Source organism: Aquarana catesbeiana, linkage group LG01 (assembly GCF_042186555.1).
Source record: "Aquarana catesbeiana isolate 2022-GZ linkage group LG01, ASM4218655v1, whole genome shotgun sequence".
Classification (NCBI taxonomy): Eukaryota; Metazoa; Chordata; class Amphibia; order Anura; family Ranidae; genus Aquarana; species Aquarana catesbeiana.
This window is the reverse complement of record NC_133324.1, coordinates 597,570,309-597,642,397: the sequence shown is the minus strand read 5'-3', so window position 1 is coordinate 597,642,397 and position 72,089 is coordinate 597,570,309. Positions and strand designations below refer to the sequence as shown.

The 72,089-nt window shown below is 42.5% G+C and overlaps 1 protein-coding gene across 1 annotated transcript; it reads right to left on the bottom strand.

Moving 5' to 3' along the window:
- Positions 1–13,466: 13,466 nt before the first annotated feature.
- Positions 13,467–41,357, bottom strand: DUSP4 (dual specificity phosphatase 4). Its single transcript, XM_073598521.1, has 4 exons — positions 40,695–41,357; positions 24,335–24,471; positions 21,874–22,093; positions 13,467–19,202 (listed from the first exon to the last, which is right to left on the bottom strand). The coding sequence occupies exons 1-4, from the start codon at positions 41,194–41,196 to the stop codon at positions 18,826–18,828; spliced, it is 1,236 nt and encodes a 411-aa protein (XP_073454622.1). The 5' UTR covers positions 41,197–41,357; the 3' UTR covers positions 13,467–18,825.
- Between the last annotated feature and the right edge of the window lie 30,732 nt (positions 41,358–72,089).

Sequence of the window (72,089 nt, the reverse complement as noted above, 5' to 3'; positions counted from 1 at the left end):
GCATGGTCTTATCTATTGAACAAAGAGAACTGAGACGGACCTCTCTGGCAAGAGGTTTCTCCAATAGCATTGAAGCACATGAAACATGCCACAAACCAACAGAAATTTCCACTACACCAGAAATCACTCCCACAAGGGAGGAACTCATGATAGCACTTTTTTCCAAATTGAGAAACATTCTGCAGAAAGAGATGACACAATGGTGGGGCATTCTACTATTAGAAAATTATATTAAAACAAACCGTGTGCCAAGAGGCCTAAGACTAACTAAGACTTGCATATGGCTAGACGATGATCTTAAAGATGCATGGGCAATCCAAATGAGAGAACTAAATAAAAAATTACTCTCATCAATTATCACTCAAAGGGAGAGAAACCTACTTAAAATCCGCAATGACTTGAAAAATGTCCAGGATGATTTGGCCCCCTTCACTGATCTCACGTCTTTCAACGATTGGGATAAGAAGATAAATTACCACATGGTCACTTTTGAAACCAATCTCATCAGTAAGAAGTCAGGCAAATTTGAGAGGGACAGATTAGACTATCTGTATGGGCGCAAATTTGAATGGAAAAGACCAACCGATGGCGCTGGCCCTCTCACAAACAAGTCAAAATCACTCCCTCGTAATGACATACGCCCTATAGGCCCTCCACGCCACAAAAAACCTAACACAAATAAGGGCAACACCACAAGACAGAGATCGCACAGAAACTCCCAACCACAGAAACATCCCACCAATAATATTCAAGGGAAAAGGTAAGAGGGGCATCTCCCGACCCAGAGGTACCACCAGGCGACAGCAGCCTACTATCCTTCATCCCACAACAATAAAAACAAATGGGCCAATAAACTGGAAAATGGCTGAACTCCACCATCAGGAGCCAAAGCCCAGCAAACACAAGGTCATACTTATGACTCTGTCACTACCTCAACAAAAAGCATGAACCACACTCTACTGCCAGATACCACCACAACCAACCACCACACCAGCTACCAGATGAACAATACACCCATTCAGCAAATACCGATGGAAAACACACAACCATGTATTTTTTTAGAAGAGGGAGCTGTGGGAAACTGGAACCCCACGGCACAACAACAACAAAAAAACCCCTCTGGAATTCCAACAGAGGTCGGTAAGAAAAAGAGAAGATGGAGCAGAAGAGGTAGACGAGGAGGAAAGAGCACCAAAAAAAGGGAAAAGATAATTCCAGCACATACTACAATTAAGATCTTCCATCTATCTAGTTCAGTCTTCGATGACACAGAACTCAACATCCTTCGTAAAGGTCTCAACTTTGCCCCAAAAAACCCTCCAAACCTTTTTGAGATCTTTTTAGACCTAAATAGGTATATAAGAAATCTCACCCTGAAAAGGTATTTTGCCCTTCGCGAATCACCCTCTGAAGCACCATCCTTATCCACAAGCCCCCCATCTGACAATATTGCACTAAATACGGACAACGCACTCGAAAACTTGGAGAGTCTTTTTCAGGAGGGAGCCTGCGAGGACTATGAAACTGAACCAGAACTCTTAGCCCTCATGGAAAAACAGATCACACACACCGACTTCAAACCCAAGTCTTCCTTCCATCCCCACTGGGCAAAAGGAAAATTCATTCCAATATTCTATGAGATAGTGCTGGACGAAATTAAAAGGATCTGTCAAAAAAATTGTCTCAGTGACAAATCCATAAACATTAAGAACAAAGACCACGAAGTCCCCAAAGAGATCCTTAAGAAATTCCAGGATAGAGAAGACATCATTATTAGGCAAGCTGATAAAGGTGGTGGTCTAGTAATTCAAAATCAAGCTGACTGTCTGGCAGAGGCCCTGAGACTCCTTGGAGATACCGACACAAAAGAGAAACTGAAAAAATTATTTGCGCTGCGCTTGATATCAAAAAATTAAATAAAGTGGTATCAAAGATCCCTAGTGTATAAATATCAAATACGACTTACAAATTTCTATATGTGGTGTGTATCTTAACCTCTATATTATGCTTACATATCAAACAATAAGAGTGCAATGTGCATGTACACTCACGCCAAAGCAAACATAATCAAGTGATATATCAGATAACATGCAATATCTCACATCTAGTGTAGCATGCACAAAATCAAATCACATGAACATGAAATAACATAAAAGTGCTTGGTGCTTTTTAAACGCAGTCAAAATAATTTGAGCTTGGTGATCTCTTTATAATAAAGTGTCCATAAAATGTCCAAATTAAAAGTGCATCTGTGTTCAGCGAAATCCAACACATCAGGTGCAAATAAATCCAAGTGCTGCAATCAACTGTGATGAATCCTGGAAACCCCCCCAAAGTGATTGCGCTCACCTCAAAGCGTGTGACACAGTGGCTAACTATGTCAAATCACGCTTGGTAGCCCCTCTTTGGGCTCTGCAAGGTCATATAGATACGATCTCCACTCATTTTAGGTTGACAAGGCTCCATAGACATCCATATATAGAATGAAGAGAGACTACATAGTGTAATACTATCAACCACTATTTTATTAAAATATAAAAATCGCTTCCCCCAAAAGGGGTACTCACATTCTCCTGGTGCTGCTGTGCACCAGACAATAAAGCGCCGTGTAAAATCGCTAGTTAATGTGCCGCAGGGAATGTTTTTCCTCCTAGCTCAGCTGTATGCTTCTCGTCCCTCCTGGCCCCTCCCCTACGCGTGTTCGACACAGGGGGGTCACGTGTCTTCATCCCCCTGATGAAGACACGTGACCCCCCTGTGTCGAACACGCGTAGGGGAGGGGCCAGGAGGGACGAGAAGCATACAGCTGAGCTAGGAGGAAAAACATTCCCTGCGGCACATTAACTAGCGATTTTACACGGCGCTTTATTGTCTGGTGCACAGCAGCACCAGGAGAATGTGAGTACCCCTTTTGGGGGAAGCGATTTTTATATTTTAATAAAATAGTGGTTGATAGTATTACACTATGTAGTCTCTCTTCATTCTATATATGGATGTCTATGGAGCCTTGTCAACCTAAAGTGAGTGGAGATCGTATCTATATGACCTTGCAGAGCCCAAAGAGGGGCTACCAAGCGTGATTTGACATAGTTAGCCACTGTGTCACACGCTTTGAGGTGAGCGCAATCACTTTGGGGGGGTTTCCAGGATTCATCACAGTTGATTGCAGCACTTGGATTTATTTGCACCTGATGTGTTGGATTTCGCTGAACACAGATGCACTTTTAATTTGGACATTTTATGGACACTTTATTATAAAGAGATCACCAAGCTCAAATTATTTTGACTGCGTTTAAAAAGCACCAAGCACTTTTATGTTATTTCATGTTCATGTGATTTGATTTTGTGCATGCTACACTAGATGTGAGATATTGCATGTTATCTGATATATCACTTGATTATGTTTGCTTTGGCGTGAGTGTACATGCACATTGCACTCTTATTGTTTGATATGTAAGCATAATATAGAGGTTAAGATACACACCACATATAGAAATTTGTAAGTCGTATTTGATATTTATACACTAGGGATCTTTGATACCACTTTATTTAATTTTTTGATATCAAGCGCAGCGCAAATAATTTTTTCTATACTTGTGCACGGATATGAATACGTGAACTGCGTGTGCGGCTAGATATTCACAGTTATCTATATATATTTTTTTGTTTAGGAGTTTCACATTTATGCACATTGAGCACTGGATCATTGTGGCTCGCAAGATTTCCCTCTTTTTGTTTTAAACATATGAGAAACTCCCTGCTGACCCACTACCATCTTTTGCAACCTCCCTCGAAGTCCTATTAAATCAAGCTAAGGATAATGGAGTCATCACGAAAAGCGAACTCCTTTTCCTTAACAAACAGCATCCACTGACTCCCCATTTCTACCATATCCCCAAAATTCACAAGAATCAGACAAATCCACCGGACAGACCTATTATTGCTGGGATCGACAGCTTAACCAGCAATCTAGGTTGTTATATTGACCACTTCCTACAAGACTTAGTAATACAACTACCATCATACGTAAAAGATTCCGGACACATGCTCGACATCCTTTCATCATTTTCTTGGCAACCGCATTTCAAATGGCTCTCATTGGATGTCTCTTCTCTCTATACCTCCATCGAACACAAATATGGCATAGAAGCAGCCAAACACTTTCTCTCCAAGAGTAACATACACCCTCTACAGACCAAATTCCTCCTCGACTCCATCGAATTCTGCCTCACTCACAACTACTTCTCCTTCGTGGGCGAGTATTTTCGCCAAACCAAGGGAACTGCCATGGGAGCAAAATTTGCACCTAGCTACGCAAACCTCTCCTATCGGGCATGTGGGAAGATCTGTTCATCTGGGCCAACAATCCTTTTAAAGATCAGCTCGCCCTCTACACCCGATACATTGATGACATCCTGATCATTTGGAACGGATCACATATGGATCTAAACAAATTTCTGGAATACTGCAACTCCAATCCTTATGGTATCTCTTTTACCCCTGTGGTCGACAACACATCACTCGTCTTTCTGGATTTAGACCTGCAAATCGAGGAAGGCAGCATTATATCCAAAACCCATTTCAAACCTAGTGCTGGAAATTTCTACCTCCACGCCAAAAGTCACCACTATCCCAAATGGATCCGTAACATACCGCACGGGCAATTCTGCAGGCTGAAGAAAACCTGCACTAAGAAAAGTGACTAAGAAAAACAGGGATCCATCTTAAAAAATAAATTTCTTGAGAAGGGTTATGAAGAATCACTCATCAAACAGGCCTTTTACAAATATTGGACCCAGTATGACGAACATCCCTCTGTCACTATGGCAATGGAGGCTAACAAAACAAGCGGCAATAAAAGGACCACCGACAGCAATATCTCCAACCCCATCAGATTCAGTACACAATATAACACCAAAGCATTCGACATACAGAGAGCCATCGAGAAAAATTGGAACATTCTCAAGCAGGATCCCATCCTCAATCCAGTTCTACCACCCAAACCAGTAGTTGTGTTTCGAAAATCCAAAGATCTTAGAAGCCTAATAGCTCTGAGTAGAGTACGAAAACCTCAGAACCAAACCAAGACCCCCACTGGCAATTGGGCATCCATCTTCGACCAGAAAGGCAACTACAAGTGTGGAACCAAAAACTGTGGAGCCTGTGCCTTCATGGCACACCGCAAAAAAGAAATCATGGGGTCCGACGGCCAGTACCACAAAATCAAACAGTTCATCAATTGCGGTACCTCCTATGTAGTCTATGGTCTTATCTGTCCATGCGGTCTTCTGTATGTTGGGCGCACAATACGTCCACTCAGGACAAGATTTAGCGAACACAAATGCAGCATAATCAATAGTAACACGTACCATCAGAGTAAAAATAAAAAATGCCACAGCTATTCAGTACCTAGGCATTTCAGAGAATGTCATAACAGCAATCCAACAGGCATCAAAGTGTTTGGCATTGAAGCTATCAAAAAAGACGCTGACAATGGGAGGAGATTCAGAAGACTCTGTAAACAAGAATCATTCTGGATTTTCACTCTTGGGTCATTGGTTCCCGATGGAATGAATGAAGATCTATATATCCATGGGGCCATCTAGATACAGAATATCACCATCATGCTTTGCCCCCCCCTCTATCCTAGCCATCCCCAGCCCCCCCCCCTTATTACCTGTGATCCCCTTCATATCATCACCTTCATTCCACCATACGGTAAACCCTGTATACTCTCTCCTGTCCCCGCAGTTTCATGTACACCATTTCTCCTCATATCATCCACTTCTGCTGTTATACAACCCATATAAACCTGTGTGTGTATATGTGTGTGTATGTGTATATGTATATATATATATATATATGTGTATGTGTATATATATATATATGTATATGTTCTGCACGAAATACCTCCGGTTCACTATTCAAATCATAGTCACACTTTTCATATCACATTACTTTATATGGCTTAATTGGATTCAATAATAGCCTTTTCATTCATGCCCTCGGACCCGCCCCCCAGAGTCTTTTAAACCCCCAGCACAACCTCATCACAAAACCTTTCCTATCCCTAGGCAGCAAGACGCTTTCTATCCAGGCATCAGCTGCCTCAAGGACACCTCCTCCCTCCTCCTCCCCCCCTTCTGCTGCCAGGATCACACGGCTGTCCACTCCAAAGGATCTCTACAGTTTGCAGCTGTGCCTACACACTTCTCCTGAGACAGGTTAGCCACAATGGTCTTTGTAACTTCCTTATCCTGTTAAACCCAGCAGTGCCCATAAGAGCTTGCTTACTTTCCCTGCTCAACTTATGTTTCACTACAGGCACATCTGACAGCCTAACAGCACCGCAAAAAGAAAATACAATCTATTTACATTCTAATTTCATCCATAGGTAGGTGCGTTCTGTCATCAGTCCACCTGTCTGCCACCTCCAATATTTGGTCACCAACACCAGATTATCCCCCTACCGCCATGACACTGGTTCTACATAGGCACAATACATGCTGTGTAGGGGTGGTCTCCACATGTGTGTGTATGCATGTGGACATGTATATGTGTGCATGTATATATATATGTGTGTATATATATATATATATATATATATATATATATAATGTGTACAGATTTATGTGAATATATACATATATTTATTTTGTGCATATTGTTTCTATATATATATATATATATATATATATATATATATATATATATATATATATATATATACATATGCGTTTTAGATTTTTATGTACATTTGATATATGCATTTTTGTATATATTTTTGTGGATTTCCATTTGAATGAACACATTTCTGTTTTTGCACAAACCACATGGCCATCTTTGTGCCCCCATTTGTGCTTTCCGTGAACAGGGGCATACCTCCACATATCTGTTCCAGCACAGCGTTTTACGTGCTGGCAGAATTTTTACACGCATGCGCATGTCCTTTGGACAAAAGCACAACCGGTTTTACCATGCGGAGAGACAATATCTCTCAATGTGTCTCAGTGCACTTTTTACTTCATTTACCATCGCCCCCCCTCCCCCCCCCCCCCTCTCATATGCATATATTTTTTTATTTTTTTTTTAAAATGCATTTACATGCGTTTGTATTATGCACGTGTATGTATATGCATGTATGTGTACACAAGTATGTGTGTACACTTATGTATGCGTAGATTTTTTCATTTGTATGTATTTAGACTACAATCTCATGTTCTGTGCTTCAAAATCCCACTACCTATCATTAATTCTTTGTACTGATATGGTAATTTTTATTTCTAATATTTTTATATTATATACTTTTTATCATTTTATGAATGCATTTTTCAATGTAAACTTATCTTACGTCTCCAGTCTGTAGTGTTCGGTATATATTGTTCTTATTTATACCCCATCTAGAACACCTGGGTATGGAACTTGGAATAATCAATTGTCCATCACAGGACACATCCTCCTACTAGCCACACCACCTCTCCCCATGTACACATGTCGGCCTACTGGCCCATACAGACTGTGCTCCAGTTCTCCTGGCTCTGATGAAGAAGTTTTCCTCGAAACGCGTCAGCCTTTCTTAAATACCTGCCTCAATATGGGCACACCCCAATTTTAACTTCCTAGTACTTATTTTGTTACCTGTTTTTCCTTTTTTTATAATATTATGTAGTATTTGTATGATTTTATATCTATATGACTATATGTCTGTATTCTTTTACATAAATAAACCATACATTTCTTGATGTAAGCGTCTGATCACGCGCCTTCCATCCACTTCCTACTAAACATCTACTGGACTGTACCTTAGGTGGGGAGCAGAGTGCTCCTTTGCAGGCCACGTCCGGGACATCAAGTAGGGAAGCCGAGACCAAAAGCCAGGGATATGATGTGAGTAATAGGACACAGATGAGGATAGGGACAACTAAATGTATGGCAATGCAGGGGTGTGGGTGACAACCTTCTCCGAGGTGTGAGCTTTAGGTCTCACGAGACGCTTCAGGCAATGCCACACGGGAGCGGCGCCGGTTTCTTTGCGGTCTGTGTGAGAGATTCCACCGGGAGCTGGGTTGAGATGTTCAAAATATATTTATTTAGGAGTCAAATCATTCCCCAGAAGAAGACCACGATATAATAAGTCGAAACATCGGGATTCGCATGCAGTTCAAACCACTTATGTTATGCTGTATGAATATATGGTTGCTTGGCTGTATTATGGAATGACTATTGTATTCTTTCAACCAGAGTCTAACATTTTAACATTGACATGTATTTGTAACTTATTAAATAAAGACCCTTTTATATAATTTTCATACTCTGATTGACCTATTTCGCTGCATAAAATCCCCCCTGGGGGAACCTTCCCATATCCTTTCTATATATCTGCAGCCTGAACTCTCATATATGTGTGTTTTTTTTCCATTTCTTTACGGTGGGTGGCCTCCAATCTGCCAATGAGGGTTTCAATGTCCGACCTCCTTGGTAAAGCTTGTAGTATGGCCCGCAATTCTGAACCCACTCTTAAAGTAAGTGGCTGGTGGTATGAGCCCTGTGGATCTGAGCGGAGCATTGACAGTGTGTCCGAGAGGGTATCAGACCCAACTGAAGCCGTCAGGGAAGCTGATAAGTCTCGAGGTGGCCATGCTTCGTGGGTAAGAGGGTCTAAGTCAGGGCAAGGCAAGCGGAGAGCTCTCCAGTAGTTGTAAGAAATAACTCACTAATTTTTTGTTTCTTTTACCCTTCCGCTTGCCTGCTGAGTACATACTGGGTAAATTGGACTAGAATAGGCCGGAGTAGACAGGAGAGGGCCAGGAGCTCTGTCAGCACACGTCTTTACTCGGCCATGTCCAGACCACGCCCCCAAAAATGGGTATGCTTTAAGAGCATATTAAATAAGGGCAATAGCCAGTGCATCCCAATGGGAAATAAATTTAAAAGAGCTAATATTAGTCCTGGGTGCCTTAAAGGGGTTGTAAAGTTAATTTTTTTTTTTTTTTAAAATAACAAACATGTTATACTTACCTTCACTGTGCAGCTCGTTCTGCACAGAGTGGCCCCGAACCTGGTCTTCTGGGGTCCCTCGGCGGCTGTTTCAGCTCCTCCCCGCAAGCATTTACCACCTTAATGCGAGCTCCCTCGCACGGTGGTGAGTGCTTGCGGGCGCGCTCCCATGATACAGCCGGCGGCTATAGCCGCTCGCTGTATCACTCGGCCCCGCCCCCCGGCGCGCCGCGTCATCGGATGTGATTGACAGCAGCGCGAGCCAATGGCTGCGCTGCTTTCAATCCATCCACTGCAGCCAATCAGCGACCAGGCTGAGCTGCAATGAAGATGACGAGGACGAGCAGCGAAGATTCGAGGCGTCAGGTAAGTAAAACGGGGGGCCTGGGGGCGGCGGTACTGTCAAAAGTTTTTTCACCTTAATGCATAGAATGCATTAAGGTGAAAAAATTTTTACCTTTACAACCCCTTTAACTCCAACATAAACATGCATATAAAAGCAAAGGAGAAGGCCTTCAAAAAAATACAAGGCTGGGGGATCGTCATTAGCATTCCAACTTTACAAAGAATGCAACAAGAAATGTAAGGGTGCAATCAGGGCAGCTAAGATAGAAAACGAAAGGCACATAGTGGAGGGAGGAGAGTAAAAAAGATCCTAAGAAATTCTTTAAGTACATAAATAGTAAGAAGGGGAGGTCAGATCATATTGGTCCCATAAAGAATGATGAAGGGAATCTGGTTACTAAGGATGGAGAGATGGTGAAGGTTTTGAATCTATTCTTCTCCTCGGTCTTCATGAGGGAATCGGGGGGGCTTCAGTAACCAAAACTGCAATGTTTATCCTCATGGCATGTCACAGGAAGCACCCTCATGGCTAACAGAGGACAGAATTAGAAATAGAAAAACGTAACATTAATAAGTCTCCGGGACCAGACAGCTTGCACCCGAGGGTCCTTAAAGTGGTTGTATACCCTCATTTGTAATTTTTACCTACAGGTAAGCCTATATTAAGGCTTACCTGTAGGTAAAATTTATATCTCCTAAAACTGTACGGTTAAGGAGATATTCACTTTGCATGCAGCCGCTGACGTCAGTGGGGCATGCACTCTGAATGCTCGGCTGAAGGTCCGGCAGATGCTCTGCTGAGACCCCTTCCACCGAGTCAACCCCCCCGTCCTATCCTTGCGCGTATGCTACATTACAGGGATAGGGCCTGGCAAGGGAGCAGCAAGACATAAGGTTTAACGGTGCACGCATCTCATTCTACCCTGACTTTTCATCTGATGTACAGAAGAGGAGAGCCCGGTTCACAGATGTAAAGAAAGGCTACAAAAATTACAGGCGCCATACGCCATGCTTTATCCGGCACAACTTCGTATCACTGCAAGAGGCCAGGCCCACTTTTTTGAACAGGTGGCAGACGCCTCAGCCTGGTTGGATATGAATGAAAGTGCTTTTCACCCGGCCAGAAGAATGGCTGCAGAAGAGGATTGACTACCCCCAAGTTTACAGGATTGATGCCCTAATGCAGTATGGAAGTCACGACTGATCAATAACTACCTTGTTTGTTTCCCCTTTTCACATATAGGTACAAGAGTTATTCACTATGTCGGGAACAAGAGCTGATTTTGTGCTCTCTGTTCTCCCACAGAGAGAAAGCGTGATGCCATGAGCAAACCAAAAAAGGTACACTAAGTGCTAAATGCATTTTGTTTCACCAGATGTGACTCTCAGGCTGGTGGTTGTGATGCCAGCAGAGAATAGGACCTGTTGTCCTACAGATATGCATGTTGTACAATCCCTCACAGTACATCTTAGCCTAGGTGCCCTCGGGGTCACGGCTGTGACCGGGACCATACACCACGTAGTGGTCGCGCTTTTGGCTGTTATTTACTGAGATGTACATGGCAAAGTTGGAGTGCGGCTGCGCTCAAAGGTTTGGAAAGTTTGGAACTGTCTATGCAGTACAGTATAATGTTTACAACACCTACAGAACCGGACACTAAACTTACAATTCAAATTGAATGATCTTTACCATTGGTTGCGGGAAGGAGGGGGGGGGGGAACCGGGGAGGCCCAGATTGTGTTTTATTGTCACTTCTTGGATATGTGTATAATATGGCAGGGGGGCTGAACAAACTCAAAGTGATGTCCTGGAATGTTAGGGGACTAGGTGACCCTCTAAAAAACGCACAATGGTCTCCACCTCGATGAGAAAATATCTTCCGGCCATTTGTGCGTTACAGGACACTCATCTTACTCCTGATTCCCTGACAAGTCTCAATTTCAGATGGGTGGGAAAGGCCTATAACTCCACTCACACCTCCTAAAAAAAAAAAAAAAAGAGAAAAAAGGACCTGGGGGTCCTAGTAGAAGACAGGCTCAGCAATGGCATGCAATGCCAAGCTGCTGCAAGCAAAGCAAACAGAATATTGGCATGCATTAAAAAGAGGATTAGCTCCAGAGATAAAATAATAATTCTCCCACTCTACAGGACTCTGGTCAGGCCGCACCTGGAGTAGGCTGTCCAGTTCTGGGCACCAGTCCTCAGGAAAGATGTGCTAGAACTGGAGAGAGTCCAGAAAAGGGCAACAAAACTAATAAAGGGACTGGAGGACCATAGTTATGAGGAAAGGTTATAAGCACTGAACTTGTTCTCTCTAGAGAGAAGAGAGGGGGTATGATTTCAGTGTACAAATACTGTACTGGTGACCCCACAATAGGGGTAAAGCTTTTCCGCGAAAGGGAATTTAATAAGACACGCGGCCATTCACTAAAATTAGAAGAAAAGCGGTTTAACCTTAAACTGCGTAAAGGGTTCTTTACTGTAAGAGCGGTTAGGATTTGGAATTCTCTTCCACAAGCAGTGGTTTATGCGGGGGGCATCGATAAAAAAAACCCAAAAAACTATTAGATAGGCACCTGAATGACCGCAACATACAGGGATATACAATGTAATTTTGACATAAAATCACACGCATAGGTTGGACTTGATGTACTTTTGTCCTTTCAACCTCACCTACTATGTAACTATAACACTTTAACCTGTTGCTGCTAGCATAGACTGAGCACATAGGGACTGGCCATCTAACTAGCAGCATTTTGTACTGCAGACTTTACTGGGACTGTACTCATATGCACCGCCATAAAGACTGGGCCCCAATGCTAGCTGGCTAAAGAACTAAGGCTAAAGACTACCCATTCAGATAGCTGCTTCACAAGAACATTGTTGTCCATAGTAAGAGATACCTCTTTAGGGAGTTTTGAATTTCATTGCTGACATTTATATACATATATATATATATATATTTATTTATTTATATTTATTAATTACACACACACAGTATATACATGTCTTTTAACAAGTTTTAGGCATTTTGTATTTTCTCTATTGTTGACTTTTAATCCCGATGAAGGGGGAGTGCCAAGTCCCCAAAACTGTGTGGTGCTCCCATTCTTTCAAAACTTTAGAATACCATAAGGACATAGAGCAAAATTTGCAAAAAACAGCCAATCAAGATGCTAGAACTACTAAGTGATTAAAGCGGAGTTCCACCCTATTTTACAACTTGTTCTTAAAGGAATGACCACTCCACCACTCATTTTTGGATAATGATTTTTTTTTCTTTTTTACTCACCTTATATGACGTACTGAGTGTACTTCCGTCTTACCTCGGCCGCGTCCCACGGCGTAATTTCCTCCTTCACCCCGCTGCCTTCTGGGACTGGTTTTCAAAGAATAGAAGGTTGTTTTAAAGGGCATCCATTCTAACAGCTGTAAGGAAAGTAGCCTTTTCTGACTAAGTTCGGGGATCAGTGAGACTATAATGTAATTAATATATAATGTTGGGTAATACATAGGAGAACCTCTAGAGCTAAGATCTAAGATAATGTTTTATGATTCACTCATTCATGAACAGTTTTTACTATTGTATTTGATGCAAAAAGCAGTATGACACAATGATGCCTGCCCATGGACCTAGGCTCTTAAAGGTCTATAGGGGGTCTTCTCACACATGCAGCAACAATGCAAGATTTTTGTTCATGCAAGATGAACATTGAAGGAACATTTTTCATGGTGCAAAAACAGGCGATATATGTACTAATTTCAATAGTCCTGGTTAATATGTGCATGTGCCAACAAAAGCTACATATCCTAAACTTTAAGCCAGTATAGTAATGAATGTGATTTTAACTTGAAATGCATTTTAATCTGTAAAATCCAGGTATTTTACTGCATGACAGCAGGCAAGTGTGATTGGGCCATAAGGCTATACTGTGGGCTTAGTTTCAATGAATTTCACTACCCCAATTCTGTAATATGGAAATGGTTCAATAGAGCAACAATTCAAAGTGGGATACCCCGTGGCAATAAGATTTCAGTTTGCTGTTGGTTACTCTTTCACTTGGCAAACAAATATTATTAAAACAAAAAGTATGGATACAACAAGTTTTTTTAAATTGGGTTTTTATTTTTTCTTCAAACAATCTTTCAGGCAATAAATTAACATTTTAAATAATCAGAAAACAGAGACATATATACACATCATAGAGCTGCCCTGGTACAGAATGAAATAAAACCACTTAAAATCATAACAAGATACTTCCACTAAAATTTAGAATTATGCTATTGCATCGATTTTAGAATCTCATGCTTCCAGTGGTAAAGACTAGTCTCCCTACCCTCCTGCACACATCCTCCTGCAGACATTTTCACCAGGTTTAAGTGCATGAATAGTCCTCTTTATTGTATCTGCAGAACATTACTTATAGGAAATGAACATATTTTTAAAAAATATTTTTTAATGTGGTAAAGCACTTTCGCTATAACTAAATTACAACACCCATGATGCTTATGCAGTCTGTGGAATCTTAGTAATCTGTTAATTTTACATTTAAAAGTTCTACCTCATATACCGGTAATTGAAATGCAGTTCAAATATTTAAATAATTTAGGCTGGTCAGACATGCTACAAAGAAAGACATTTTAGAAAACCGATGCCAGGAACTTTAGCACTTGTTGTCGTGTGTATGTATGATTTTCTTTATTAAAAGCCTTGGCATACCTTGTCCATGTTGAGCTGGATAATACTCCATCAGAATTATGTTGGTATATGCCCCTGATGTACAAGATGGAGATATTCCTCTAAAGCCTCCTACAACAAGCGGACGCAGAGTTCTCACAACAGCATGGGGTAGCACAACAGTGCCTTCATAATAAAAAAAAAATGCCTAATACCTGTATGATACTGTGTATAAGGAATGAACCACCAATCATGTATGTAGCCAAACTAAATGTTATCATTATTGTGCAAACACAGCTTTATTTCAGTGAAGCACATTAACATTTTTACTTGTTAGTTCATTTTAGAAACCTGACATACGTTTCAATTGTTTCAAGTATCCCAATTTAATTGCTCCCTAGAACAGATATGTTGTATGTCAATAAAAATTAAAGACTGATAAAATTGCCCAACAAGCAAGTTCAGGGCCAGATTTATTTTCTCCCCTTCCCACCCAGGCCAAACTGTTTGCTGCCCCCCTTCCAAGTTGCTTGGTTAGATTTAGTATCACACCAATCTTGTTCTAGCCACATGACAAGCCAATGCTGTGGGTGGAAAATGTAAAACGGTTTGCCTGCTATTCCACAGTCGCCTACAACTAGATAAAATAGTCAGTTCAGGTATAGAAGAAGTACAGAGCAAGAGAAGGTTACATCTAAGCAAACAGTACGCTATTTTATTAACAATGAACAAACTGTGCAGGGAAGCAACAATGGGGACCTAGACAGATTGCTCTGGCAGGCAAGGAAGCAGTCTGTATGCTTTTATTATACAGTATATGGAAATATGTTACCGAGAGTCATACACAAAATGAGTGGATGGCTGTGTATTGCCCCTGGTAGCCTTGCCTTCCCAGCCCACGGCCTACTTTGGCCATGCAGAGATCTAGCCCTGTATGAAATTGATGATGGACCCTGTCAAGTGTACTGGTATCTAATCAGTTTTGATTAATTGAATCTGTGAGTTTAGAACTTAAAGCAGATCTCCAGATAGAATGAATAGAAACACAATAGATGTAAAATAAATGTGGGATGAAATGTCCTCTTGACCAATTCTAACCTCACAGCTAATGTGGTTGCAGTGTACCCTCCCCCTCTACCCCCCCCCCCCCCCCAGGTAATGCTAACGCTAACCCTAACCACTGACTTACAGCACTGTCTCTTAGTGGAGCATAAATGCTGTTTGGGTAGAAATTCGGACACCATGAGGTTGACTTACTAAAACTGGAGAGTACAAAATCTGGTGCAGCTCTGCATGGTAGCTGATCAGCTTCTAACTTCAGCTTGATCAATTAAGCCTAGACAATAACACCTGGAAGCTGATTGATTTCTATGCAGAGCTACACTGGAGTTTGCACTCTCCAATTTTAATAAATCAACTCCTACGAATGCCTCAGTAAGTGTGACTATTGCTGCACACCCACAGTGAATAGTGGAAATTGTAGTTCTGGACTGGTGCTCTACAGCAGTGGTTCGCCACCTCAGTCCTCAAGTACCCACAACAGGCCATGTTTTAGGAATTTTATAAAATAGCTGTCCAAAATACTAAGCCATTGACTCAGGTTTAAAGCATGTGTGCAAAATAAAGGAAAACCTGCAAACATGGCCTGTTGTGGGTACTTGAGGACCGAGGTTGAGAACCACTGCTCTACAGCAATGAATTGTGAAATAGTGGCTCCATTTTTCTTCTCCCCTTGGTCAGCTAGGTGTGAGATGCAATGGGTGATTTAACTAGGATTTCAGATTAGAAATGAAAAAGGTATTTATGGTAACATTTTCTATGAATAATCTAATAAGAGATACTGAAATAGAAAGGGCAATGAAAAAGGTACTTTTGTAAAGTCCCAAATGCAAGCTTTAAGCAGAGATACAGAATATACCCCACCGGACCTCTCAGCCTAAGAAAATTTAACAAGTGCTTAAAAGAGACCATCTTGTGATGTCATTAAAACATGCGTTAATGTTTGACTAATTGGACAGAATTTTCAGTGGTATTACAATTTATGTAACCAGCATAATACTCGTCTGGCATGGAAAGGTTAAATGAGTATTTTTTGTTGCCAAATACATAACAAGTGCCAGAATAACTCTTAAGGGGTTATTTAATAAATGCATGTAATAGGTAATAATTGTGTATTAAGTGCAGTAAAATTTCAATATAGTCAAGTTCAGAGAAAGATTGGCACACAACTCTTTGCCATATATTTCAAATAATGTAACTTAGATACCTGAAAATGTTCCTTCCTTTCACTAAAATAATTTTATGACTGTAGGAGCCATTTATAAACATGCGCTCAAGGACAAATTTCACTAGATCCATTACAGCCAATCAACTTCATTCAGCCTTTTGCATGCAACAAATTAAAAATCATGGGTTGCCTACTGAATCCCAACTGCTGTAGATGTAGGAAAGCTGGTCCTTCTTTTATGTCTGTGGGTATCTTAACATGCACGAATGGTCTTGTTTTAATAAGTGAATGCACAAGACCTGCATATGTCTGGCAAACAAAAACTATCCTGTTCACATTTTATGATCCATACATAGATTGGGAACTACTGAAGAAAATGTCTTCTTTATTTCCATGGAATAACGTAAAAGAAAAATTAAACCACCTTAAGTTCTCAGACATTGACGTTCTAAAGTCTTTTTGACAATGGGTTGTAATCCATGCAACATTTCTAGTATTAGGAAAGGTGAAATTCATATTTAGGAGTACCTTCAAGTATAAATAGGGCTAGAAGTTAAACTCATGGGTGCAATCCCCTGTATCTACCTTCTTACAAAGACACAAAACACAACAGATAAAACTAAAGATGCAATATCATTTTAAAAATGATATTTAAAAGCCTACAATGCATCTTCAATGGAAGACTATATGAAATAGTTCAGAGCAAAAACTGCCTTTTTTATGTCTTTAATATGCTTTGTTACGGCATAGTTTAAGGAACTACCATAAAAAGGAATTTATCACCAAAACAAGCTGGGCATCAAGTTTTTCTTCTGTATTCTTTATCAACGGGAAATAAAATAAGTGTCCTTTGATATGAGAGCGTATGGACAAGGCTCATATTCAGATTTTTGCTAAGCTGGGCGTGTAGATTACAAGCTAGATCGTTAGGTTTGTTCGCAAAATCAGATCTGCAATGGGGAAATGCTTCTAAAGAACTTAACAAATCAAAATTTTTATAACTATTTCTAAAATACTTGGTCTAATCTTATTACGCCTATGTTTTAGGTATATTTTATAGGTTTTAGTATAGACAATAATACTTTTAAATTTGAACATTATACTAAATCATTCTCTTTTTTTCCAATTCATACATTTTTCTGGAAATACGTGATGCCTAACTACCAAGTGTCAAAGTATAGAACTGAATTATCCTGCAGATATGATGCATTAAGATTCCAGTGACCTGTCACTAGACACCTAGGTCTTTTAGAAAATATAGATCAACAAACTCAAAATTGTGAAAATAAATTTGAATATTTTTAGACGACTCAAGAACTACTGTTTAGCATTCATCTTTTCCAATACCTCTAACTAAATGTTTAGAAAGAATCTTGACTAATAATGTATTTGCATGGTTTAAAGCAGTAGACATCAAAAAGGCAGCTATGAAGGCATTAAAATGTTACTGTATGAGAAGATCATGAAAGGGAACTTAAACTGCCTATTTCTTTATAGATCAGATATAGGCCAGATTACAAAACCCAACACTGATGAAAATACTCAGGTAAACTGTATATGCTACCTTTTGCATCATATACCCAATTTTTCAGAACAAAAAGACATCACTCAGGTTAGCGGAATACTGACAGCATTGCTAAGGTGTGCAATGCCCATAGGCATGGTTAATGAAACTACACACAGCACTAATTAGTTGCAAATGATGCAGCAGACTGGCATCCACAACCATACAAATACATAGTGTGGGTATGAACAGGATGGAATCAACAGTAATCCAAACAGAACGACTGTCTAAAGCATTAAATAGAATTTATGTCTGCCTACTAAAAGCTTATTACATGAGTATAACATATCCAGTGTCATTTTCCAGATTCTAAAAAAAAAATGCCCACTAACAGGCTAGCTTATTGTAAGAACATGCCAAGAACATTTAAAATCCATCTTGTATCATAGGTATGAAATACTAGAGAAACGCATACAGAACACCGCAAGTTCCAGGTTTGAGCTTCAGAAATGATGGCCAATGAGAATATCCAGTGTAATCTTTGTTGTGCTTTCGATTACAATATCTAGTAACCTTGACGTTCCAGAAATGTTGCTTTTCCCTTATTGCATTTTGATACTTTGGAGGACAGAATACAAAATAATTTAAAATACAATACCAGATTGAAAGTGGAGGAACATATAAATAAAAATAGGCACTTTGGGAAAATAAAAAAAAAAAATTCCCAAAATGTTTTTGCTTTAAGACAAAAAAGCTGCCCTGAAGCCACTCTGTTAAAAAGAAAAAAGAAACTTAAAAAGTTATAAATACAAGTTAAACATGAAATATCCATGTTTATATATTATATATAAATATTTATAATAAAAGTCAAAATCAAATGTTGAAATAAAAGCGACAACTACACCTCAGATGGCTTTGAAAATGGAAAACTGCTAAATTATTATTGCTTGTGGGGTTCCCCCTATTTCAGGATTTATATTTTCCGCAGTGTAAGTTTTTCTTTCTATATAAAAGGTCTTTTGGGCCTAAAGTGGCCAAAGCCAGTCAGTTTGCTTATCATATTCTATTCACTTCTAGCAACTGGGAGAAGTCGTGATGGGACTGTGAAGATAAGGGAGGCTGTTTGGAGCTGCTACTGACACAGGAAAGCTGAAGACAAAAGGAGATGTGGGTGAGGAGGAAGCCTTACTGCGTTCTAAAAGTGTGGCAGAGGGACTGGCAGCCTCTGTCGCACAGGTAGTGGTCAAGACCTGAGTTTCAAATTGTAGCAGTTGTCCCATGAAACTGAAGTTGGGAGAGATTATACTCCTGCGTTGTTTGACAAATTCAAAGGCCTCTTCCAATTTCACCCTTTTCTTCATCATCAAGTAGGCCAAGCATATGGTAGCGGACCGGGAAATGCCAGCTTGGCAATGCACCAGCACACGTCCGTGATTATCCTTGATGGAGTCTGAAAAGAAAAATGCAATTACTTTAGCGGCAAAGGAAAGTTGAGATTCCTCACATGTATGCTCGTCCCTATCCATTTAGGGAAGCGTTAAATAAATAAAATCCTCTATCTGCACATTTTAGTACTGAGATGTCATGCATAGTACAATAAAGTGCATCACAGACAAGAGAAGTTACCCTTTGTAACAAAGTATGTATTAGTACAACAAAGTATGTATTAGTACTACAAGGGAAATTACCTTTTGTAATGCTTTAGTTACTTAAGCATAAATAATTAAACATCCATAAATATAACAAAAAAAATCCCCATATGTTGAGAACAGAGATAATCGACAAATATTAACAGAAGGTATCTAGGTATCAAAAGAATTTAAACAGTCCAAAGGTATATTTTAAGTCAATGACCGGGTTATACCCTGTAACCTATTCAAGTTAAGGTTTCCAAAAGAATGCATATCAGTCTCTTTACACCTAAAATTTCCCAATAACATTTTCATTTTTCTTTAATGAAGAAAAGTATATTGAATGTACATGTTAAAGGATAAAAAAAGGAGAAAGTCAAAAGGGTGAAGAAAAGAAACGTGGAGAGAACTCCAGGGGCTGGAGAGATAAATGGACAGTGGCTTGTTAAATATTATTAAGTTTAGTCAATTATTGGTACATAAGGCCTCCTGTTGTGATTCATCCAACACATAGGGGAGTATAGTTTTAGTGATCCAGTGTTGAATGCAGAAGGTTTGAATACTCTGCAGTGGCACTAAATTTCTTGAATTAAAACCAGGTTTAAACAGAAGGATTCTTTTTTACGCCTATTGTTAGGCTTTCTAGATATCTGTAGTAACTTATTGAACCAGAATGTTATGGGTAAGGTTGTGGTTTCCTCCATTAAAGAGAGAAGAAAGTTCTAAGAGCACTGACCAGGTGTATAAGCACCAAGTTTTTTTTTTGTTTTTTGTTTTTTTACAGTAATAAAGCAGGAAGGATCTGCTGCTATTTATAAGCATGTGAATGTCTGGGAGGTCTTTTGTACATTTTCCCAGAACTCATCATTTATATTGTTCAAATCTGAAGCACTTCTGATTGTATAAGAATTTACGATGTAACTCAAGTTTAATTATTAGCCATTTCATAGTAGGCAAACTATTACTTCTAGTTGCTGAAAAGGACATTAGCACGGTGTAAAGAAATACCCTATTCATACTTCATATCCAGGGCCTTACAAATTTTGCATAAATTTAAAGTTGGACATCTAATTGTACAATTTTCTTATTGATTATGTAGTGGTGTCTATGTAGCTTGAGGGCCTGTCTGATGGAAATTAAAGTGTTTGTAAAGGCTGAAGGTTTTTTTTTACCTTCATGCATTCTATGCATGAAGGTAAAAAAAAAAAAACTGTAGCAGCCCCACCCAGCCCCTGTAATACTTACCTGAGCCTGAACTTCCTCCAGCGTTGTACAAGAGCCTCGGCTCTCCCTCTTCACTGCCTAAGGCAGGAGCAGCCATTGGCTCCCACTGCTGTCAATCACAGCCAGTGAGCCATTGGCTCCCACTGCTGTCAATCACAGCCAGTGAGCCAATGAGAGAGGGGGCAGGGCCAAGACACGGCTGTGTGTGTGAATGGACATGCAGAGCCACAGCTCAGGAGTGAATCTGCTCGGGTTATCCCATTGCAAGCTGCTTCCTCTAGGGGCACTTGGCAGGAGAGAGGGGCCCCTGTTATTTGTAGAATGTGTGTGTATATATATATATATATATATATATATATATATATATATATATATATATATATATATACGCACACGCACACACATATATATATATATATATATATATATATATATATATATATAAATTGAACCCAAAGCCAAAAGTGTAATATATTACAATCCAACCAAGCATTAGATGTGGTGGCTGCATTTGTTTTTTTTTTTAGACTTTTCTACCTTTTTAACCAGTGATCTGGCCAGTAACACACCTACTCTATTAGAATGTCCCAACTCTGCATGAACATACAAAAAGTCACCCTGGGACATTAAATGAGGTGAGCACAGTTTGCCACTAAGTAACGGAAGTAGGTACAGTATAGGTATTTATTCAAGAATTATACCTATACGCATGAATGAGCACAGAGTGCACATTTGGACAGCAGCATTGTTAGTCTGGGGGAGGGGAGTGTTAAATGTAAAAGAAGATTTAAGTACACTAACAAACTTAAGCCAAAGTCCAACTCACACTTTAGAAGCAGTTACAGCTACTTTTAGGATAAACTTTTTACATAAATAAAAGGTGATATTTGTATGCACCCCTGTCTGTGTTGAATGGTTTGTCTCATCCCTGTAACTGATACAATTGCAAGAACGTTTTCTTTTGAAAAACTACGGATTTACTGGCCAGATCACGAAATGAAAATAAAAGAAAGCAAGCCTGAAAAAAAAGAAAATGGATGCAGCCATCACATCTACGAATTGGCTGCAATATAATAAAATGTTTGCTTTTGGGTTTAATACCCCTTTAATAAACCTCTGGAAATGTTTACATTTTTTGTGACTGTCTTAAAATCACTGTGATAAATGAGCTGTAATAATTGTATTTGTCCATTCAGAAGCAACTTCATAGCATCCAAAATATACATGTACACCAATGGTACTGGATATTACAATAGAAATACTTACCAATATATTCTATTGCCTCCATAAACCAGGAGCTAATGTCAGCTTTATGGTTGTCTTCCACTGGAATACATTTATACTGGAAATGACCTTCAAAATGGTTAGGACAGTCGGAAGATACGTTCAGTAACGCTGTGATACCTAAGGCATCCAACATGTCTCTTCGGGCAGCATGATAAGCACTACCGAGGTAAAGGAAGGGAAGGATGTCCACTGGACCACCCTGTTCCAAAAAGAAATACAAAACAATTGTTTCTCAGCATGGAGGAGGAAATATACTAGATATGCATAAGAATATTTCAACAAATTTCTCAGTTAAGCTAAACAGACCAACCACCCAAACATTGGTTTCTCCACCGTTAGAAATCATCTAGCTTACAACATGCTTTTATCGTCTTGTCAATTTTTTATTAGGCCTGCACACATCTGTGCTGTGTGGTTTAGGTGCCTTGCATTTTAGATGCCTTATCAACTGCATTGAACTGTATAAAATGCACATCAAAGATGCAACAAGCAGGATTTTTTCTAAAGCAACTTAAAATGCACAGTTGTGAATGGGGCCTATAGTAAATTAAAAGTGCATCTAAACAGAACAATAATTTTGCTGCATTCATTCTCTTATCTCAGGTTATGAATACCTTTAATTTAAACAGGTGATCCTGCTAGTAAAAAAACTGCTTGTCTTTAGGTTACAGAAAGTTAGACGCTAACTGGCGGGATCAACAGGTATTTAAATAGTACACTTTCAGGAGTACATTTAACAGACTAAAAGAGAGCAAATAAAAGTGCATTGTTCGAGTTTACAAATACTTTATTTTTTAAAATGTGCCATTATAAAACATAATGCCTGATGCGTATACAGTGCTAGCACTACATTTGTATAGTTCACCAGTCAGAAACTTGTGGAAAGGCAGCTCTACATTACTTAAAAGCAGAATTCCAGGAATTTAGCAGGCATACTATTAACAGAGATGCAACCCACCACCTGGACTTATGTCTTTAACCTCCCTGGCGGTATGATTATGTTAGATTTTTGCGTCTCAAAGCGGTACAATTATTTTGCATAGAAATTTGGCGTTTTATATTGTAGGCCTGTAATTCTTAGCAATAACACGCTTAAATCTGTCCACCAAGAGTCTAGTAGACATCCCGGGTATGATGAAGTTTGAAACAGAAAAACATAAATTATAATATAATAAATAAATATAATTATAAAAAATAATAATATAATAATAATAAAATGAATTTCCCCACGATTCACTATTGCTCAATTCTGTAAGTGTTCTAATTTATTATCGCTGTTTTCTAGCTGGTCTAAAACCACTTTTGATGTAAAGGGACACTTTTTGGTTGCTATGGACAATCTCAAGTTTCCAGGCAGAAAGAAAGAACAGTATATATAATATAAAACTGCATGCAGGGCATTGGACAAAGCACTGGGGACAAAAGGGATGTGAAATGATTTCATACAGTACTGTAATCTGTAAGATTACAGTGTACTGTATTGTGATTTTTCACTTTTTTGAATTTGCCGCCGAAAATGGTAGCTGAAATTCAATCAGCCTGGTTAACTTCCTCCAGTTCGACAACCCATCAATAGAAAAATCTAATGAGCCAGGGGGAAAAATGCCGGCATCCAATCAGATGCAGCTGCTGTTCAGGTACTTTGATAGCCAGCCCCAGCAGGAGTTTCATCCATAGGTGCTGTATAGTATGGATAGACGAATCAGATATTTTTTTTTTTTGTTTAGCCTGCAGGCCAGTTTTACTGTTAAGTTAATTGTTGAATACAAACACTCCAAGAAGTAGAGCGACAGCCTTAGAGTTACCATATATGCGGTACGACTTCTCTTGACTTGACTTCTCTTGAGAAAGGGGGTCATGTCCATTTGGTAAGCAGGCACTTTATTACACACTTGGTGAAGGTAACTGTTGTTGAATTCATTTAAAAGGAGCACCTTAACACGGATTCACTGGATTTGAGCATTGGGACTTTCTTTTGGACTATTTAATATATGCAATACTCTGTGGGGCTGATTTACTAAAGGCAAATCTACTTTGCACTACAAGTGCACTTGGAAGTGCAGTCGCTGTAGATCTGAGGAATAAAAAAACATTTTTGCTTGCACGTGATTGGATGATAAAATCAGCATATCATTTCAGATCTTCCCCTCAGATTTAAAGTGACTGCACTTCCAAGTGCACTTGCAGTGCAAAGTCTATTTGCCTTTAGTAAATCAACCCCTATGTATATCTGATCTTAGCGCAGCACATTTTCATATGCTTATTAATGACTTCTTAATTTGGTTTGAGCATGCAGCCTTTAATGACAAATTCCTCCTCTATTCAGAACCTGTAACCCTAATCCTTTAACCTTCCTGCTAGACAGCATACAAGCATGCCATACATTGGTTCAGGAAACATTTGAACAATTTTGAACAAAACTAAATATATAGCCCTTTACCTGATCATGAAGTGGTGTTGTACAGGAACTGTAGCCTGTTTCAGTAGGCTCTAAGCTGGCAGGCAGGGAAATACTGTTTATAGATCTTGTCTTTGCACAGAATTCTGGGTACTCCGAGTGAAATCTTTCATAACCTCCTGCAGCGAAAGGAAAAAAAAATGGTGAAAATCCTTTGCAGCTGCAAACCCAAATGTAATCCGTTAGGTTTGAATACATTCTGCAGACAAAAAAAAAAAAACACTGAAAAGCAATTATATTATAGGGATCACCTTAATCCTATGCACTCTTAGGTATATATTTTTTTATATTATATATACACACACACACACACATATAATGTTTTTCTTATATATAGAAAATATCCTACAACATTGGCATAGCGTTTGAGTGTATTACAAGAATAGATAATTTTCTAAATACACCCATACAAGCGTTTACGCATTTTCTGGTTTTTGGGCAGCTGTACGTGGCACCTGGGTATCCCAGGCAGGAGAGATATGTGTTTACGTAGCACGTTTGCGAGAGCTCCTGTATTATCAGTTTCACAGTAGCTACAGTGTTATCCCAGACCTATTGATACTCAGAAATTCACATTTTTACACGCAAATGGATAAAAAGGTGATATTTACAGTCTGGATCTATAAAAACACCAGTAAAATATTGTGATTACATGGGGCACTGCTATTTGCACTCATAATGACCATTTCTCATTGCATTTTTAAGTATAGTGCAGGATAAGTGGATCGGTCAGGGAACCAGTATAGTATTTTTTTTTTAATCTATCCTTTATTTATTTATTTAAAGGTCAGGAATGGCAGCCGCCATACTTCCTATGAACCTTTAATCCCACACCTGCAAGAGTCTATGTGCTTTCATCATGCACATTACTATTTTTTTTAAACAAGGTTAACCTCACAAACCACCTTTTTTTACGTAATGTTTTCCATGATTCAATTACTAATTGCTATATTTGCAAACATTATCTTGAAAAGCAGACATTGTCAAGCTCGCCGAGAGCTGTTATTTACACTACAGCTGTCTGAAAAAAGAACGCCGGCCTAATTCAAAAGAAAGACACTGTAGATGTAATCCAAATCTCTAAGATCTCATAAAAGCTTTATTGTGTTCATGTCATTTCAAACATTTTTTTTTAAACTACAACTTTCATTAAAAGAATGAATATCTGATGATCCTGCCATGAAGGCATTATCTGCTAATGGGGGGGCAGCACCCAGTCACTGCTCCTGCACTGCACCCCCTATTGTATGTGCTTCGATTGGGGACATTAAGGAGCAGTGACAACGCACATAGGAGACAGACAAGAGATGCTACTGTCACTCTACATCAAGGATATAGACAGAATTGGCAGGAAGAGGCTGCAGGGAAACAGCTGCACAGAGATACAACAAAGGATAAAAATAGGAGAAAAAACAAAATAAAAAATTTGGAGCCATTTACATTACAGTGCTTTATCAAACTAAATTACAGTCACGGTTTACGTTATCTTTAGAATGGGAAGGAGTTGAAATCACTAAATATATTCAGTTAACAGTTTGCAATAGGAAAAATAGAGGGTACATTTTTGTTTTAGGTATGTTTGGCATACTCCCTGCTGCCATTATTGCCTCCTAGGGTACCCCCATCATATATGCCAGGAGGCTACAGCAGGAACTCATAGTGGCTGGTGGGCAAAGTTAGTGTTGAGTCATCAGGGGGGGCTTGACTGCCTCAACCCAGAAAAGAGCCATCTCTCAATGTCACAGAAGATGGCATTGTGTGAGCCAAGCTGTGACAGCAGACTGGCAGATCACAGCAGGACAAGAACAATGCTGCATAACAGGTAATGTGAGATAGAAAAGAAAAAGAAAAAAAAAGGAGGGGGAAAGGAACTGCAGTATATATTAAAAAAATAAAAGTATTGTTTATCACGCACATCATACCTTTGTAATTTAGTATGCATTTATATAGTTACATACAAATTCTGCTTGTATAGTCTAAGATACTAAGGGGTTGGTTTAATAAAGACAATTTGGCTGGTAACTTTGCTGGTAACTTTGCACTGTGCAAGTGAATTTTCCCCAGAGCTTAGTGAATGTGGTGCAATATGTAACTTTCCCCAGAATACCCAATCACGTGCAAAGAAAAAAAAATTATAGCATATTTTTTTTTTGCACAGGATTGGATGCTGGAATTCAGCAGAGTATTTTTTCTTGCACAAGATTGGATGATGGAATTCAGCAGAGCATTTTTTCTTGCACATGATTGGATGTCAGGAGAGCTTCACCTCATTTACTAAGCTCTGGGGGTAATTCCATTGCAAAGTCCATTTTTCTTGTAAAGCAACCAGTCTATTTGCCTTTAGTAAATCCACCCTCATGACTAAAGAGTAGTACACCTCAGCTGAACACGCAGGAATGAGATGTGTAATATCAGTTACGCAGGAAAGAGCCTCTATTTACTAGGCACAATTTCTTCAACTGATGCTCCAAACACTTCCCCATATGATAAAGCTCTAAGGACTCTGTAATCCAATGTCTTTTCTTTTGTTTCTGCTCTATGTTTGAGCCAAGCTGCAACAATATTAGCCCAGGAGAACTGCCTTCACATTTGTGAATGGAACCATGAGGAAAAATCTGAGTGGGAGGCAGGATTAACACCTCAGCTACAACTGGAAACACAAGCTCAGGAAGGAAGCAGAGCAGCTGCCCCGCTTTAATTTCCCTAGGGCTTCTCACAAATTTCTGAATGGACCCACGTTGCAACAGCATCCAAGGACGGACTTCCTGTGTCCATTAATTATCATCATCACAGGGCTTGAAGAGAGGAGCCGCGCTGACTATACGATGGTATCACTGCAATTATTCATATTTTCATGCACAGCTTTGCCACCACTTTAAAATATACCAAATCACATAGGCCAGTTTCTATGGCAGCATATCTGTTGTATCACAATGCACGCTCCATGAAAATGGAATAAAGGAAGATGGATGTCTGGCAAAAAAAAATAAAAAAATCGCATTTCCCTCACACATTCGACCAGTCGAGTACTTTTTCATTATGTACTTTTGTTACTTTGGCACTGCAGTGTGTTGAGTTTTGCGGTCCTTTAAATTACACAAAAAATGGTCTGTAAATAGCAGTGGTAAGACTCTATAATTATGAGCAGTAGCAAGGCAAGACCGGGCAGAGCAGGTTTGCTTGCTAGGGTTGCTAGGTCAGACATTTAAAACCAGACACATTAAATATTCATGCTCCAAGGTTGTTTTACAATTAGTCCTCCATACCAGCTACAGTTCTACTTGCTGCTATGTTAGCATGTATCGGAATCAGGCAGCATGTGATTTTATGGGTGTCCATTTTTAATTAGCTGACCTGGCAACCAACGCTAATTCGAGACTGAAAAGTAAGGCGTCTGTCTCCGGTTATCTTCAAATAAATGTACTAATAATGATATGATTAACTATGTACTGTAACAATCCCATCTGCCATAACCAAACACTCAGTTCAATGTTAAGAATACCTTAAAACAAGAGCAATAATGTAAATGGAAATAGATAAAGTGCAATTTGATAAATGTTATTCCTATTCCTTCTGTATTGAACTGTATTGTAATTGTACTGTCCCCCCTCTAACATTGTAAAGTGCTGCATAAAATGTTGACACTATATAAATCCCGTATAATAAAAATACCATAATATTAAAAATATTTTTGCAGCTTCACAAAATAAGGAACCACATTTTATATTTTTGACAATATTGCCCTCTAGTCAGATGTAGACGGTTAAGCTTTGCTGCACAGCATGGCAGCGCAAAACAAGAACAGGCAGATGTACAACAAAATCAGTGCTTAATTCATGCCTTTCTCTATGCCAATATAAAACATGCCCCTGACCGCTTCCAAAGCTTGTGTTCTATATAAAGCCAATATAAATATATATATAAAGCCAATTTTTTTTCTAGTTGGTGATAGAGTGGGAAACGATTTTTTTTTTTTTACTGCTCTCTGGGGCTCCATTCGAGAGATTTACACCTTGTAGGGTAAGGGCACAGATATGCTTAGAGTAGTTCCCCTTTGTGGCCATAAGATGGTGGTAAAGGGCCATCTGGATTAATAGGCAATGCAGGAGCCGCTAGAGGTCCCCTTATGTAGGATACCAGTGATAGTTTGGGGGAATTTAGAGTTAATGCCAGCTCTGCCCTTGCCAGCAGTGCGGTAACTTGGGTAGAGGGCTAGAGTACATTGGTGGGGAGCCATGAGGGGTTCATCGTGGAAAGTGCCTGAGGACCAGGCTACAATAATGTCTAGCCAGCAAGGCTCCACCTTACCCCTTCCCCTTAGGGGGTGGGGAAAAAGGGGAGGAAAGAGGAAGGATTTTTGGGATTACTTGCATCCCCTAAGGATCCAGGACTCTGGTAAAGGCTACTCATTGACTCTCTCTTCTCAACTATCTAATGACTGTTGGTAACTAAGCCCCTTTTTGGGACCAGAATGGCTGTGTGTGTATATATGAATTTTACTGACTGTTCAGTAAAGCATTGAAAAAAGGCCTCATTCTTCCCCTAATCTCTGATGGAAACATCACCTGCTTGTGCCAGCTACTGTGGGACACACTCATTAGTCCTGTGCCCAAAGTGTCTCAAGGTGCTTAGGTGAACCACTCCATGTCCAGGCATGAATAGTTTAAAAGTACATGTGGTGATCATGCAGCCCAGCACAGGGCACGTCACTATTACACAAAACACTCACTTCCTGTCCCTTTAACAACAGTATCCTAGACAGGAAGGAAGGTAAATCTGCAATAGGGACACAGGCATTTTTTTCTAGCCTTCCCCTACTCTACAAAAGTAAAACTTTTATTTCTGTCTGTGCTGCTGTTGGCGAGTTTCCCTTGCTTCTTTTCTGGTAAAACATCAGTAAAACTAAACGTTTTGGGAACTCTCTCTATCAGGGCCCTGCATAGCAGTTAAAACCCAGGAGATGTTCTAACCCATTCCTGCACTATACAAAACTAAAAAGGAAAAAAATTGCTACAAAAGCCATGATAAATCTGTTTGCTCACGTCTGCTAAATCATCCAAGTTAGCGGCCCAAGACTGCAGGTACAGGAGTTCAAATCCTTTATTAAAGCAGAGTTCCACACAAAAATGGAACTTCCGCTTTTCGGAACCCTCCCCCCCTCCGGTGTCACATTTGGCACCTTTCAGGGGGAAGGGGGGTGCAGATACCTGTCTAAGACAGGTATTTGCACCCACTTCCGGCATAGACTCCCATGGGAGTCTACGCCACTTCCCGTCCCCACCGCGCTGTCTCCTGGGAACACACAGCTCCCAGGAGAGAGCGGGGACCACTTGGGACGCGCAGCGCGACTCGCGCATGCGCAGTAGGGAACCAGGAAGTGAAGCCGCAACGCTTCACTTCCTGATTCCCTCACCTAGGATGGCGGCGGCAGCTGCCGAGAACCGAGCGGGTTCTCAGCGTCCCCTGCCGACATCGCTGGACCCTGGAACAGGTAAGTGGCCATGTATTAAAAGTCAGCAGCTGCAGTATTTGTAGCTGCTGGCTTTTAATATTTTTTTTTTTTTGGCGGTGTGGGTGGACCCCCGCTTTAAACGAGAGGCAGCCTGATATAGCCAGTTTGGAGCCCAGGTCTGTTGATACATTGTTGAACCCCCTCTGCTACTAAATTTTCTTCAACATTATTGTATATATTTGTGCTATAGAATATCCTATTCAGAAAAAGCAATTAGGTATATAAAAAGGGCATGATTCCATTTTTAGACTATATATTGAAAAATAGGCTAACAAATATGGTCTAAATACAGAGACAGGTGTAATCTTATTTAATTTGTTGGTATTCCTTGAGTATTTCTTTCTGATCTGTGCGGAAGCTTCCTATAATAAAGACTGATCAGGTCTGCTCTTTCCTTGTGCAGGTGACTGGTCTTGTATACATCTCTCCACTGTAGTTTTTAGTAGGCTTTCTGTAATGGATGAACCTGTTGGGTTTGTCCCAAAGCTCTGCTCTCTACAGGCTATGTGCAGCACAGTAATGATGCTACTGCTACTTTTACAAGTCATTATCTTGGTTTGCAATGACAATAAGAGCACACACACTGCAGATTTTTTATGCTTCGTGGCTATAAAAAAATATATGCAAATATAAGTTTTTGTGCCCAGAGGTCAGCTTTAATTGCCATCTCTACCCAACGCATACTACATCCATTAGGTCCCGTATCCAGGAGTCAGCGCATACATTTCTCACTAGGTGGTACAAGACTCCATCTCATTTAGCACAGATGTTTGTTTCCCACTGCTGAGACCGCTGTGACCAACGTGGCACATTTCTCCACCTTTGGTGGTCCTGTCCCAAAATTAGTTTTTTGGGAAGCTATCACCCCTTTGATAAAAAAAAAATCACCCTTAGGCCGATAAAAAGTTCTCCCTTTCAATTTCTTTTTCATGGGTTCCCCTCCTCGATGAAAATTTATAAGAGAAGCGTTAATCCCCACCTGTTAAATTCAGACAAATCCTTAATACCTAGGTCCCGGAAACAGAACACCTGTCTCACACTTTTGGATTGGAAGAGGGAGGTAGAACGTTGGGAACACATGGTCAACAACCAATAGGAGAAATTTAAAGACGTGCGGACAGCCTGGATGTACTATTCTGCTGAGATCCCAGGTGATTCATCATTTCCCTATGTGTTTCACCGGCTTGATTAATGGTAGTATTCAATTCTCTTATTTTTTTGTTTTTTCTTCTACCCAGGTACTAGCTGGATAGGATGATGTTTTTCTCCTTTTTTTTTTTTCAACTCAGGATGTTTTTATTGCTTAGTTATTTGTATGCTAGTGTACTTCACCAATTGTACATTTTATGAGGCCTGTCCAGGGATGTTAATATCTTGCCAGATACCTAGACTATACCTGCACCTTGCTTATTTTGGTTTTGTGGGATCTTCTGTACAATGTCTGTACTTGATATCACCCTCTCATTGATTTCTTATTGTGTTCTTTTTTGTAATGTCTTTAAACTTTAATAAAGTTTAATTATGTGAAAAAATATCCAATTCTCCACACAAAACAAATATTTCTGGGCTCTGTGGATTCTGGCAAGATTAACTGCATGCTAGCCTGGTAAATCACTCGGAGACAGTGGTTGGAATTCCCAGCTCCGCCAGACTGAAGGGGCCATTTTACAATGTGTTATGTTTCCACATCCAATTCTCCATAATCTACAAAAAACAAATGATCTATCAAGTTATGAGATTATGACACCTTCCTTATTGGCCCTATGGGTGGGGAGACAGACTATAACTTATAAATACTAGTGGCAAATATTAGCAATATTAGTCTGTTGTGTACCTTCCAAAATAATTTGGATATGGCATGGACGGTCCTGTTCATATTTGTGTATTGTAGGTGTCTTGCAGGTATGGTTCCAAGTAGGCACTTAGGGGTTGATTTACTAAAACTGGAGAGTGCAAAATCTGGGGCAGCTGTGCATAGTAGCCATTCAGATTCTAACTTCAGCTTGTTCAATGAAGCTTTGACAAAAAAAAAAAAAAAAAAAGGAAGCTGGCTACCATGCACAACTGCACCAGATTTCGCCCTCTCCAGTTTTAGTAAATCAACCCCTTTGTGTATAAGATGCATTTTACCTTCATTACCATTGAACTCTATGTAATCTGTGTTTTGTTGGAAACCACAACGAAGATGCAGCAAGCGGATTTTACAATGCATAAACTCCAGAAATGCATTTTTAAATGTTAGCATTTTCAGAGAGTTTAGACTGTATGTGCTACTAAGGGCAACGGGTATGTTTATTTAATAAACTTGGCAATGAGAAAAGTGGAAAGTACAATAACCCACAGCAACCATACAGAATTTATCCTGTTAGGACAGACTTTTATAAGGTGGTTGGGACCGGTCCAGCATGCATGTTTGTTTAATTGAATACATGCTTATTTAACAAACTGTGTGCCGAACAAATTTGAAAGTATTGTACGCAGCAAGCAATCATAAAAAACCCTATCACAACACAAGACCAACACAAGATGGTTGGTTGACATTAGAAGGTTGCCACAAAATAGCAATGCGCCAGACAAGTAGTGAGGTGGTAAAGCCAAAAGTAAAAAGTGCACCTTTCATTTTTGATGCATTGTTTCCCCTTTCCCATCCCATAATGACATAAAAGGCATAAAAAATAGTTTAATTAGTGTGACAATAAAATATTGTGCTAAGTTTACGTGCACAGAAACAGCCCGATTCATTAAAAAAAGAAAAAAAAAAAAAAAGAAGAAGAAGAAGAAGAAGAAAGAAAAAATGACCTCAAAGTGGAGTAGTTGCCCATCACGACCAATCAGAATTCTTGTTAAAAGTCTAGCTTTACAGTTGATTTACCGCTAGAAGAGAAAAAAAAATCAAATTTGTGGCGATCTGTTGCTGCACAGGGAGGCAGGGTAGAGTTTGGTCCCCTTCAAGATGGCTGCTAAAGCTTGCAGGGACAATATAAGAGAGATTTTGTTGGGATATCCCATGTAACCACAAAGCAGAATTGGCTAAATTGTGGTAAAGGGTACAGTGGCCTCTGTCCTGCATTTATCTGGTTATCGTTGGGTTCCAACCCTACGATACTTGTATGCACCCACTGAAAACCATTGACAATTTAAACTGTGCTATGGCTTAGAGGAACTACTACTATTACTACTATGTCTGGGGCTGAGTTGGCCAAATGAAAAATATTTGTTTTTCTTTGTTTAAGAAACATAGAATAACCTTAATGCAGATATTGTGTTTTAAAATTAAAAAAAAAATATTGCCACTTAATAATAAATTATATATTTACTACATATGAGTTTTATTCTTAAACTTCTGAGTCGTATTTGCTTGCCACGACTGCTTCCTGTTGTGGTAGTTTTGTGCAAAAGATGTGGCTTCATTTTTCCTTTCTTTTAACAGTCAGTTGACTCAGAATGACTTAAAACGATGTACTATGTGTGGTGTATTCATCACAGAGGCTCTACCACAGGCCTAATTATTTCATACATACAGACATTGAGCTGGGTATAATTTTTCTTTTTGTTCAGCAGAAGGGCTGAAGAAAAAACAAAAAAAAAAACAAAAAACAAACAGATTCCCTCATTTACACAAGAGAGGTGGGATAGAGAAATCTTCCACATTGGGCTACTGTATTTCGACAGCGGGAATCCTCTGCTGTCAAGAATACACTGATCAGAGCTGCAGCTAATTGGCTGCAGCAGCTGATTAAAGGAACGTTTTCCAGCTGTACTAATCAAATTATGTTGGACAGGAAGGGTCACACACAAATTAAAATTCAGCCGGTCCCTGTTGAACTGGCTGAATTTCGATCCGTGTGTACTCAGCTTAAAAAAAATACAAATCTGGGATTAAAAGACTATCTTAAAAAGCCGCACCAACAAAAATTAGGCTTAGGCAAAATGTACAGTGCTCGCTAAAAAAATCATAGCTTCCTTCCACCACGGGAATCCCTCCCAAAGTACTTTTGGGTTCTGCCTTCCCGGCCGGCAGAACACATTGATTACCTCTGGCGGCTATAGCCGATGGCAGTACTGTGTTAAAAAAAAAAAAAAAAATCAGACAAGCTGGATAGATTGCCTTGGGTACCACCAGCCTGCCCATACATGAATCGAATCTCAGCCGGTCCCTGCTGAACCAGCCGAATTTGATCCCTGTATGGCCAGCTTTAGATTAGAGTGCACTGGGCAGCATGGTCAACATCTGTTGTCTGCTGAACAACACAGATATATTTAGACACGCTGTGCAACTGCTATAACGGGAAAGCTGAGGTAAGACTACAATATTGATGTTTGCCAGTAAAATGCCAAACTGACTGAAAAACTATTTGGGCTTGTTAGCACACATGGCTGCTGGGGGGGGTTAAAAATAGATGATTGAGCTGCAGTTTTACTGCCTCCTGACGGCTCCCATTAACCTAACATAGCGGCCAGAAAAGGGTGTAACATTGCTACAACAAAAAGTATTCCTCCTTTTGTACTGATAAATGGGCCTGTGCCTCAGCCACATGCAGTGCACAAAGTTGTGGCATGTTTGTGCAGGCTTTTCAAGGTTCAAATAGGCAGTGAGGTGGCAACATATTGCCTCCCAGCCCTCTGTCAAACGCCATTTGAAAGGCAATCAACCACGGTGTAAACAAGCCCTTTCTATGACTTTAACTCAGCTTTAATATATCTTCTATATTTACAGTGCTGCACTAAAGCCCCATACACACGATCAGAATATCGTTTAAAAATACCACTTTAAAAAGCGATCGTACCATAATCTGATCATTAGTACACAGCTTTCTTCCAAAATTTTCCAAACGGACAAACACTAAACTTTTTCTTGTACAATACCAGTTTGAAAATACATTACATCACTTCCGAATTTTTATTGTCGTACGAGAATTTCCATGAACAATAACCACTTCATTTTCGATATGGAGACTAGCATGCAAAAAAAAAAAAGGCGAACATTCGCCCGATAATCTCATCATGTGTACTAGGCTTCAGAGTAGAATGTTCTACTCCCAAATACACGCGCAAAAAAAGTGCTTTCAACTAGAAAAATCTCATCCAGAATAATGTCTCAAATCGCACTGCTGAAGAATCACATGCGGTTTGAACAGGAATGCAGTGCAATTCCTGTTCAAAATTGCATGCGGTTCCTGCACTGCATAGTGTGAACTGTCACTAAAACCTAGAAGGCGATTGGTTAGTATGCACAGCTGCACCAAATTCTGTGTGCACCAGTTTTAGTAAAATCTCCCCCAATATTCCTTCCTGCCTAGCAAACAGTAGGTTCATACACATGTCCTCCGATTCCTACTGTATTAAATTGTATTTTAATTGCACTGCCTGCCCTTATGTTGTAAAGTGCTATGTAAACTGTTGACACTGCATAAATCCTGAATAATAATAATAATGATAATAATATCAAATGGCTGAACAATGGACTATCCTGTGCCAAATATGATATGCAGTAATTGTATTATAGTCAGTTATTTGTTGTAACCGGTCACATATTTTATATACAGCTGTTCCCAGGTAATAGGTCCTTTTTCAAAATGAAAGAAATGCATTGAATGTGGTAAGAAGGGGAAGTCTGAAAAGGAAGTGGATGTCTGTAGGGTTAGAAATGTGAATGAAACATTAGAGCTACTAACATGATGACTAATCTAGCCCAACATGTCTGAAAACAATACCCTTAGTATGCTCATGTAATGAACAGCTACATAAAAAATAAATAAAAATGATAGATAGATAGATCACAAATTGAGTATACCCCTCACGTTCTTGTAAATATTTTAATTTTATTATATCTTTTCACGTGACAACACTGAACAAATGACACTTTGCTACAATGTAAAGTAGTGAGTGTACAGCTTGTATAACAGTGTAAATTTGCTGTCCCCTCAAAATAACTCAACACACAGCCATTAATGTCTAAACCGCTGGTAACAAAAGTGAGTACACCCCTAAGTGAAAATGTCCAGACGTATGAGTGCTGCCAGCATTGCTGCAGAGGTTGAAGGGGTGGGGGGTCAGCCTGTCAGTGTTTAGACCATACACCGCACACTGCATCAAGTTGGTCTGCATGGCTGTCGTCCCAGAAGGAAGCTTCTTCTACAGATGATGCACAAGAAAGCCCACAAACAGTTTGCTGAAGACAAGCACACTAAGGACATGGATTACTGGAACAATGTCCTGTGGTCTGATGAGACCAAGATACACTTATTTGGTTCAGATGGTGTTAAGCGTGTGTGGCGGCAACAAGGTGAGTTGTTCAAAAACAAGTATGTCTTGCCTACAGTCAAGCATGGTGGTGGGAGTGTCATGGTCTGGGGCTGTGTGAGTGCTGCCAGCACTGGGGAGCTACAATTCATTGAGGGAACCATGAATGCCAACATGTACTGTGACATACCGAAGCAAAGAATGATCCGCTCTCTTCGGAGACTGGGCCGTAGGGCAGTATTCCAACATAACGACCCCCAAACACACCTCCATGATGACCACTGCCTTGCTAAAGAAGCTGAGGGTAAAGGTGATGGACTGGCCAAGCATGTCTCCAGACCTAAACCCTATTGAGCATCTGTGGGGCATCCTTAAACGGAAGGTGGAGGAGTGCAAGGTCTCTATCCACCAGCTCTGTGATGTCATCATGGAGGAGTGGAAGAGCACTCCACCAGAGCTTCACAGGTTGCCACTGAACTCCATGCCCCAAGGGGGTTAAGGCAGTGCTGGAAAATAATGGTGGCCACACAAAATTTTGACACTTTGGGCCCAATTTGGACATTTTCACTTAGGGGTGTACTCACTTTTGTTGCCAGCGTTTTAGACATTAATGGCTGTGTTTTGAGTTATTTTGAAGGGACAGCAAATTTACACTGTTATACAAGCTGTACACTCACTACTTTACATTGTAGCAAAGTGTCATTTCTTAAGACCCCATTCACATAGGGGCAACACGACTTGCAGGTCGCCTCAGCGAGGCGACCTGCAAACGACTGCCCGGGCGACTTGCAAAACGACTTCTGTATAGAAGTCTATGCAAGTCGCCCCCAAAGTCGTACAGGAACCTTTTTCTAAGTCGGAGCGACTTGCGTCGCTCCCCTTAGAACGGTTCCATAGCACAGAACAGGAGGCGACTTGTCAGGCGACTAGGTCGCCTGACAAGTCGTCCCTGTGTGAATGGGCTCTCAGTGTTGTCACATGAAAAGATATAATGTCACATGAAAAGATATAATAAAATATTTACAAAAATGTGAGGGGTGTACTCACTTTTGTGAGATATAGATAGAGAAATAAAAAAAAAATTATATATATAAAAAATGTATATATATATATATATATATATATATATATAAAATATATATTTTTTTTATTTATTTTTTTCCCCTGTAAAAGCAGGAACATAAAATAAAAATCGGAATCAAAAGTGCTGTTAGCTGTATGAATCAAAAGCATCAGTAGATCCGACTACTGTAATATATAAGATGTTGTTGTAAATACCTTCCCTTTGTAACCCATTCTCACTATGTGCACCACTAGGCTTAGAAGAGCAAGCACATATTTTATTTTGATGGCTCCAGCCTCTGAAGTCTGCTCTGCATTCTCTTTGTTTGTAACACATGTAGGAAGAAAAATAATATTCTGACCATGCCATATATTAAACCACTTCAGTCTTTGAATAAATACGTACAAATGAAACAGAGTACCATAGTTGTTGATATTGATGTTTCATTGATTAAGAAAAAGGTAACAATTGTGGTCTTTTTTCATTGGATAATAACAGGGTGGGCTGAGGGGGGTGGTTGAGGGCTGTTCACACACTCACAGACAACAAAGGCTCAGAAATGACAAGAATGTATGCTAAATATTCAGCAGAAAAAAAAAAAAAAAACATAAAAAGTCAGAAAGGGCAGAATTTTTAAAATGAATGCAATGCAAGTAAAAAGGTCTTGTGATCAGTAGGCTCTTCCGTTGTAGAAAATCATGAATGGGCATAGCTGGATATCAATGAGAAACCGTGAATGGACGGGTAGGTTTACAGACAGCAATGAATTAAATATAAACACAGCTCCATCCATCACGTATAAATAGAAATTCACGTTCTCCGATTTCACAGAACGACTGTATTTAACAAGTATTGAACACAATAAAAGCAAAATGTAGGGATTGTATTTGCTAAATAGATTCGGTTTTAAAAATGTCTGCAGCTAGCAGTTCGCGGTGTTCAACAGATACATGATATAGTGAGACAAAGAATTGTAAGGCTGTCCACTGTACAGGTAATACGTATTACTCTTAAAGCATACACATCTATATGTCAAAAGATTAAAGTAATAAAAAGAAAACCTGACCTAGTGACATATGGCATTTTCCCACCCCGGTTCATTGGGGTCAAGGCTTATTTGCAATGAGGTTTAGCCATTAAAATAAAAGATGAGCATGTCTGTATTAAATATGGGTGGCAGTTTGAGAAACCTCAATCTTACCCTACCTCTAGAGTCTGAATGATTTCATTCTACAACCAAAGTCAAACTGATTGTCGGCTAGAAGGAATTTCAAGTGTATGAATGAACAATGACATCCGTATGATTTTGTTACAAAACCAACGTTTGTGTCCACTGTTAAAACCTGCAAAATTTTGCGTTCTAACCTTTATACCACATCAAAGAAATAAAAATCTAAATGGTAAACAACAAAGCAAATACATTTAGGTAACCATAAAGGAAAGGAAACAGAACTGTACTTGACAGCTCATTTAAAGAGCTGAAACTACCTGCAAGCTCAATATTTCTGGCAGTAAATGTAATTCTTGTATGTATACTGACATAGAAGTATAGGGTTAGCCAACCCTTTTACCACATAGGAGATGTGTACAAAGTTATAACATTTTATCACTTGATTTAAAAAATAAATATTTTTAGTTGGTGCACACAAAAGAAAAATATTACACTTCTAAAGAATGACATCACAAAGACGTGTTTATACAACAATATTCTTACAAAGGAGAATCACCAGAAAGCCATATATACAGGATTTCGATTTACTAAAAGCAGTGAAGGATCCATTCCTAGTTGCTGTTAGATAACCTGCGTTACACTGCCTTACTAAAAAGGACCACAAAGGCCTATTAAAACCGTTCCTTTAAACTTTAAAATACAATGATGGTCGAAGGGTCATTTTAAGCTTTCTCGAGTATAAGTGTGGCCTACCACACAACAGCAAACCTTCCAAGAGAAATGGTTTAATACATTGTTATATCAGTGTTCTGCTGAATTCACAGACACCATGTATGGTAACCATATGGTGTATAAAATGTAGACTGGTGTATACAGCAAAAATGTGAGGGTTTAAAATGTAGATTCACGTGTGGAGTAAAAATGTGAGGGTCTAAAACTGTAGGTTGGTGTATGGGGCAAAAATGTGAGGGTCTAAAATGTTGATTGACATGTGGAGCAAAAATGTGAGGTTCTAAAACTGTAGGTTGGTGTATGCGACAAAAGTGTGAGGGTCTAATTGGTAGATTGGTGTGTGGAGCAAAAGGTCTAAAAAATATAGGTTGGTGTATGAAGTAAAAATGTGAAGATCTAAAAACATAGGTTGGTGTATGGAGTAAAAATGTGAAGGTCTAAAAACATAGGTTGGTGTATGAAGTAAAAATGTGAAGGTCTAAAAACATAGGTTGGTGTATGAAGTAAAAATGTGAAGGTCTAAAAACATAGGTTGGTGTATGAAGTAAAAATGTGAAGGTCTAAAAACATAGGTTGGTGTATGGAGTAAAAATGGGAAGGTCTAAAAACATAGGTTGGTGTATGGAGTAAAAATGTGAAGGTCTAAAAATATAGGTTGGTGTATGAAGTAAAAATGTGAAGGTCTAAAAACATAGGTTGGTGTATGGAGTAAAAATGTAAAGGTCTAAAAACATAGGTTGGTGTATGAAGTAAAAATGTGAGTCTCTAAAAATGTAGGTTGGTGTAGGGAGCAGAAATGTGAGCTCTTAAAACCTTGACTGATGGAACAAAAATGTGTGCTTCTAAAACCTTGATTGGTGTAAGGGGCAAATATGTGAGCTTCAAAAACCTATATAGGTGCGGGGATCAAAAATGTGAGCTTCTAAAACCTGGATTGGGGTAGGGAGTAAATACGTGAGCTCCAAAAACCTATATAGGTGTAGGGATCTAAAGCCTAGGTTGCTCATGGGATCAAAAATGTGAGTTTCTAAAACCTTGACTGGTATAAGAAGCAAAATATGTGAGCTCCAAAAACCTACATAGGTGTAGGGATCAAAAATATGAGCATCTAAAACATTGATTGGTGAAGGGGTAAAAAATGGGAGCTTCGTAGCCTAGATTGGAGGGCTGACAACCTGTCATTGTTTTCAACAAATAGTGGCCAGAAGATACCAAATAAGTCACAACATGACACCACTAATAGTGACCACCTAGCTAGTCTACTCTACATTTAAAGTGGTAGCATGTATAGAAATATAGAATGGATGCAGAGACTTTGGTTGTTGGTGTTCTCTGGGAACCCAAGCTACAGCAAAGCTATTGTTCTGAGACTCCCCCAAAAAAAGATGGCTACCGATACAAGGCACTGTCATTTTGGGTTCCCCCCCACCTGGTCCAATACAGGTGATTATTAAAGCTTCTACTATTCTTCCTTTTTGCATGGATTGACCATATGGGGGTTGCAGATGGAATAGTTAGTTATTGCTAACAGACTTATGAATGGAGCTGGTGCCTTGATTGATAAAGATCCCCATCCTCCCAGTGTTGTGGTATGTGAATGGTACCCTGTGCATTGTTGTACCTTTGAGTAGACAGATGTCAGTGGTGTCGTTGTCCTTGCGCAGAGCCTGCACCACCAGTGACACCGTGCTGTCCTCCCGCAGGCACTCGGCTCTGGGGCTCCTCTCATCATACACAATGATAGCAGAGTAGAGTCCTGAGCGGAGCCGGGTCAGTACCTCCTCCTCGTCCTTACTCCCTGCCGGTAGGATCTGCTCTAGGCTCACAGAGCCCTTGGCCCTTCTCCGGACTATGGTGTTACAGCGCACGTTCACCGATCCCTGGATGAAGCCTGCACTGTGCGCCAAGAAAGGTCTACAGTCCAGAAGCAGGCAAGTGCCTCCGACACCCACACTGCCGCCTCCGACACCCACACCGCCGCATCCTCCTCCGCTCATGTTATTACAATTGGCATGGTGCTTGTGGCCCCTCTCCGTGGAGCTCCGGTTGGGTATGCCGTCTCTTTTTAATAGCCGTTTCAGTACGCTGCAATCCATCTCCCTCAGCTCATCCATGATCAGCATAATAGAGAGCGGGAGGGAGGAAGGCAGACTGCTACTAAGGTAGGTACCTGGTGAAGGAGAGGAGGCAAGGCAGCACTACTCTACCTCCCTCACTGACGTCTTGTCTGCAGCCAGAGAGATGAGTGAGACCAATCTGCTGCACGTTGTCCTTCTCTCCGCCCTACACTGGTGACGGGGAGAGGGAACACTGCACCCCCTGCCTCCCTACACACGTGTCTTCTCAGGGTCCCCTAACGATCAACACTTGGGGGACCTTTACCAGTCCTCCACCAACACAAAATATAGCACGTTATTCCCTCCACCATTACAGCACTATTTCTCCCACTGATACCAACCATGGGGCACCTATTACTTCCACCCACACCAGTGATGGGGCACTATTCCTTCCACTGATACCAACCATGGGGCACCTATTCCTTCCAACGACACCAGTGATGGGGCACTATTCCTTCCACTGATACCAACCATGGGGCACCTATTCCTTCCACCGACACCAGTGATGGGGCACTATTCCTTCCACTGATACCAACCATGGGGCACCTATTCCTTCCACCGACACCAGTGATGGGGCACTATTCCTTCCACTGATACCAACCATGGTGCACCTATTCCTTCCACCGACACCAGTGATGGGACACTATTCCTTCCACTGATACCAACCATGGTGCACCTATTCCTTCCACCGACACCAGTGATGGGGCACTATTCCTCCCACTGATACCAACCATGGTGCAACTATTCCTTCCACCGACACCAGTGATGGGACACTATTCCTTCCACTGATACCAACCATGGTGCAACTATTCCTTCCACCGACACCAGTGATGGGGCACTATTCCTCCCACTTATACCAACCATGGGGCACCTATTCCTTCCACCGACACCAGTGATGGGGCACTATTCCTTCCACTGATACCAACCATGGGGCACCTATTCCTTCCAACGACACCAGTGATGGGGCACTATTCCTTCCACTGATACCAACCATGGGGCACCTATTCCTTCCACCGACACCAGTGATGGGGCACTATTCCTTCCACTGATACCAACCATGGGGCACCTATTCCTTCCACCGACACCAGTGATGGGGCACTATTCCTTCCACTGATACCAACCATGGTGCACCTATTCCTTCCACCGACACCAGTGATGGGACACTATTCCTTCCACTGATACCAACCATGGTGCACCTATTCCTTCCACCAACACCAGTGATGGGGCACTATTCCTCCCACTGATACCAACCATGGTGCACCTATTCCTTCCACCGACACCAATGATGGGACTCTATTCCTCCCATTGATACCAACTATGGGACACTATTCCTTCCACCAACACCAGTGATGGGGCACTATTCCTCCCACTGATACCAACCATGGGACACCTATTCCTTCCGCCGACACCAGTGATGGGGCACTATTCCTCCCACTGATACCAACCATGGTGCAACTATTCCTTCCACCGACACCAGTGATGGGACACTATTCCTCCCACTGATACCAACCATGGTGCACCTATTCCTTCCACCGACACCAGTGATGGGGCACTATTCCTCCCACTGATACCAACCATGGTGCACCTATTCCTTCCACCGACACCAAAGATGGGACACTATTCCTCCCATTCATACCAACTATGGGACACTATTCCTTCCACCAACACCAGTGATGGGGCACTATTCCTCCCACTGATACCAACCATGGTGCACCTATTCCTTCCACCGACACCAAAGATGGGACACTATTCCTCCCATTCATACCAACTATGGGACACTATTCCTTCCACCGACACCAGTGATGGGGCACTATTCCTCACACTGATACCAACCAGGGTGCACCTATTCCTTCCACCGACACCAGTGATGGGGCACTATTCCTCCCACTGATACCAAGCATGGTGCAACTATTCCTTCCACCAACACCAGTGATGGGGCACTATTCCTCCCACTGATACCAACCATGGTGCACCTATTCCTTCCACCGACACCAATGATGGGACTCTATTCCTCCCATTGATACCAACTATGGGACACTATTCCTTCCACCAACACCAGTGATGGGGCACTATTCCTCCCACTGATACCAACCATGGGACACTATTACTTCCACCAACATCAGTGATGGGGCACTATTCCTCCCACTGATACCAACCATGGTGCACCTATTCCTTCCACCGACACCAGTGATGGAGCACTATTCCTCACACTGATACCAACCATGGTGCACCTATTCCTTCCACCGACGCCAGTGATGGGGCACTATTCCTCACACTGATACCAACCATAGTGCACCTATTCCTTCCACCGACACCAGTGATGGGGCACTATTCCTCCCACTGATACCAACCATGGGGCACCTATTCCTTCCACCGACACCAGTGATGGGACTCTCTTCCTCCCATTGATACCAACTATGGGACACTATTCCTTCCACCAACACCAGTGATGGGGCACTATTCCTCCCACTGATACCAACCATGGGACACTATTCCCTCCACCAACACCAGTGATGGGGCACTATTCCTCCCACTGTTACCAACCATGGGGCACTATTCCTTCCACCAACACCAGCGATGGGTGTGTATTCCTCTCACTGACACCAACAATAGGGCACTCTTTTTTCTACCAACACCAACCATGGGGCACTTATTCCTACTACCAACACCAACGATGGGGTACTATTCCTTATACTAACACCAACAATGGGGCATTATTCCTTCTACCGACACCAATGATGAGACACTCTTCCTTCCACCAACACCAACAAGAGATCAATCTTCCTTCTACCGACAACGGTGGGGCACTATTTCTTCCATCCACACAAACAATGGGGCATTATTCCTCCCACTGACAAGAACAACAGAGAACTAGATCTTCCAATGCACCAACAATGAGAAACTATTAATCCTACTGACACTGGTTATATCTCTCACTGTCATGAACAATGGGGCACAATTTCCCCAACTGACACATAGATTGATGGAGCACAATACCTCCCATTGATACCAACAATGAAGCACACTGACACCAACAATGGGGCACAATTTCCCCCTTCAATACAAATACTGGGGTACAGTTCCTCTAACTAACATCAACAATGGGGCACTATTGCTTCCTTTTATACAAACAATAGGGCACTACTCCTCCCAATGACAGCAATGATTGTGCACTAAATCTCCCAATGATGGGGCACTCTTCCTTCCACTGACACCAACGATGGAGCACTATTTCTCATATACTGTATATGGAACTTTAGCCATTCAGGGCAACTGCCCAACTATTACAATCACTTAAGGTCCTGTAAGTTGTGAGGATGGGCCCCCATGGATTGGACTTGTTTTTTCAGCACTTCCCACGGTTGCTTAACCTCCCTGGCGGTATTCCTGAGTCTGGCTTGGGGTGGATTTTCAGTACCAAAAGCGGTAACCCCGAGCCAGACTCAGGATCGCATCGCAGGATCCATGTAGAGATTACTTACCTTGTCCCCTGGATCCTGCGATGTCTCCCCGCTGTGATTTGAGAGCCGCCGTGTCTCGCTCGATTCACAGTGCCGAGCTCCATTCCCTGCGAGCGTTGCGACGCACGGGGACAGAGTTCAGCACCAAATTCAAATTACAGATTACAGTACTGTATCAAATAATTACACATCCCCTTTGTCCCTAGTGGTTTGTCTAGTGTCTTGCATACAGTTGTATATTATAAATACTGTTCTTTCTGCCTGGAAACTGGAGATTGTCCATAGCAACCAAAAAATGTCCGTTTACGTCAAAAGTGCTTTTAGACCAGCTAGAAAACAGCGATTTGTGGGGAAATTCATCATCAAACACTGAAAGTAATGACAGCGACAATTCTGCAACTGAGCAAATTTCATGTTTTGATTTGATTACATTATTGAATAATTTTTATTATTATTATATTATTATTTGTTATAATTATTTATAGTTATTTATTATATTATAATTTTTTATTTCGTTTTTCAAACTTTATCATACCCGGGATGTCTACTAGACTCTTGTTTGGACAGATTTAAGTGAGTTATTCCTAAGAATTACAGGCCTACAATATAAAACGCCAAATTTCTGTGCAGAATAATTGTACCGCTTTCAGCACCAAAAATCTGAAATAATCATACCTCCAGGGAGGTTAAGGCTGAGTTCACACAATTTTGCGAATTGGATGTGGATTTCCACGCATCCAATTCGCATGTCAGGAGACTGTGACCAGCTCTCAATGAAGTCGGTTCACACAGTTCCAGGACAGCTGCGGTGTGAATTGCACAGGAGTCCTGTGCATCTTCTGGTCCATTTCAGGTCTGAATTCAGCCAAAAATTCGGACCAAAATTGGACCTGAAACGGTAAACAGGGACGCACCGGACCCCTGCCATGAGCCGCTCCGCACAGCAGTGTGAACCCAGCCTAAAGGATAAGTTCACCTTTTGACGAAAAATAATAAATGCACATTTTTTTGCAGGTAAAAAAATGTGCATTTATTATTTTTGTTTCTGGAGCCCGTAAAGCATTGCACCAGAGATCAGGTGTCTTGCAGGTCTCCTGCAGATCTATCAGTGTATTGGCTTCCTTGTACCTCGTATGAGGAAGCCGATACATGCTGACAGAAAGAATGAACTACCATAGCACTCACAGCGCCATGGTAGTTCAATGAAAACTACAAGCCGACAGCCGATAAGCCCCCTGCCCGCAGACCCCCGCAACCACAGCCCTGGGTTGTGGGGAAGAGCCCTTTGTACCCATCACCATAGGGACAAGGTGCTTTGGCTCTGCTCCTCCCACCCCAAAGCACGCCCCTATGTTGAAGGCATGTGGCCTGGTGTGGTTTTGGGGGGGGAGCACTCGCTCGTCCCCTCCCTTTCCTGACCTGCCGGGCTGCATGCTCGGATAAGGGAAGGGTCTGGTATGGATTTTGAGGAAAGGAAAGGACATCTTATTTTGCTGCCAACGATTCCCTGTCATGTAAAACAATCATAGCAGCTGTTTAGCCGCTTGATTGTTTTTCTCCTCCCGCCGCCCTCCGGTGCTTCTGCCGGCTCGCCCGTGCGATTGACAGGTGTTTACCATAGAGAATACCGTAGACCAGATGATCCCTGGCAGTCTCTATGATGTTTGGAGGCCGGGTGCGACTTATGAGGTCACGTCCGGCCTCGGCAGATGTAAACAGTGCCGTTTCCTCGGCTGGGAAGCCAAGATCGTTTTTATTTTTTTTATTTCAGGCTTTCCAGCCTAGAGGCAAGATCTGGGGACTTATAGACCCCAGATCTCGTTGTTAGACCCCTTTCACACTGGAGGCGTTTTTCAGGCGCTAAAGGGCTAAAAATAACGCCTGTAAGCATCCGAAAACGCCTCCCCTGCAGCCCCAGTGTGAGAGCCCGAGTGCTTTCACACTGGGGCGGTGTATTTGCAGGACGTTAGAAAAAGTCCTGCAAGCAGCATCTTTGGAGGGTCCACCGCCCCTGCCCATTGAAATGAAATTTGCAGCGCCTGCAAAGCGCTTCGGCAGCTGCGCTTTTTGGGCGCATTTAACCCTTTCTTTGGAAGCTTGCAGTGGTTAAAAGTGCCCTGCTAGCGGCCGAAAAGTGCTGCTAAAAGTAGTGGCGCTTTACTGCTAACGCGGAGCCGTGCCATTGTGAAAGGGGTCTAAAGAGGACCTGTTATACCCTATTCCTATGTAATAGGAATAAAAGTCATTAAAAAAAAAAAAAAATAAGGAAAGTGTCAAAATAAAAAAATAAAAGTAAATTAAGCAATAAAAAAAATAATTTTAAAGCGCCCCCGTCCCTGCGTGCTCGTTTGCAGAAGTGAACGCATACTTACGTTGCATCCGCATATGTAAACAATGTTCAAACCACACATGTGAGGTATCGCCACAAATGTTAGTGTGAGAGCAATCATTCTAGTCCCAGACCTCCTCTGTAACGCTAACAAGGTAACCTGTAACAATTTTTAAAACAATGCCTATGGAGATTTTTAAGTACCCACGTTTTGCACCATTCCACGAATGTGCGCAATTTTAAAGCATAAGATGTTGGGTATCTATTTACTCGGCATAACATCATCTTTCACATTATACAAAACAATCGGGCCAACCTTAGTGTTTTTTTTTATTCATAAAAGGTTTTTTTCCCCCAAAAATGTATTAGAAAAATTGCTGCGCAAATACCATGCGACATAAAAAGTTGCAACGACCATCATTTTATTCTCTAGGGTCTCTGTTAAAAAAAAACATATATAATGTTTGGGGGTTCTGCGTAACTTTCTAGCAAAAAAAAAAAATGATAATCTTTACATGTAGGAGAGAAGTGGCAGAATAGGCCTGGTATGGAAGTGGTTAAAGATGCGACAGACGGTTTTCCGGCCTGCTCCTTAGCAACCAGCTATATACAGTGTTTTTAAAAAGAAAAAAAACCCCACAAAACCTGAAAAACGCATCAAAAACACGAGTTTAAAAACGCAAGAGTGCCTGAGAAGCGCATAGATGTGAACCTAGACTTAAACAACATTGTTGCCATTGTATAATCAATGTTATTCACTTCACCTGTCAGTGGTCATAATGTTATAGCTATGTGTATACACAGTATATGGTATCAGCGCTTCTGACATACACAGCGCCACCTGGAGGTCATCAGGAGGAGTGCGGCACGTCTGGAGGTATGCAGGGATGCAGTATGAGGCGCTCTCCGCTTTGTTGCTGTGTGTGTTGGGGAAGGGAGGGGGTGAGGAAAGAAACAGAATAGGAAGAATGGGGGGAGGGGAGAGTGCGTTACCCTTCACCCTTTCTACATCCTGTCTTTTCTTACAAACCTCCGAAGCCGGTGTCTGCTCTATTACACACAGGTCTATAGGAGTACTAGCAATGTGGGCCGACCCCCGTCTGTAGTAGCGTGACTTATTTGTCCACACGTCAGGGTAGGGTTGCCACCTCATCCCGAGTCTAAACCCAGACACATATTAGTTCCACAGATTCTGTGGCTGATTGAGGTGGTAATTAAACTCACTTGGTGCCTTATCTGCATTTAATTAGCCTCAGAACCCGTGTAATTCATATGTGTTCGGGTTTAAAGGGATGAGGTGACAACTCTACATCAGGGAGAAGTATGTGTGAGGAGCCGTGCCTTTGTCTCCCGTTCCCTCCTTTCACAATGGCCGGCCCGTGAATGAATGAGCCGGAGCTGGAGCCAGTGACGTCACCGGGCCGAGCGGCCCAACAACACGTATGTGTGGGAGAGCTCCATTCATAAGTGTGTGCGGGGAGGGAGGAGGTGGGCGTGGCCTCGTGTGAATGGACGCCGGGGCTCTGCAGTCGCTTCCTGCTGTCACACGTACACTCCATCTCCCATTCACAGAACGAGCTATTGTCAGCTACATGCTGTCCTATCATGTCATCCCACCCCCTCCTCTGTCATCACATTCATAGGGGAAGAGAGTGTGCTCTGCTTATTTTATAGATTCATTCCTTTCGTTTCGCTATTCCACATGCCTTTTATTTCTAATTTGTCTGCACAATGACATTAACCTCTTCCTGACTGTGACAGCAGAAAATATGGGTCTTAGAAGAGAAGTGTGGAATTAAAAAAACAAAATCAAAAAACATATATATTCATCTGGGTGGATGCGGCATCGCCTCCCCCGCCACTTCTAAGAGCGAAAACTGAGTCCACCAGTCGCTCAGTTCTCGGTCTTTATTGAACAGAGAGCCTCTTCTCTGTCCCTCGGGCTGCGGAGGTGGGTGGGAGCGGCTGGCTTGGGCTCTCAGTTGCCCACTGAGAAGCTGAGCCAGTTGGTGGTCAAGCATCTGAGTGGATCCCGACATTAAAGTCGGGATTTCTCCAGAGTCTACACCGGCTGAGTGACGTCAGCCAACAGCATACTTTAGCTCACTGTTGAGTGAATCTGGGTCACAGGAGTGCAGAACCAAGTGCTCTCCTATGACCCCCGGATGAAGTATGGCCAAAAGAGCTTTGGCCATACTTCTTTAAAGGAGAAGTATGGCCAAAGCTTGCTTGGCTGTACTTGTCCTGTGGATCACAGAAGTGCAGTTCATTCTGTACTCTGTGACCTGTTTTCAATAGACAGTGGGCTTAAAGGGGTTGTAAAGGTAAGTGTTTTTTCACCTTAATTCTCGGCTGTTGATTGGATAGATTGATAACAGCGCAGCCATTGGCTCCAGCTGCTGTCAATCAAATCCAATGACGCGGCCGCCAGGGGGTGGGGCCGAGTCCTGCATTCTGCTTCTATGGACCCCGAGTGCTGGACTCGGGAGAGCGCCTGCAAGGTAACCCCTCGGGAGAGCGCTTCTACCAGGGGGTTATCTGATGTGGGGAGGAGCCGAGAGAGCCGCCGAGGGACCCCAGGAGACCAGGTTCGGGGCCACTCTGTGCAAAACAAACTACACAGTGGAGGTTAGTATGACATGTTTATTATTTAAAAAAAAAAATACCTTTTGTGTCACTTGAAGCCTGATGTTGGCTGACGTCACAGAACCGGTCCAGGCATGGGCAAGATCGCATCAATATGGTTGGGATCTGCCCACAACCCTGAATTGGCACAGCCTCTCAGCTAGCTGCTGAGAGCCTGAGGCAGCCACACCCGCCCCTCCACAGCACAGCACTCCAGTGAGCCACCAGCTCTCTGCTCAGGGAGCTCTGAGAGCAGAGTGTCGGCAGTGTTTGATCACAGTCTTAGAGATGGCAGGGTACAGATGCAGCATCAGACCCATGATTTTGAACACCCCCCCCCCCCCCCAACAACCACCTAATATTGACATGTCCCCCTTTTGCCACCAAAACAGCCCTGATCCATTGAAGCATGGACATCAGAGCGGGAGGGGCAGCTGCCCTGGGTGGTGTCCAAATCCGCGATGACGGGGGGCGCACTGAGAGCTTCTCCTGCCCAACAGGAGTTACTGTCATTCTCCCTCCTGTTACTGCACAATGGGGGTTATTTACGAAAGGCAAATCCACTTTGCACTTCAAGTGCACTTGGAAGTTCAGTCGCTGTAGATCTAAGGGGGACATGCAAGGTAAATTAAAAAACAGCATTTTTGCTTGCACATGATTGGATGATAAAATCAGCAGAGCTTCCCCTCATTTAAGATCTTCCCCTCATATCTACAGCGACTGCACTTCCAAGTGCACTTTCAGTGCACTTCTAGTGCAAAGTGGATTTGCCTTTTGTAAATAACCCCCATTGGGGTATCGATTCCCGGACTCCTCAGTTCCAGCAACTTCAACTCTGCCTTATCTCTCCTGCACCCATCAATCACTCCTCTTCTTCAAAGCTGCCCTGTCAGCTTGTTCTCCTTCCTGGCCAGTCTTCCTCTTTGGTCACTTTCACTTTGTGTGGCTCATCTCACATCCTGCACATCCCCTGCACACCTTCCCTGCACACCTGTAAGACAGCACAGATTCTCCTGTTCAGCTTTGCTGTTCACATTAACCCTTCACCTTTTTCTATCAGCTGTCTCATTCATAAATGTGCACTGCATGTCTTGCAGCCTCTGGTCTCAGCTCTGGACATTCAACACAGCCATTTGTCTGACACCCCTTCCACCCCAGTTTAGTCCTCTGCTAACTGTCCTGTCCCTATAATACAGCCATACAGCCTTGAGCCTCGTACACACGGTATGATTGTTGGCCATCCGATTGTCTGATTTTTGTCTTAAGGGCATGTGCCAGGATCTTGTCTTGCATACAAACGGTACACAATTGTCGTACAACAAACACGAATGTAGTGACGTACTACAAGGAATTTCAGCTCTTGAGCGCCACCCTTTTGGCCTCTTCTGCTAATTTCGTGTTTGGTGAGCATTGATTCCGAGCATGCGTGTTTGTACTTTCAATTTTTGTGCGACGGATTTATGTGCTGACCATACGAAAATCTGACGTCAAACCGTTGTCCACCAAAAATTTACTAGCCTGTCATCCAACATTTGTTAGTCGAAAGTTGGACAACAATTGTCAAAAGGAGCGTACTAATGGTATGATTTTAGGAAAACAGTCTGTCAACAGACAATCCCCTGCCAACAATCGCATTGTGTGTATGAGGCTTTAGTACTTTCATTACAGTCCTTCATAACCAGTGCTTTGCGATTTGGCCACAGTGTGATTGTATGTGCGGTTTACCTGGGTTTTAGGTGCACTTCCATTGAATTCCATTACACATTGCGTTTTCATGAAAGCGCATCAAAGTCCTGCATGATGCATCTTTGATGCGGTTTCGGAAAACGCACTGTGTAATGTAATTCATTGGGAGCGCACCTAAAACCCAGGTAAACCGCACATACAATCACACTGTGGCCAAACTGCAGTGCACCAGCATGAGCATAAGTCGAGGTTCACACCTTTCCATGTCAGCCACAAAATTGTGGCTTTCCTGACACACAGAAACACACTGTCCACTAGTAGAGGTGTGGGAAGCGCAATTAATTGTTAATGGCACCCCCACACATCTGCTAACACATGCATTTTCACATGCACCAAACCCCATAGTGTCTCAAAGTGAAACATCTGGGGTCTGTTTAGAGCCCTGATATTTCATCAAAGCACCCCCCCACACACACACACAACAGGACAGTTAAAAATGTACACAAAAACTAAATTATAAAATTCTAAAAACTATATAAAAAATGTAAAAGAATAAAAAAATAAATAGTTAAGGGCTTGGACACACATGTTTTGGTCTCTGAAAAGCGATCAGCATTTAGATTGCTCTTCAGAGAGCATTTGACAGGTGGTAAGGAGCCGTTGTATCGCCTCCTTACTGCCTGTTTTAAGCCCTCCAACCCTGCACTAGCATGCTGCAACCATGTGCATTGTGCACAGCTGTGGGGCACCATTCAGTTCAATGGGTCAAGTTCAACAAGGAGTATCATTCATGCTGCAGCAGTGAAGCAAAACATCACGGCCACAGCACGTGTACTTCCCAAGGCAATACCCTGTGCAGCTAAAGGGTGTAGCAGTTGAGGCACCCAGGGGGTGCCAGTTTTCCCCCTCCCGGCCATCATAATTTAACCACACCCACCCATCGCTGCGGCGAGATACGCGTGCCACATGCCACTTTCTCCCTGAAATGTTCCTCATTTCAACTTCAAAAGTTGGATGATATGTTAGTACTATTTCAGTGGATGTCCCAAACATTACATGCATATCAAACCTTACATCATTAATAGCACTATCTAAAGATGTGTATGTGTGTGTGTGTGTGGGGGGGCGCAGCTTGCCATGTTCGCCCAGGGCACGGGATGACCTTGTCCTGGCACTGATGGACACCACTAGACCTCTGAAGGTATGCTGAGGTATCTGGCAACAAGCAGTCAGTAGCAGATCCTTTAAAGCGCATCCCCCATCCATCAATGCCTCCATGCTTTATTTTGTTGAGAAATTACTTTATAAAACAGCCAACTAGCATTTCTCGCCGTGGCCATCTTGAGTAAGGGAAAATTATTAATGTAGCATTTACTTCCTGGAATCCATCTGCCCTTAGCTTGAATATTCATGTAGGAGAGTGTGCTTTGAAAACCCCTCCTCCTCCTCTCCTCCCCTCCTGAAGACTCCTAGGATGTATAACACCATTTGCCTAGGCAAGAAACCAGAAAGTAACTGAAGAAATATATAAAGAAACATAATGTAAAACAAGTAAATATTATATACTTTCCAATCTATTTACTAATGCTAGCAGCATGAGGATTAAAAATAATCAATGGTAATTGGGAGAGGGAAGTTCCACTTTAAGGCTCTGTTTCCACTAGTGCGACTTTTTATGCGACTTGGGACTGAAAAGTCGCATGACAAATTGTTTCCCATGATTTCCAATGAGTACCGTTCATATCTGTGCGACTTCAAGTCTCAGCAACTTCAAAGTAGTCCCTGCACTACTTTGGTCCCACTTTGATGCGACTTGAGGTCCATAGATACAGGCATTGCTTCAAATCGCGGTAAAAAGTCGCGGTAAAATCGCGGTAAAAAATCGCGGCAAAATCGCGCGACTTTGGGGACGCAATAGTGGAAACATAGCCTTAGTCCTGTAAATTGCAAGGTGGGGGTCTCCATGGATCAGACTTGTTTTTCCAGCACATCCCACAGATGCTCGATGAACTGAGATCTGGAGAATTTGGCTCAAACTCGATGTGTTCCTCAAACCATTCTTGAACATTTTTTGCAGTGTGGCAGGGCACATTTTTCTGCTGAAAATATAGTTTCAATGAATGGGTGTACTTGGTCAGCAACAATGTTTAGGTGTGTGTCAAATAACATTCACATGAATGGCAGAACCCAAGATTTCCCAGCAGAACATTGTCCAAAGCATCACACTGCCTCTGCCGGCTTGCCTTCTTCCCATACTGCGTCCTGGTGTCATCTCTTCCCCAGGTAAATAACACACATGCTCCGGACATCCTCATGATGTCAAAGAAAAAGTGATTCATTAGACCAGGCCACCTTCTTCCATTGCTCCTTGGTCCAGTTCTGACGTTCATGTGCCTGTTGTAGGTAGGTTTGGCTGTGGACGCAGGTCACATGGTCACCTAACCAGTCTGCAGCTACACAGCCCCATGCACAGCAAACTGCAATGCCCATTTTTGTCTGCGCACCAGTGAACAAAGCAAGGTCCATAAAGATATGTTTGAGCAAATTTGGGGTGGAGGAACTTGACTGGCCTGCACAGAGTCCTGACTTTAACCTGACAGAACACCTTTGGGATGGATGAATTAGAGTGGAGACTGCAAGCCAGGCCTTCTTGTTCAACATCAGTGCCTGACCTCAGAAATGCGCTGTAGAAGAATGGTCAAACATTCCCATAGACACACTCCTAAACCTTGTGGACAGCCTTCCCAGAAGAGTTGAAGCTGTTATAGCTGCAAAGGGTGGGCCAACTCAATATTGAACCCTACAGACTTATGCCCTCTACACACGATCGGACTTTCCGACGGAAAATGTGCTATCGGAGCTTGTCGGAAATTCCGACCGTGTGTATGCTCCGTCTGACTTTTTCTATCAGAATTTCCGACACACAAAGTTTGAGCGCTGGATCTAACATTTTCCGACAACAAAGTCCTTTTGCATAAATTACGATTGTGTGTAGACAATTCCGATGCACAAAATTCCACGCATGCTCAGAATCAAGCAGAAGAGCAGCACTGGCTATTGAACTTCATTTTTCTCGGCTCGTCGTACGTGTTGTACGTCACCGCGTTCTTGATGTTTGGAATTTCTGACCAAGTTTGAGCCAACATCCGTCTGAAAAAATCTGTTGTTTTGTTGTCGGAATATGCGATCGTGTGTACAGGGCTTAAGACTGGGATGCCATTAAAGTTCATGTGCGTGTAAAGGCAGGTGTCCCAATACTTTTGACAATATAGTGTACATTAGGTGTAAACCAGACTAGCAGATATGGATTTTGTCATAACCCACTCACCTTGAGAGGCATATATATCTTCTTTGGGCTTGGTTCACACCTATGCAGTTTGTTTTTGATCCGTTTCTGCAACGTTTTTGCAGTGCATTTTGTGTTTTTGTACACCTGTTTTTGACGCATTTTTTTTATGCATTTTGAATTTTTTATCCTTTTTCTTTTTTTGGCCAATTTGCTGTTGAGTGGATTAAAAGCGCAAAGCGCAAAAATCACAACAAAAATACACTACATGTTTTTCTGTATCTTCTCCATTGAAGTCTATTGAACCAAAAGTGCACCATTTTGCTTTTAAAAAGGTCCCTAAGGGCTCATTTACACTTGCTTCGGCTTCAAAAGACATTAAAGCGCCTACCGCTTCAACATGCTTTTATGATGTGTTTTTGATGTTTTGGTGGTGCTTCAATGAAGCTTCAGTGGTGCTTCGATTAAGCTTTGGTGATGCTCCGGTGAAGCTTTAGTGATGCTTCTGTGATGCTCTTTTTAAGCTTTGTTGAAGCTTGTCAGATGCCCTGTGTGTGTGTAGATATCTCATACCTGCAATTTCTCCAAAACAAATTAAAGCTAAAGCTCAATTAAAGCCTCTCAAAAGCTGCAGGTGCTTCAAGCGAGCTTTGTCATAGACTTCCATGGAGGCTTTGAAGACACTTCGAAGCACCACTAAAGCGACATGGGGTATAATTTTTGAAGCAAAGCTAAGCAAACCAAAAGCAAGGTGTAAACAGGCCTTTAAGCTAACCATTTTATTTAGTGAAAGGGTCTTTGACTGGCGTTTTAGGCTCGATTCAGATCTATGCATGTTGCTTTTGAGCGTTTCTGGAGGTTTTTTTTGTGATGCTTGCCACGTTTTTGAGCAGCGTTTTTGCAGCGTTTTTACAGCGTTTTGAAAAAGCGTTGAAAAAAAGTCCCTGACCCTTTCCAAAAACGCAGAGGTACAAAAAGGCTTTATTGTGAACATGTTCCATAGGAACCCATGTTAAAAAATTCCCATGCATTTCTGCAAAATGCATCAAAAATGCAAAATGCAAAATGCAAAGCAAATACAAAAAAAAACATAGTAAAAAATAAAACATTTAACGCAACCTGTGCCTACCTAAAATATATATATGCCGAAGCATGGGGGCATCCTCCCACAAAAGGCAGGAGCAAATCGCTCCTCCACCCACTGCTGCCCCCACGCTTCGGCATATATGCTGAAGTATGTAACTGTGGTGGTGAAATCACCTCCGACAGCGCTGGAGTCACGGCTTTATGTATCGTGGGAGCAAACGCTGTTGCTGTCAAGATAAATAATCCGCGCTGCAACTGAATGGCGTACCTGCTAAGCAAATAATGGTTAACAAAGAACAAAGTAACATTACAGTATAATAGTAATACTTACCATACCTGCAAAGCAAATACAAAAAAAAAACATAGTAAAAAATAAAACATTTAACGCAACCTGTGCCTACCTAAAATATATATATGCCGAAGCATGGGGGCATCCTCCCACAAAAGGCAGGAGCAAATCGCTCCTCCACCCACTGCTGCCCCCACGCTTCGGCATATATGCTGAAGTATGTAACTGTGGTGGTGAAATCGCCTCCAACAGCGCTGGAGTCACGGCTTTATGTATCGTGGGAGCAAACGCTGTTCCTGTCAAGATAAATAAATCCGCGCTGCAGCTGAATGGCGTACCTGGAAACAAAAAAATGCTTAAAACACAGTAAACTATAAAAAAATTACATACCTGAAAAGCAAACATGATAAAATATAACAATAAAACATTGCAGAATAGAATACAGTAAAAAAGAGCAGAACAATAGAGAGAGAATAGAGAGAGAGAGAGAGAACAATAAAACGACAACTATTTTTGTTTTTTTTATTTTATATTTTTTTTGTGTATATATTTTTTTTTACTTTTTTTTTCTTTTTACATTTTTTTTAATAACTGTAACTTTTAAAACTGTAACGGTTCCAGGTTTGGGTCTCTCAAAATGCAATGGCATCTTGGGAGACCCTGTGAAAGTGTGTCCTAGTCTGTGCAATGCCGTACCCTACGCTAAAACTCAACTAGTGTATGGTAGCATTCAAAACATTCACCAATGCAAAGACCAGGATTGCCAGGACAGGAGGGACAATAATACCGGGTGTCACGCCTAAATCCGCGCTCATTGGGTAGGGGTACTCTGGAGGACATAAGGAAAATGCCTCCCATGCAGCCGGCTTACTGCATTTGGTTGGGGAAGGTGAGGTGGAGCACCGTCTGGAAACAGAAGGGCTCTGACGATCTCTTCCTGGAATTTAAGGAAGGATCCAGTCCGTCCTGAAGCTCTGTATAGCACATGAGCGTTCAGCAAAGCCAATTGAAATAAGTATACAGACACTTTTTTGTACCAGCGTCTGGCCTTACAGGCAATTAAGTACGGCGCCAACAACTGGTCGTTGAGGTCCACCCCTCCCATATTTTGGTTATATTCGTGGACACAGAGGGGTTTCTCCACAACACCAGTCGCCGTAGTTATTTGGACCGTCGTGTCTGCATGAAGGGAGGTAAGAACGAAAACATTCTTATTGTCCCTCCACTTCATAGCGAGCAAATTATTACACTGCAAGCAGGCTCTCTCCCCAGCCTAAGACGGGAATCTACAAGCCGCTGAGGAAAGCCCCGGCGATTAGGTCACACGGTGCCACATGCTCCAATTTGATGATCAAAAAGGTGACTAAAAAGTGGCACGCTCGTATAATAATTGTCCACGTACAAGCGGTACCCCTTTCCGAATAAGGGTGACACCAAGTCCCACACAATCTTGCCAGCGCTTCCTATGTAGTCAGGGCAGTTTGTCGGCTCTACGTGGCTATCTTTTCCCTCGTAAACCATAAAACTACATGTATAGCCTGTGGCCCTGTCACAGAGCTTATACATCTTGACCCCGTATCTGGCCCGCTTGCTGGGAAGGTACTGTTTGAATGACAAGCGGCCAGAAAATTTAATCAGGGACTCATCAACGCAGACAACTTGATGGGGAGTAAACAAGTCTGAAAAACGTTGGTTGAAGTGGTTTACGAGGGGCCGAATTTTGTAGAGCCGATCGTATTCAGGGTCTCCACGAGGACGACAGAGTTCATTGTTGTTGAAGTGCATGAACCGCAAAATCTGCTCGTATCGTGCCCTGGTCATGGAAGCAGAGAACACGGGCATATGGTAAATTGGGTCAGTGGACCAATATGACCGCAACTCACTCTTTTTATTTATGCCCATGTTGAGGGAAAGGCCCAGAAAGAGCTTAAATTTGGAAACCGTAATTGGTTTCCAATCTCTGGCAAGGGAGGACTGGGGATTAGCGGCGATGTGTTGACCAGCGTATAAATTGCTTTGGTCCACAATAGATCTATAGAGATCTTCGGTGAAAAACAGTGAATAAAAATCCAGTGGCGTAAAATCAACTGTTTCCACCTGAATTCCGGGTTGGCCAGTGAAAGGGGGAAGTACGGGCGCTGCAGAAGTGGTGGGTACCCAATTCGGATTGGCGAATGCAACAGGAAGGGCACTATGGGCACGACGGGCCTGTGTTCGTCTTCTTGGTGGCAGCGGGACACTACTAGTGCTTGCCACCTCACCAGCTTGAACTGCACTTATGGGACTCGCCACGTCACCAAGTGATACTGCAGTGCTGGATGTACGACCAGGGTGTACTAGGCCGCTGGTGCTTGCCAGTTCACCAGAAGGAGTAGCGGCACTAGTACTTCTCTGCTCCATACGAGGGACCTGCGGTTCTTGCACTTCAAGGACAGAAGAAGAAGATTGGGGTCTGGTAGGCCTGACCTTAGCAGGGACCACAACTCCGTCGTCAGAGCTATCTGTCATGGAGCCGCTGTCCTCTACAGGATCGTATTCTGAGCCTGAATCTGACAGATGAGTGACTTCCTCTTCCCTATCTGTCATGCTCAGAAACGTGTAGGCCTCTTCACTAGTGTACCTTCGATTTGCCATTTTGGGCTCTAAATTTAGGGGTACACTAGTGAGACTAACAGGCAAAAAAGCTCCTGACTGTCAGCGACTGATTTAAAACGCTACCAAAAAACTGTTAGCGATCGCAGGGATCAGGCCTGACTCTGCGAACGCTGCAGTTATGTGTGCTTAGTGTTTTGTAAGTGACAGTTATCGGTCGATACTGCACTTGGGTGGGCTGGGCTGGGCTGGGCCGAGGGGCAAAACGCAGGTGCTAGCAGGTATCTGGGCTGATCCCGCTAACACTGCGTTTTTTTGGGGGACCCTAAACTGCTGGGGAGTATAGATCTGATCGGATCAGATATCGATCCGTTCAGATACTATAGCACTAAGGGAGGTGTATGCTGCGTGCATGGGTTTTAGCGGTACTGGCGCTAACCTGACGCTGCCTGGGGCGACGCAGACCTTATCTGATCCTAAAATCTTAACTTATATCACCGCCGGGCAATTAGGGGGTTAAACCTTTATAAGGTAATAAACGGCGGGTGCCCTAAAACTATGATAAACTATAATAAACTATAATAAACAAACCAACTAACCAGCGTCACCCGTAACAATTATATGGTGATCACTGGTGAAAGGGTTAACTAGGGGGCAATCAAGGGGTTAAAACCTTTAGTAGGTAGTATATGGGGGTCCCTGTCGCTATAAAACACTGACGGCGAACCTATATACTTACCTCCCTTACTAGCGTCACCTGTGTCACTAATACAGCGATCAGAAAAACGATCGCTTAGTGGCACTGGCGACGGGGGGTGATCACGGGGTTAAAACTTTATTAGGGGGGGTTAGGGGGGTACCCCAGACCTAAAGGGGGCTAACCTAACTGCCCTAACACTTATAACTGTCACAAACTGACACCAATGCAATAATCAGAAAAAGCAAACAAACTGCTATTGGTGTCAGTGTGACAGGAGGTACAGGGGGGTGATCAGGGGGTGACTGGGGGGTGACAAGTGTGCCTGCGTGTTCTACTGTTAGTGTAGTGTTGGTGCAAACTTACTTGGATGTCGTCTCTCCTCGGTGCAGGAACGAAAAGACCGGCTCGAGGAGAGTGACATCACTTCCTCCGCTTCTGTTTACATTCACAGAAGCCGAGGAAGCCTGTCATTGGCCAGGAGCGATCGCGAGGGGGGAGCCAGGAATGAGTGGCCTCCCCCTCACCTTTGATCGCCCCTGACCTGAATCCGACCGCCGCAGGCACCTGGGGGGGGTCCGATCGGACCCCCCACCCGCGGGCAGGCAAGGACGTACCTGTAAGTCCTTTTGCCTGCCTGTGCCATTCTGCCGACGTACATCGTGATGCGGCGGTCGGCAACTGGTTAAATGGCGTTGCCTCCCCCCCAAAATCCATACCAGACCCTTATCCAAGCATGCAGCCCGGCAGGTCAGGAAAGCGAGCGGCCCCTCCTGAACCATACCAGACTGCATGCCCTCAACATGGGGGGGGTGTGGATGCTTTGCCCCCCCCCACCTCAAAGCACCTTGCCCCCATGTTAATGGGGACAAGGGCCTCTTCCCGACAACCTTGGCCAGTGGTTGTCGGGGTTTGCGGGTGGGGGGCTTATCGGAATCTGGAAGCTCACTCATCCCCTCCCTTTCCTAACCTGCCAGGCTGCATGCTCGGATAAGGGTTTGGTATGGATTTTGGGGGGGATCCCACACCATTTTTTTTTAAAATGTTGATATGGGGTTGTCCCCTCCAAATCCATACCAGACCGAAGGGCCTGATATGGACTGGGGGGAAGGACCCCGCACCATTTTTTTCGTGAATTTTTTTAGCCAGTAATTTTTTTTTTTACATTTAGCTGTCAGTGGGGAACCCTGCTGACAGCTAATGACTCATCCGTTGCTAAGGATGCGGCGGCCAGCTTCTCGACCCGCTCCTTAGCAACCAGCTATATACAGTGAATGTAAAAAAAAGACACAAGTCGCAAAATGCAAATCATGGCAAAATCGTGGTAAAAACGCAGTACTTGCGTTTTAGATGCGGGTCCATTGAAGTCTATTACATGCAAAACGCTGCATTTTGCAGGAAAAAAGTCCCGACACTTTCCAGAAATGCAGAGGCACAAAATGCATTGACGTGAACATGTTCCATAGGAACCCTTGTTAAAAAAATTCCCTGCATTTCTGCAAAGTGCAGAAAGCATCAAAAAACGCATTAGTGTGAATGAAACCTTAATGCTGGTTACAGACTTGCATCATATCCTAGTTTCATTTTAATACACAAAACTTTTTGTATAGGCTAGGGTTTTGCATTATCTTGTAATGTCAGGAAACAGAAAAAGAGGAAACCGTTTCTATAATTTGCATATTGTATTCTTATCTTTCTATGTGCAGTGTAAATTATGACACAGTCAGTTAAAATAGTTTGCATGTTATTTTGATGATTAAAAAAAACACAGTAGTCATTGTCCAGAAATCGAGCCTACATACAGTATAGTAGATCATGAATTCTATGTCTCATCATATGTATTAAGAAGGAGTGTCACTAATGCAAAATGAAACATCAATGCATCAACATACTATAACGTGTTTAGTGGCTTTGGTACAAAAAATTTGGTTATCTGTTTGGTTTCACAAAACCATATTAGGTAAACAGTTAGACCGATTTGCATGAAATGACAGTTTATGATGGGAAATTTCTAGGCACCATGTGTCAGCTGAATATGCCTTATGAAGGGGTCCTGCGCGGCTCCGAAACGTTGCACTTGTTCTTTTGTGATCCCTCTGCAATAAAAGCTTTGGACTGCATTTGAAGATCCATGGTGTGCTGGCCAATATGTGCATTGATCAATAAATGCACGGCACACATGACAAAATGCTCTGTTTAAAAATGTGCAAAGCTAAAAAAAGATACTTGAGCTTCTTTGCTGCCTTTTGTCACGTGTAATGCAGCCCATTGAAATGAAAGGGCTATCGTGTGAGCAACCTGCGTAAACACGCATATGCGTGAAATGCTACATAGTGCAAATACAGTGCCTTGAAAAAGTATTCATACCCCTTGAAATTTTCCACATTTTGTCATGCTACAATCAAAAATGTAAATGGCTTTTATTAAGATTTTATGTGATAGACCAACACAAAGTGGCACATAATTGTGAAGTGGAAGGAAACTGAGAAATGTTTTTCTAAATTTTTTACAAATAAATATCTGAAAAGTGTGGCATGCATTTGTATTCAGCCCCCCCGAGTCAATACTTTGTAGAACCTCCTTCCGCTGCAATTACAGCTGCAAGTCGTTTTGGATATGTCTCTACCAGCTTTGCACATCTAGAGAGTGACATCTTTGCCCATTCTTCTTTTCAAAATAGCTCAAGATCTGTCAGATTGGATGGAGAGTGTCTGTGAACAGAAATGATCAAGTCTTGCCACAGATTCTTAATTGGATTTAGGTCTAGACTTTGACTGGGCCATTCTAACACATGAATATGCTTTGATCCAAACCATTCCATTGTAACTTTTGCTGTATGTTTAGGGTTATTGTCCTGCTGGAAGGTGAACCTCTGCCCCAGTCTCACAGGTTTTCTTCTAAGATTGCCCTGATCCATCCATCTTCCCATCAACTCTAACCAGCTTCCCTGTCCCTGCTGAAAAAAAACATCCCCACAACCTGATGCTGCCACCACCATGTTTCACGGTGGGGATGGTGTATTTAGGGTGATCTGCAGTGTTAGTTTTCCGCCACACATAGCGTTTTTCTTTTAGGTCAAAAAGTTTCATTTTGTTCCGCTCTAATCAGAGCACCTTCTTCCACATGTTTGCTGTGTCCCCCACATGGCTTTTTGCAAACTGCAAACTGGACTTCTTAGGGCTTTCTTTCAACAATGGCTTTCTTCTTGCCAATCTTTCATAAAGGCCAGATTTGTGGAGTGCAGGACTAATATTGGTCCTGTGGACAGATTCTCCCACCTGAGCTGTGGATCTCTGCAGCTCCTCCAGAGTTACCATGAGCCTCTTGGCTGCTTCTCTGATTAATGCTCGCCTTGCCCGGCCTGGTCAGTTTAGGTGGAAGTCTTGGTAGGTTTGCAGTTGTGCCATACTCTTTGCATTTTCGGACGATGGATTGAACAGTGCTCCATGAGATGTTCAAAGCTTGGGATATTTTTTTATAACCTATCCCTGCTTTATACTTCTCCACAACTTTATGCCTGAACTGTCTGGTGTGTTCCCTGGCCTTCATGATGCTGTTTATTCACTAAGGTTCTCTAAAAAACCTCTGAGGGCTTTACAGAACAGCTGTATTTATACTGAGATTACATTTCAGACAGGTGGACTCTAATTACTAAAATAAAAGTACAGGGGGAAAGAGACCCCCTGAAAAGAAAGTCACGGGCGGACCAAGCTGCTTATTAAGGGAATTTTTATTGCACAGTTAGTAATAACAAGAACACAAAACCTGGGTACCCACCGCGAACACCTAGACTTATTGTTAAAATGAGACAATGTTGTCTACATAACAGCTGCGTCACATCATACATCAAGCACACACCATATACACCCAAATTAATTTTAGTATAAGGTACAAAAAGTGGCGGTTAAGTAGGTACGTAAGTACTGGTGACAAGCACCATCAGGAAACATACATATCCCACCACTATTGACCATCAAGCCCCCACCTGGGGGATATAGGAGTGTTAAAACCCCACACACTGAGTAATAAGCCCTATAAAGCCAGTGCCGCTGGGTTAACTGAATTGACTATTGTCCAACTGATGATATACACTATAGAGGGCGGCATATAGCCACTAACAGTCAATAGTTCAGATCTTCAGCCTCAGGCCAAGCCGTATTAGCAGGAGTAACCCAGTGGGAGGTTTAATATATAGGACAGTGGGTGGAAGTTATCTGCAGGTCAGGACAGAGGTAATTGTGCAGTAAATAGACAGTCAAAGGACCAATGGTCCTGTCAGGAATTGTCCCACCTGCTGGTAGCATTGTTAGACATCTGGCATGCAGTAATGATATCCACCAGTGGGTGTCTCCTGACAGTCTGGAACTGTCAGGGGAGCTCTCTCCGGCTGGTGATATTATTTGACCTTTGGGCCGCAGTACTGATGCCCACCAGCGGGTCGTTCCCGGCGGTGTGGAGCCAACATCATCTCCTGCGATCGGGCATCACTTGAGCCTGATTGCAGGAGATGTGTATAAATACCCAGCAAAGCACACACACACTTTGCCTTGGTATCTTCCGTGTGGGTATGAATACTTTTTCAAGGCACTGTCAGGGCTAAAAGAAGCTTGTGTTCTTTTTTTTAGCTAAATGCTTCAAGCAACACTACACAGGTAAAATTGGAAACCATAGAATTTAGGATGTTGAGTGTTTTGGAGCTTCCGTCTACAAAACACAGGTGTGAATGGGGTCTAATAGCACTTTGAATGTGTCCAGATCTGTTTATTTAACCACTAGCTGCCTGCCCACTGTCATATGACAGTGGGACGAGGCAGCTCTCGTTCTGGGCGGACGTCACATGACGTGATCGCCTTCCCGGGCCACTAGGGGGCGTGCGTGCCGCATCACTGCGGACCCGATGTGCGTGCCCGGCGGCCGCAATGTTCGCCGGGCACCCGCAATTGCCCAGCAACCGAGCAGGACCGTGGATCTGTGTGTGTAAACACACAGATCCACGTCCTGTCAGAGGAGAGGAGACCGATGGTGTGTCCCTTGTACATAAGGATCGGTCACCTCCCCCAGTCAGTCCCCTCCCCCCACAGTTAGAATCACCTCCCTAGGACACACATTAACCCCTCGATCACCCCCTAGTGTTAACCCCTTCCCTGCCAGTCACATTTACACAGTAATCAATGCATTTTTATAGCACGGATCACTGTATAAATGTGACTGGTCCCAAAAACGTGTCAAAAGTGTCCGATATGTCCGCCGCAATATCGCAGTCACAAAAAAAATTGCAGATCGCCGCCATGACTAGTAAAAAAAAAATCATTAAAAATGCTATAAATCTATCCCCTATTTTGTAGACACTATAACTTTTGCGCAAACCAATCAATATGCGCTTATTGCGATTTTTTTTTTTTTTTTTTTTTTACCAAAAATATGTGGAAGAATACATACTAAACTGAGGACAGAATTTGTTTAAAAAAAAAAAATTGGATATTTATTATAGCAAAAAGTAAAAAATATAACTTGTCCCTCTTCTTTTGTTTATAGTGCAATAAATAAAAACCGCAGAGGTGATCAAATACCACCAAAAGAAAGCTCTATTTTGTGGGGAAAAAATTATAAAAATGTCATTAGGGTGCAGTGTAGCATGACTGCGCAATTGTCATTCAAAGTGCGACAGCGCTGAAAGCTGAAAAATGGTTTGGGCAGGAAGGGGGTGAAAGTGCCCAGTATTGAGGTGGTTAAATATTAACAATAATTTGTTGGACAGTGAACATTTTGACAGGAATATGTACTGCACAACAATGCCTACAAATTACACCAGTCAGGAGTTTTTAATGTACAACATAGTGTATACAGTGCAACAGCAAATATATATAACATGCAATGGGGTTGATTTACTAAGGCTGGAGTGTGCAAAATCTTGTGCAGTTCTGCTAAGAAACTAGACAGCTTCCAGGTTTTTTTGTCAAAGTTTAATTGAACAAGCTGAAGTTAGAAACTGATTGGCTACCATGCACAACAGCACCAGGATTTTGCACTCTCCAGTTTTAGTAAATCATCCCCAATATGTTGCTTTTCTGTGTCCAGAAAAACTGCAGTCTTGAGGTGCTTGGTTGTAAAGTGGGAATGCTGAACCTCAAGTTGATCTGAGCCTCAATTATTGGGTATAGAGTAGACAACCAAAGAGCTTTGAACATCAATAGTAGGTAATTCTACAAACAGACAGTGACTAGGGGGTATTTTAACTTGGGCAGGAGCACACCCTTATTGGTGGTTTGGATAATTTTTTGTATTGTATTTTGCACAAAATCGATGGCACTTATTGGTTTGGTGTCACAACATGCATGTTTAACTGATAATATTTGTTGATCATTTGTTCATGTCACAATATGTTTTTTTTTTTTTTTTGCACATGATTATCAATTTATATCACAGGATATATGAATTGTCATTGTTTTGATTTTTTATTTATTTATCTACAATATTTCATGTATGCAATTCTACACCTATTTATGCATTTGGTAGAGGTTTTGGATATACGGTATATTTGTTTTCACATACATTTTTATATATTTTATTTGCATTGTTTGGATTTATAGATTCACTACTATTGCCCTCCATATTTCATTATTAATTTGGTGGTTTCACACTAGTTGGGTGGCAGCATAAGTTCTTCACTAGGTCCATTTGTGTTTTTGTTAGATATTAATTTATTGTGATGCATAGGTTTATTAAATATTAGGTGCGCACCCTTACCAGGGCATAAATAATACAAAAGTATACATATATTTAAGGGGAGTTATGCCCCGTACACACGGTCGGATTTTCCGAAGGAAAATGTCCGATCGGGGCGTGTTGTCGGAAACTCCGTCCGTGTGTGGGCTCCATCGGACATTTTCCATCGGATTTTCCGACACACAAAGTTTGAGAGCAGGCTATAAAATTTTCCGACAACAAAATCCGATTGCGTCAATTCCGACCGTGTGTGGCCTGTTCCGACGCACAAAGTGCCACGCATGCTCAGAATAAATAAAGAGATGAAAGCTATTGGCTACTGCCCCGTTTATAGTCCAGACGTACGTGTTTTACGTCACCTCGTTCAGAATGATCGGATTTTCCGACAACTTTGTGTGACCGTGTGTATGCAAAACAAGTTTGAGCCAACATCCCTCAGAAAAAATCCTAGGATTTTGTTGTCGGAATGTCCGATCAATGTCCGACCGTGTGTACGGGGCATTAGAGTGTACTGCCCTATGCAAACACAATTATAATGGTGATAGCCACTTGAAGTCATAGCTTAGGCACTTCAAACAGCTTGGCCACACAAAGCACAAGGTTAAGAAATGGATGTTGGGAAAGGGGTAAACAAGGAGAAAAGTCAAAGCTGAACATGTGGCAGCAGGCTGTGAACTTGACACAGTAATGGACAGTTTTGAAAAAATACATGGGATTAAGATCTGAAACTGTGTGCAACCCACATATTTGACAAACGCTAACAGATCTTTTTGTACATGGACATTACCATATGACAATTCATTAAGCAGTTCACATAGTAATATTTGGTTTGCCTGGATAGAAAAAAGACCTAGATCTAGACTTACAGGAAAGCACAAAGAGAGATAAAGTAGAATAGGTCACAGGATCAAAATCAGTCAGGTCCATAATACAAAGTTTAGTTTAGCAGAGACAAAAGTATAACGAAAGAAAATATTCAGTGAAAGAATTGCAACATTGAAGCATGCAAACAGGACAGAACCAACCTTCTAAAACTCACCATGGAGATATGTTAACTTCGTCCTTATTTTAATCAGAGCCAGAGTAAAAAAAAACACAAAGTTGGAGTTTGCAACATGAGCCGATAGCTGCAGAAACACAACTGTCATCGGGACAGGCTGTCAAATTACAAGCATTACCATAGCTTATGCCTTACACCAGGGGTAGGCAACCTTTTGAGCACAGTGTGCAGAAAAATGTTTTCAAAGAAATTGAGCGTGCCGATTTTATAACAAAAATAATGTCAACTTCACACTCTCAATCACAAAAAGGATTTTTTATAAAGTAAATGCTGTAAACTACTTTAGTAGTGAGAAATTAACATCCTGCGCTCACACCTCAGATCAGCCCCAATTCCTGCACTTCCACACTGCAATTTAGCCCCAATTAATGCACCTTCACACCTCAGATCATTGTCTCCCATGCAAATCTGTTTCACCACTGTAACCCCCTGCACATCTGCCCCACCACTGTACTACCCTAAACATCTGCACCACCACTGTACCCCCCTGCTCATCTGCTCAACCACTGTAACCCCCCTGCTCATCTGCCCCACCACTGTACTACCCTGCACATCTGCCCCACCGCTGTACCCCCCTGCTCATCTGTCCCACCACTGTAACCCCATGTACATCTGTCCCACCACTGTACCTCCCTGTTCTACTGTTCCACCACTGTACTACCCTGCACATCTGCCCCACTGCTGTACCCCCCTGCTCATCTGTCCCACCACTGTAACCCCATGTACATCTGTCCCACCACTGTACCTCCCTGCTCTACTGTTCCACCACTGTAACCCCCTGCTCATCTGCCCCACCAATGTTCCCCCTTTCTTATCTGCCCCACCACTGTACCTCCATGCACATCTGCTCCACCACTGAACCATCTTCTCATCTGCTCTAACACTGAACTTATCTGCTCATCTGCCCCACCACTGTAACCCCCTTTCTCATCTGCCCCCACGACTGTACCTCCTGCACATCTGTCCCACCTCTGTTCCCCCTGCTTTTCTGCCCCACCACTGTAACCCCCTGCTCCTGTGTTCCACAGATGTACCTCCTTTCTCCTCTGCACATCTGCCCCACCTCTGTATGCCCTGCTTCTCTGCCCCATCGCTGTAACCCCCTGCTCCTCTGTCCCACCAAAGTACCTCCTTTCTCCTCTGCCCCCACACTGAACCCCCCTTCTCATCTTTCCCACCACTGTAACCCCTTCTCATCTGGCCCAACACTGAACCCCCCTGCTCATCTGTCCCACCACTGTAACCCCTGCTCATCTGCCCCATCACTGTACCCCCCGCTTTTCTGTCCCACCGCTGAACTCCCTACTCATCCCTCCCACCACTGTACCTCCAGCATATCTGCCCCACCATTGTACCCCCTTGCTCTTCTGTCCCACCACTGTAACCCCCCTGCTCATCTGCCCCATTAATGTACCCCTTTTCTCATTTTCCCCACCACTGTGCCTCCCCGCACATCTGCTCCACCGCCGTATACCCATGCTCTTCTGTCTCACTACTGAATCACCTTCTCGTCTGTCCTAACACTGAACCCATCTGCTCATCTGCCGCACCACTGTAACCCGATTTCTCATCTGCCCCACCAATGTAGCTTCTGCACATTTGTCTCACCTCTGTACCCTCGGCTCTCCTGCCCCACCATTGTACCCCCTGCTTTCCTACCCTACCACTGTAACCCCCTGCTCATCTGCCCCACTAATACACCTTCTTTCACATCTGCCCCACTGCTCTACCCCCCTGCTTTTCTGCCCCAACACTGAACTCCCCTGCTCATCTGGCCCAACACTGAACCCCCTGCCCATCTGGCCATCATGTACCCCCCTACTCTTCTGTCCCACTGCTGAACCCCCGTTCTTATCTCTTCCACCACTGTACCTCTCTGCACATCTTCCTTACCGTTGTACCCTCCTGCTCTTCTGTTCCACCTCTGAACCCCTGCTGCTCATTTTCCCCACTGCTGTACCCAGGGCCGTCTTTAACGCAGGGCAAACAGGCACCTGCCATGGGCCCAATCTTCTTGGGGGGCCCAAAGCAGCTGCCGCTTGAGCCGACGCTACTTGTGAATTGGGGTCCCGATGGCGGCTTTACAGAGCGCACAAAAGACACGGGAGGCTGTATTACTGAGCTAGCCAGCAGAGGGGGGCGGGGCTGGGAGCTCCACTGATACTCTGAACCCGCCCCATGCAGCCTGTATGCTCGGAACAGATCGGCTGTAGTAAAAGCAGTGATCGGCCCCCGCCCCCTCTATCCTGGCTGGGGCCAGGAGCTCTACTGACGCTCCCACTCCAATCACTGCTCTCTCTACAGCCGTTCTGTTCCAAGCATACAGGCTGCATGAGGCGGCGTCAGAGCGTCAGTCCTACTGGCTGGGGAATTCAGGGATCCAGAGGTGGGGCCGGGAGCGCCACTGATGCTCTAACACCACTCCATCCAGCCTGTATGCTCAGCGGGGAACAGTTGCAGAGCAGAGTGTGGAAGCCCCGCCCCCTGGCCTCTGAGTGTATGTAGTGAGCTCAGCTGGCCAGGTATGTCCCTACACCCATAGAATGCCTGACTGCTGAAACTCTGAGCTGTATTATTCTTTTGTAAAGCTGTGCATTGCTGAAAGTTCTCTGACTATCTCCTGTATAATGTCCGCACTCTCTGATTGTCTACTGTAGTATGTCCACAGTCTCTGATGGTCTCCTATAGTATGTCAGCAGTCTCTGATTGTCTCCAGTAGTATGTCCACAGTCTCTGATTGTCTCCTGTAGTATGTCCGCAGTCTCTGGTCATCTCCTGCAGTATATTTGCAGTCTCTGATGCTCCCCTGCAGTATATTTGCAGTTTCTGATGCTCTCCTGTAATATGTTCGTAGTCTCTGATCCTCTCCTGTAGTATGTGTATTAAGGTGTCGCTTTACTTGCTCAATTATTTGGGATTGCTCCACTGCTCAGTGAGTGGAAATGATGTGCATTAACCTGTAGCAACCAATCAGTGAGCAGTAGTGATCTGCTGTAATCTCTAGCAACCAATCAGTGAGTGGTAATGATGTGCTGTAACCCCTAGCAACCAATCAGTGAGCGCTAATAATGTGCTAGCAACCAATCGGCAAGCAGAAATTATGCGTTGTAACTTCTAGCAACCAGTCAGTGAGCGGTAAGGATAGGCTGTAACCTCTGGCAACCAATTACAATCGCTGCGTGATCTGCTGCAGTAAACTGGTTTTGAGTCTTCCTGTTATTTTTTGTATGTCTCAGAATGGAGGGGGGGGGGGCAAGAAAATGTTTTCCTAGGGCCCAATCAATGTTAAAGACGGCCCTGGCTGTACCCTCCTGCTTATCTGCTCCACCGCTGTACCCTCTTCCCATCTGATATGCGTGATATGAAGACTGGTGAAAGGAAGCAGAAATTAGACACATCTACCTGTTCTGGCACACTCATCCTGCTGATCCACCTCTCGCATCCAGCCCACGTGCTTGTATGAGATGTTTGTGATGTATGTGATGTCACATACAAGCATCTGGAATGAATGCGCAATGATGAGCTCAGGTCAGGGGAATTTTCTGAAAGCAGTGGGCCTGTGTGCAGGATCATAAGTTGGGCCCCCGCAGCTGGGAAAAAATGGTTGGGTGTGATTTTCATTGCGCTGAATACTGGCTGTGGCTTAAAGGGATACAGAGCACAGGGGTTCAGTAGTAAGTGACACAAAGGTTCAGGAATAATTTCAACAAGTTCCCAGAAGCTCAACAGTAATTCCACAAACTGTCACCTGATTGTGGTTTTCTCAATCACAGTGAAATCCCTTCTTTCTGAGATTGGTAGTGGCAACCAAGCGAGGCATCTTTCTCCAGATGGTGGACGGGGCTAGCAAGACTGTGATTGGCTTTAGCAGTGGCCAAGACAGTCCTCCTCCTCCTGAAAATAGGAACCCCCTCCCCCCAGCAGAACTACACCCAATCTCTTTCCCATCACAAAAGCTGATGATCGCAGCTACAGCAAAGTTAGAGAACCAATCAATGTTTCCCATCTTTTACAATCTGTGTGGGTGCAGTGCCTCCCCCCCAGTGCAAATGTGGCGTGGGGAATTCTGAAATTGGAATGCATTAGTGTCTCACTGACACTTCCCTGCACTGCTGATGGGGAGGGAGTCGAGTGGCGGCAAAAAAGGCTTTGCGTGCCGCTTGCGGCACCAGTGCCAGGGGTTGCCTACCCCTGTCTTACATTACACTTACATCACTCTCTCAGCACAAATCCTCTCATCCCCATCACAAGTTTTCTCCCCCCCCGAATCCCCACTCATAGAACAAATCCTCTCCCCAACAGGAGTAAAAGGTGGCCAGTGTCTGTGGTCAGCAGGGAGGAAAAATAGCCAGCTTTGGTGGCAGAAAAATTGGTTATAAAGATTGGTGATAAGGGGAAGGAAACGTCTAGTATCAGTGGTCAGGGGGCGGAAAAAATTCCCAGTGTTGGTGGTCAGTAGGGATGAACCGAACACCCCCTGGTTCGGTTCGCACCAGAACTTGCGAACAGACAAAAATTTTGTACGAACATGCGAACACACGTAAAGTCTATGGACACAAATGTGAAAAATCAAAAGTGCTAATTTTAAAGGCTTATATGCATGTTATTGCCATAAAAAGTGTTTGGGGACCCCGGTCCTGCCCCAGGGGACATGTATCAATGCAAAAAAAAGTTTTTAAAACGGCCGTTTTTTCAGGAGCAGTGAATTTAAAAATGCTTAAAGTGAAACAATAAAAATGAAATATTCCTTTAAATATTGTGCCTGGGGAGTCCCCTTAGTCTGCCTGTAAAGTAGCATATTTTCCCCATATTTAGAAAAGTACTGCAGCAAAATGACATTTCTAAAGGAAAAATGTCATCTAAAATTGCTCACAGCTGTAATGTATTGCCAGATCCCGGCAATGTACATAAAAAAATCATTTAAAAAAACAGCGTGGGTTCCCCCCAGTCCATACCAGGCCCTTCGGGTCTGGTATGGATATTAAGATGAACTCCATGCCAATTTAAAAAAAATTACGTGGGGATCCCCCCAAAATCCATACCAGACCCAAAGGGCCTGGTA

What these genes read in the sequence shown, in the direction of transcription:
- DUSP4 (XM_073598521.1), bottom strand. Translation starts at nt 41,196, where the DNA reads ATGCTGATCATGGATGAGCTGAGGGAGATGGATTGCAGCGTACTGAAA. An exon ending in TGACATCTGTCTACTCAAAG is followed by an intron (nt 24,472 to 40,694) that starts GTACAACAATGC and finishes CTTTCGCTGCAG; the next exon opens with GAGGTTATGAAAGATTTCAC. An exon ending in GGAGGCAATAGAATATATTG is followed by an intron (nt 19,203 to 21,873) that starts GTAAGTATTTCT and finishes TTTTCTTTTCAG; the next exon opens with ACTCCATCAAGGATAATCAC.